This window comes from Lonchura striata, unplaced genomic scaffold (genome assembly GCF_046129695.1).
Source record: "Lonchura striata isolate bLonStr1 unplaced genomic scaffold, bLonStr1.mat Scaffold_229, whole genome shotgun sequence".
Lineage (NCBI taxonomy): Eukaryota > Metazoa > Chordata > Aves > Passeriformes > Estrildidae > Lonchura > Lonchura striata.
The window spans coordinates 5,068-76,488 of record NW_027461139.1 but is presented as its reverse complement, the minus strand read 5'-3'; the positions used below and the strand labels follow the sequence as shown (position 1 = coordinate 76,488).

At 51.3% G+C, this 71,421-nt stretch overlaps 3 long non-coding RNA genes across 7 annotated transcripts; all 3 read right to left on the bottom strand.

The window, feature by feature from the left end:
- Positions 1 to 34,159: 34,159 nt before the first annotated feature.
- On the bottom strand, positions 34,160 to 34,995 carry LOC110478286 (uncharacterized). Its single transcript, XR_002466732.2, has 2 exons — positions 34,777 to 34,995; positions 34,160 to 34,333 (listed from the first exon to the last, which is right to left on the bottom strand). It is a non-coding gene; the product is annotated as an uncharacterized LOC110478286 (long non-coding RNA).
- A 908-nt stretch (positions 34,996 to 35,903) lies between these two features.
- Positions 35,904 to 42,495, bottom strand: LOC110468808 (uncharacterized). Its single transcript, XR_013341970.1, has 4 exons — positions 41,909 to 42,495; positions 40,053 to 40,223; positions 36,895 to 37,197; positions 35,904 to 36,461 (listed from the first exon to the last, which is right to left on the bottom strand). It is a non-coding gene; the product is annotated as an uncharacterized LOC110468808 (long non-coding RNA).
- Positions 42,496 to 44,566: 2,071 nt separating this feature from the next.
- LOC144248657 (uncharacterized) lies at positions 44,567 to 49,408 on the bottom strand. 5 transcript variants are annotated; one of them, XR_013341968.1, is made up of 5 exons: positions 49,233 to 49,408; positions 49,031 to 49,084; positions 46,642 to 47,721; positions 45,380 to 45,682; positions 44,567 to 44,946 (listed from the first exon to the last, which is right to left on the bottom strand). It is a non-coding gene; the product is annotated as an uncharacterized LOC144248657 (long non-coding RNA). The 5 variants fall into 5 exon arrangements; XR_013341965.1 differs by having other exon boundaries at positions 49,255 to 49,408; XR_013341969.1 differs by lacking the exons at positions 49,031 to 49,084; positions 49,233 to 49,408 and adding an exon at positions 48,421 to 48,442.
- Positions 49,409 to 71,421: the final 22,013 nt, after the last annotated feature.

The window sequence follows — 71,421 nt, the reverse complement described above, 5'->3', positions numbered from 1 at the left end:
CTGCCCTGAGAGTCCCAAGGGAGCCCTACAAACTGACATCAGGAACCTGGACTGGTGAGTTTCCTTTTCAGGGAAAAGGGCGTGAATTAGAGCAAAGGTCCACCTGGCCTTGGGCAGGTGCCTGACTGCAACATATAAGAACATCAAAGATGTCTTCAAGACCCCATCTGCCCCCACCTCAAACTTGTACTGCACTGATAGTCCCAATGGAGCCATACAAACTGACATCATAAACCAGGACTGATGAGTTTTCTTTCCCAGGGAAAAGAGCAGGAGTATGTGCCCAGGGGCTCCTGGCCCTGAGCTGGCACCTGGCTTCAAAAAATCCAAACATCGAAGGATGTATGCCAGAACAAAGCTGTCCTCACCTCAAACTTGCACTGCCCTGACAGTCCCATGGGAGCACTACAAGCTGCCATCAGGAACCTGGACTGGTGCGTTTTCTTTCCCAGGGAAAAGAGCTGGAATTACAGCACTGGACCCCCTGGCATTGGGCAAGCGCCTGACTGCAACAAATACGAATATCGAAGGATATCACCCAGACAACATCTTCTCCAACCTCAAACTTCTACTGCCCTGACAGTCCCAAGGGAGCCCTGCAAACTGACATTAGGAACCTGGACTGGTGAGTTTTCTTTCCTAGGGAAAAGGGCCGGAGTATGTGCTCAGGGATTCCTGGGCATGAGCTGGCACAGGACTAGAAAAACTCCAATCATCGAAGGATGTATCCCAAACCAAAGTTCTCCCCACCTCAAACTTGCACTGCCCAGAGAGTCCCATAAGAGCACTACAAACTGACATCAAGAAACTGGACTGTGATATTTCTTTCCCAGGGTAAATGGCCAGAGTATGTGCACAGAGGTCCCTGCCCCTGAGCTGGCACCTGACTTCAAAAAATCCAAACATTGAAAGATGTATCCCTGACAAAAGCTGTCCCCACCTCAAACTTGCGCTGCCCTGACATTCCCAACGGAGCACTACAAACTGAAATCAAGAACCTGGACTGGTGTGTTTTCTTTCCCAGGGAAAAGCGCTGGAATTAGAGCACAGGACCCCCTGGCCCTGAGCTGGCGCCTGACTGCAACAAATACGAGCATTGAAGTATATCTGCCAGACATCATCTGCCCCAACCTCTAACTTGTGCTGCCCTGACAGTCCCAAGAGTGTCCTACAAACTGACATCAGGAACCTGGACTGCTGAGTTTTCTTTCCCAGGGAAAAGGGCCGGAGTATGTGCTCAGGGATCCCTGGGCCTCAGCCTGCACCTGACTTCAAACAATCAAAACATCAAAGGATGTATCCAAGGACAAAGCTGACCCCCCCTCAAACTTGCACTGCCCTGAGAGTCCCAATGGAGCCCAACAAATTGACATCAGGAATCTGGACTGCTGAGTTTTCTTTCCCAGGGAAAAGAGCTGGAATTAGCGCACAGGTTCCCCTGACCCCAGGTGGGCGACTGGCGGCAACAAATAGGAACATCGAAGAATATCTCCCAGACCGAAGCTGTCCTCACCGCAAACTTGTGCTGCCCTGACAGTGCCATGGGAGCACGACAAACTGGCATCAGGAATCTGGACTGGAGAGTTTTCTTTCCAGGGAAAAGGCTGGAAAATATGCCCAGGTGCCCCAGGCCCTGAGCTGGCAGCTCACTCCAGAAACTCCAAACATCAAAGGATGCATCCCAGAACAAAGCTGTCCCCGCCTCAAACTTGCGCTGCCCTGACAGTTCCAATGGTTCCCTAGAAACTGACATCAGGAACCTGGCCTGGTGAGTTTCCTTTTCAGGGAAAAAGGCTGGAATTAGAACAAAGGTCCCCCTGGCCTTGGGCAGGAGCCTGACTGCAACACATAAGAACATCAAAGGATATCTTCGAGACTTCATCTACCCCCACATCAAACTTGCGCTGCCCTGAGAGTCCCAAGGGAGCCCTACAAACTGACATCAGGAACCTGGACTGGTGAGTTTTCTTTCCAGGGAAAAGGCTGGGAAATGTGCCCAGGGGCCCCCGGCCCTGAGCTGGCGCCTCACTCCAAAAACTCCAAACATCGAAGGATGCATCCCAGAACAAAGCTGTCCCCGCCTCAAACTTGTGCTGCCAGTACAGTGCCAAGGGAGCCCTACAAACTGACATCAGGAACCTGGCCTGGTGAGTTTTCTTTCCAGGGAAAAGGCTGGGAAATGTGCCCAGGGGACCCCGGCCCTGGGTGGGCACCTGAATGCAAAAAATCAAAACATCGAAGGATGCATCCCAGAACAAAGCTGTCCCCACCTCAAACTTGTGCTGCCCTGAGAGTCCCAAGGGAGCCCTACAAACTGACATCAGGAACCTGGACTGGTGAGTTTCCTTTTCAGGGAAAAGGGCGTGAATTAGAGCAAAGGTCCACCTGGCCTTGGGCAGGCGCCTGACTGCAACATATAAGAACATCAAAGGATATCTTCAAGACTTCATCTGCCCCCACCTCAAACTTGCGCTGCCCTGAGAGTCCCAAGGGAGCCCTACAAACTGACATTAGGAACCTGGACTGGTGAGTTTTCTTTCCAGGGAAAAGGCTGGAAAATATTTCCAGGTGCCCCAGGCCCTGAGCTGGCGCCTCACTCCAAAAACTCCAAACATCGAAGGATGCATCCCAGAACAAAGCTGTCCCGGCCTCAAACTTGTGTTGCCCTGATAGACACAAGGAATCCCTACAAACTGACATCAGGAACCTGGACGGGTGAGCTTTCTTTCCCAGGGAAAAAGTCTGGAATTGGCGCACAGGTCCCCTGACCCCGGCTGGGCGCCTGACTGCAAAAATAAGAACATCAAAGGATATCTCCGAGACTTCATCTGCCCCCACCTCAAACTTGCGCTGTCCTGAGAGTCCCAAGGGAGCCCTACAAACTGACATCAGGAACCTGGACTGGTGAGTTTTCTTTCCAGGGAAAAGGCTGGGAAATATGCCCAGGGGCCCCTGGCCCTGAGCTGGCCCCTCACTCCAAAAACTCCAAACATCGAAGGATGCATCCCAGAACAAATCTGTCCCCGCCTCAAACTTGCCCTGCCCTGACAGTCCCAATGCTTCCCTAGAAACTGACATCAGGAACCTGGCCTGGTGAGTTTCCTTTTCAGGGAAAAAGGCTGGAATTAGAACAAAGGTCCCCCTGGCCTTGGGCAGGCACCTGACTGCATCACATAAGAACATCAAAGGATATCTCCGGGACTTCATCTGCCCCAACATGTAACTTGTGCTGCCCTGAGAGTGCCAAGGGAGCCCTACAAACTGACATCAGGAACCTGCACTGGTGAGCTTTCTTTCCCAGGGAAAAAGTCTGGAACTGGCGCACAGATCCCCTGACCACGGGTGGGCGCCTGACTGCAAAAATAAGAACATCAAAGGATATCTCCGAGACTTCATCTGCCCCCACCTCAAACCTGCACTGCCCTGAGAGTCCCAAGGGAGCCCTACAAACTGACATCAGGAACCTGGACTGGTGAGTTTCCTTTTCAGGGAAAAGGGCTGGAATTAGTGCAAAGGTCCACCTGGCCTTGGGCAGGCGCCTGACTGCAACTCACAAGAACATCAAATGATATCTCCGAGACTTTATCTGCCCCCACCTCAAATTTGCGCTGCCCTGAGAGTCCCAAGGGAGCCCTACAAACTGACATCAGGAACCTGGACTGGTGAGTTTTCTTTCCAGGGAAAAGGCTGGAAAATATGCCCAGGTGCCCCAGGCCCTGAGCTGGCACCTCACTCCAGAAACTCCAAACATCAAAGGATGCATCCCAGAACAAAGCTGTCCCCGCCTCAAACTTGCGCTGCCCTGACAGTTCCAATGGTTCCCTAGAAACTGACATCAGGAACCTGGCCTGGTGAGTTTCCTTTTCATAGAAAAAGGCTGGAATTAGAACAAAGGTCCCCCTGGCCTTGGGCAGGCGCCTGACTGCAACACATAAGAACATCAAAGGATATCTCCGAGACTTCATCTGCCCCCACCTCAAACTTGCGCTGCCCTGAGAGTCCCAAGGGAGCCCTACAAACTGACATCAGGAACCTGGACTGGTGAGTTTCCTTTTCAGGGAAAAGGGCGTGAATTAGAGCAAAGGTCCACCTGGCCTTGGGCAGGTGCCTGACTGCAACATATAAGAACATCAAAGATGTCTTCAAGACCCCATCTGCCCCCACCTCAAACTTGTACTGCACTGATAGTCCCAATGGAGCCATACAAACTGACATCATAAACCAGGACTGATGAGTTTTCTTTCCCAGGGAAAAGAGCAGGAGTATGTGCCCAGGGGCTCCTGGCCCTGAGCTGGCACCTGGCTTCAAAAAATCCAAACATCGAAGGATGTATGCCAGAACAAAGCTGTCCTCACCTCAAACTTGCACTGCCCTGACAGTCCCATGGGAGCACTACAAGCTGCCATCAGGAACCTGGACTGGTGCGTTTTCTTTCCCAGGGAAAAGAGCTGGAATTACAGCACTGGACCCCCTGGCATTGGGCAAGCGCCTGACTGCAACAAATACGAATATCGAAGGATATCACCCAGACAACATCTTCTCCAACCTCAAACTTCTACTGCCCTGACAGTCCCAAGGGAGCCCTGCAAACTGACATTAGGAACCTGGACTGGTGAGTTTTCTTTCCTAGGGAAAAGGGCCGGAGTATGTGCTCAGGGATTCCTGGGCATGAGCTGGCACAGGACTAGAAAAACTCCAATCATCGAAGGATGTATCCCAAACCAAAGTTCTCCCCACCTCAAACTTGCACTGCCCAGAGAGTCCCATAAGAGCACTACAAACTGACATCAAGAAACTGGACTGTGATATTTCTTTCCCAGGGTAAATGGCCAGAGTATGTGCACAGAGGTCCCTGCCCCTGAGCTGGCACCTGACTTCAAAAAATCCAAACATTGAAAGATGTATCCCTGACAAAAGCTGTCCCCACCTCAAACTTGCGCTGCCCTGACATTCCCAACGGAGCACTACAAACTGAAATCAAGAACCTGGACTGGTGTGTTTTCTTTCCCAGGGAAAAGCGCTGGAATTAGAGCACAGGACCCCCTGGCCCTGAGCTGGCGCCTGACTGCAACAAATACGAGCATTGAAGTATATCTGCCAGACATCATCTGCCCCAACCTCTAACTTGTGCTGCCCTGACAGTCCCAAGAGTGTCCTACAAACTGACATCAGGAACCTGGACTGCTGAGTTTTCTTTCCCAGGGAAAAGGGCCGGAGTATGTGCTCAGGGATCCCTGGGCCTCAGCCTGCACCTGACTTCAAACAATCAAAACATCAAAGGATGTATCCAAGGACAAAGCTGACCCCCCCTCAAACTTGCACTGCCCTGAGAGTCCCAATGGAGCCCAACAAATTGACATCAGGAATCTGGACTGCTGAGTTTTCTTTCCCAGGGAAAAGAGCTGGAATTAGCGCACAGGTTCCCCTGACCCCAGGTGGGCGACTGGCGGCAACAAATAGGAACATCGAAGAATATCTCCCAGACCGAAGCTGTCCTCACCGCAAACTTGTGCTGCCCTGACAGTGCCATGGGAGCACGACAAACTGGCATCAGGAACCTGGACTGGTGAGTTTTCTTTCCCAAGGAAAAGGCTGGAGAATATGCCCAGGGGCCTCCGGCCCTTAGCTGCCACGTGACTGCAAAAACTCCAAACATCGAAGGATGTATCCCAGACCGAAGCTGTCCCCACCTCAAACGTATCCTGCCCTGAGAGTCCCAAGGGAGCCCTACAAACTGACATCAACAAACTGGACTGGTGAGTTTTCTTTCCCAGGGAAAAGAGCTGGAATTTGCGCACAAGACCTTGTGGCCCTGGGCAGGCACTTCACTGCAACAAGTACGAACATCGAAGGATATCTCCCAGACCTCAGCTGCCACCACCTCAAACTTGTGCTGCCCTCACAGTCCCAAGGGAGTCCTACAAACTGACATCAGGAACCTGGACTGGTGAGTTTTCTTTCCTAGGGAAAAGAGCCAGAGTATGTGCCCAGGGGGTCCTGGCCCTGAGCTGGCGCCTGACTTCAAAACATCCAAACATCAAAGGATGCATCCCAGGACAAAGCTGTCCCCACCTCAAACGTGTCCTGCCCTGAGAGTCCCAAGGGAGCCCTAAAAACTGACATCAGGAACCTGGACTGGTGAGTTTTCTTTCCCCGGCAAAAAGGCTGGAATTAGCGCACAGGTCCCCCTGGCCCTGGGCGGGTGGCTGACTGCATGAAATAGGAACACTGAAGAATATCTCCCAGACCCCAGCTGCCACGACCTCAAATTTTGTGCTGCCCTGATAGTCCCAACGGAGCACTACAAACTGAAATCAAGAACCTGGACGGGTGTGTTTTCTTTCCCAGGGAAAAGCGCTGGAATTAGAGCACAGGACCCCCTGGCCCTGACCTGGCACCTGACTGCAACAAATACGAGCATTGAAGAATATCTGCCAGACATCATCTGCCCCAACCTTAAATTTTGTGCTGCCCTGACAGTCCCAAGGGTGTCCTACAAACTTACATCAGGAACCTGGACTGGTGAGTTTTCTTTCCCAAGGAAAAAGGCTGAAATTAGTGCACAGGACCCCCTGGGCCTTGGCGGGCAGCTGACTGCAACAAATACGAACATCGAAGGTTATCTACCTGACCCCAGCTGCCCCCACCTCAAACTTGTGCTGCCCTGATAGTCCCATAGGAGCCCTAAAAACTGACATCAGGAACCTGGACTGGTAAGTTTTCTTTCCTAGGGAAAAGGCTGGAGACTGTGCCTAGAGGGCCCTGGCCCTGAACTGGCCCCGGACTACAAAAACGGCAAACATCAAAGGATGTATGCCAGACTGAAGCTGTCCCCACCTCAAACTTGTGCTGCCCTGATAGTCCCAATGGAGCACTACAAACTGAAATCAAGAACCTGGACTGGTGTGTTTTCTTTCCCAGGGAAAAGCGCTGGAATTAGAGCACAGGACCCCCTGGCCCTGAGCTGGCACCTGACTGCAACAAATACGAACATAGAAGGATAACAGCCAGACATCATCTGCCCCAACCTTAAATTTTGTGCTGCCCTGACAGTCCCAAGGGAGCACTACAAACTGACATCAGGAACCTGGACTGGTGCGTTTTCTTTCCCAGGGAAAAGAGCTGGAATTAGAGCACAGGACCCCCTGGCCTTGGGCAGGCACCTGACTGCAACAAATACAAGCATTGAAGTATATCTGCCAGACCTCATCTGCCCCCACCTCAAACTTGTGCTGCCCTGACAGTCCCAAGGGAGCACTACAAACTGACATCAGGAACCTGGACTGGTAAGTTTTCTTTCCTCAGACAAAAAGGCTGGAATTAGAGCACAGGTCCCCCTGGCCCTGGGTGGGCAGCTGACTGCATCAAATACGAACACTGAAGAATATCTCCCAGACTGAAGCTGTCCCCACTTCAACCTTGTGCTGCCCTGACAGTGCCATGGGAGCACGATAAACTGGCATCAGGAACCTGGACTGGAGAGTTTTCTTTCCCAAGGAAAAGGCTGGAGAATATGCCCAGGGGCCCCTGGCACTGAGCTGCCACCTGACTGCAAAAACTCCAAACATCGAAGGACGTATCCCAGACCGAAGCTGTCCCCACCTCAAACGTGTCCTGCCCTGAGAGTCCCAAGGGAGCCCTAAAAACTGACATCAGGAACCTGGACTGGTGAGTTTTCTTTCCCCAGGAAAATGGCTGAAATTATCGCACAGGTCCTCCTGGCCCTGGGCGGGTGGATGACTGCATGAAATAGGAGCACTGAAGAATATCTCCCAGACCCCAGCTGCCACGACCTCAAACTTGTGCTGCCCTGATAGTCCCAACGGAGCACTACAAACTGAAATCAAGAACCTGGACTGGTGTGTTTTCTTTCCCAGGGAAAAGCGCTGGAATTAGAGCACAGGACCCCCTGGCCCTGAGCTGGCGCCTGACTGCAACAAATACGAATATCGAAGGATAACACTCAGACATCATCTGCCCCAACCTTAAATTTTGTGCTGCCCTGAGAGTCCCAAGGGTGTCCTACAAACTGACATCAGGAACCTGGACTGGTGCGTTTTCTTTCCCAGGGAAAAGAGCTGGAATTAGAGCACAGGACCCCCTGGCCTTGGGCAGGCACCTGACTGCAACAAATACAAGCATTGAAGTATATCTGCCAGACCTCATCTGCCCCCACCTCAAACTTGTGCTGCCCTGACAGTCCCAAGGGAGCACTACAAACTGACATCAGGAACCTGGACTGGTAAGTTTTCTTTCCTCAGACAAAAAGGCTGGAATTAGAGCACAGGTCCCCCTGGCCCTGGGTGGGGAGCTGACTGCATCAAATACGAACACTGAAGAATATCTCCCAGACTGAAGCTGTCCCCACTTCAAACTTGTGCTGCCCTGACAGTGCCATGGGAGCATGATAAACTGGCATCAGGAACCTGGACTGGAGAGTTTTCTTTCCCAAGGAAAAGGCTGGAGAATATGCCCAGGGTCCCCCGGCACTGAGCTGCCACCTGACTGCAAAAACTCCAAACATCGAAGGATGTATCCCAGACCGAAGCTGTCCCCACCTCAAACGTGTTCTGCCCTGAGAGTCCCAAGGGAGCCCTAAAAACTGACATCAGGAACCTGGACTGGTGAGTTTTCTTTCCCAGGGAAAAGAGCTGGAATTTGTGCACAAGACCCTGTGGCCCTGGGCAGGCACCTCACTGTAACATCGAAGGATATCTCAGAGACCTCAGCTGCCACCACCTCAAACTTGTCCTGCCCTGAGAGTCCCAAGGAAGCCCTACAAACTGACATCAGGAACCTGGACTGGTGAGTTTTCTTTCCCAGGGAAAAGAGCCAGAGTATGTGCCCAGGGGGTCCTGGCCCTGAGCTGCCGCCTGACTACAAAACATCCAAACATCAAAGGATGCATCCCAGGGCAAAGCTGTCCCCACCTCAAACGTGTCCTGCCCTGAGAGTCCCAATGGAGCCCAACAAACTGATATCAGGAAACTAGACTGGTGAGTTTTCTTTCCCAGGGAAAAGCGCTGGAATTAGAGCACAGGACCCCCTGGACCTGAGCTGGCACCTGACTGCAACAAATACGAACATAGAAGGATAACACCCAGACATCATCTGCCCCAAACTTAAATTTTGTGCTGCCCTGACAGTCCCAAGGGTGTCCTACAAACTGACATCAGGAACCTGGACTGGTGCGTTTTCTTTCCCAGGGAAAAGAGCTGGAATTAGAGCACAGGACCCCCTGGCCTTGGGCAGGCACCTGACTGCAACAAATACAAGCATTGAAGTATATCTGCCAGACCTCATCTGCCCCAACCTCAAACTTGTGCTGCCCTGACAGTCCCAAGGGAGCACTACAAACTGACATCAGGAACCTGGACTGGTAAGTTTTCTTTCCTCAGACAAAAAGGCTGGAATTAGAGCACAGGTCCCTCTGGCCCTGGGTGGGCAGCTGACTGCATCAAATACGAACACTGAAGAATATCTCCCAGACTGAAGCTGTCCCCACTTCAAACTTGTGCTGCCCTGACAGTGCCATGGGAGCACGATAAACTGGTATCAGGAACCTGGACTGGAGAGTTTTCTTTCCCAAGGAAAAGGCTGGAGAATATGCCCAGGGTCCCCCGGCACTGAGCTGCCACCTGACTGCAAAAACTCCAAACATCGAAGGATGTATCCCAGAGCGAAGCTGTCCCCCCCTCAAACGTGTCCTGCCCTGAGAGTCCCTACAAACTGACATCAGGAACCTGGACTGGTGAGTTTTCTTTCCCAGGGAAAATGGCTGAAATTATCGCAAAGGTCCTCCTGGCCCTGGGCGGGTGGATGACTGCATGAAATAGGAGCACTGAAGAATATCTCCCAGACCCCAGCTGCCACGACCTCAAACTTGTGCTGCCCTGATAGTCCCAACGGAGCACTACAAACTGAAATCAAGAACCTGGACTGGTGTGTTTTCTTTCCCAGGGAAAAGCGCTGGAATTAGAGCACAGGACCCCCTGGCCCTGAGCTGGCACCTGACTGCAACAAATACGAATATCGAAGGATAACACTCAGACATCATCTGCCCCAACCTTAAATTTTGTGCTGCCCTGAGAGTCCCAAGGGAGCCCTACAAACTGACATCAGGAACCTGGACTGGTGAGTTTTCTTTCCCAGGGAAAAGGGCCGGAGTATGTGCTCAGGGATCCCTGGGCCTCAGCTTGCACCTGACTTCAAACAATCAAAACATCAAAGGATGTATCCAAGGACAAAGCTGACCCCACCTAAAACTTGCACTGCCCTGAGAGTCCCAATGGAGCCCAACAAATTGACATCAGGAATCTGGACTGCTGAGTTTTCTTTCCCCGGCAAAAAGGCTGGAATAAGCACACAGGTCCCCCTGGCCCTGGGTGGGCAGCTGACTGCATCAAATACGAACAATGAAGAATATCTCCCAGACCGAAGCTGCCCCCACCTCAAACTTGTACTGCCCTGATAGTCCTAATGGAGCCCTACAAACTAACATCAGGAACCTGGACTGGTGAGTTTTCTTTCCCAGGGAAAAGGCTGGAATTAGTGCACAGGACCCCCAGGGCCTGGGCGGGCTGCTGACTGCAACAAATACGAACATCGAAGGTTATCTACCAGACCGAAGCTGTCTCCACCTCAAACTTGTGCTGCCCTGATAGTCCCATAGGAGCCCTACAAACTGAAATCAAGAACCTGGACTGGTGTGTTTTCTTTCCCACGGAAAAGCGCTGGAATTAGAGCACAGGACCCCCTGGCCCTGAGCTGGCGCCTGACTGCAACAAATACGAATATCGAAGGATAACACTCAGACATCATCTGCCCCAAACTTAAATTTTGTGCTGCCCTGACAGTCCCAAGGGTGTCCTACAAACTGATATCAGGAACCTGGACTGGTGAGTTTTCTTTCCCAGGGAAAAGGGCCGGAGTATGTGCTCAGGGATCCCTGGGCCTGAGCTTGCACCTGACTTCAAACAATCAAAACATCAAAGGATGTATCCAAGGACAAAGCTGACCCCCCTCAAACTTGCACTGCCCAGAGAGTCCCAATGAAGCCCAACAAATTGACATCAGGAATCTGGACTGCTGAGTTTTCTTTCCCAGGCAAAAAGGCTGGAATTAGCGCACAGGTCCCTCTGACCCCAGGTGGGCGGCTGACTGCAACAAATAGGAACATCGAAGAATATCTCCCAGACCGAAGCTGTCCCCACCTCAAACTTGTGCTGCCCTGACAGTGCCATGGGAGCACAACAAACTGGCATCAGGAACCTGGACTGGTGAGTTTTCTTTCCCAAGGAAAAGGCTGGAGAATATGCCCAGGGGCCCCCGGCCCTGAGCTGCCACCTGACTGCAAAAACTCCAAACATCGAAGGACGTATCCCAGACCGAAGCTGTCCCCACCTCAAACGTGTCCTGCCCTGAGAGTCCCAAGGGAGCCCTACAAACTGACATCAACAACCTGGACTGGTGAGTTTTCTTTCCCCAGGAAAAAGGCTGAAATTAGCGCACAGGTCCCCCTGGCCCTGGGCGGGTGGCTGACTGCTTGAAATAGGAACACTGAAGAATATCTCCCAGACCGAAGCTGTCCTCACCTCAAACTTGTGCTGCCCTGATAGTCCCAACGGAGCACTACAAACTGAAATCAAGAACCTGGACTGGTGTGTTTTCTTTCCCAGGGAAAAGCGCTGGAATTAGAGCACAGGACCCCCTGGCCTTGGGCAGCCACCTGACTGCAACAAATATGAATATCGAAGGATAACACCCAGACATCATCTGCCCAACCTTAAATTTTCTGCTGCCCTGAAAGTCCCAAGGGTGTCCTACAAACTGACATCAGGAACCTGGACTGGTGATTTTTCTTTCCCCGGCAAAAAGGCTGGAATAAGCACACAGGTCCCCCTGGCCCTGGGTGGGCACCTGACAGCATCAAATACGAACACTGAAGAATATCTCCCAGACCCCAGCTGCCCCCACCTCAAACTTGTACTGCCCTGATAGTCCTAATGGAGCCCTACAAACTGGCATCAGGAACCTGGACTGGTGAGTTTTCTTTCCCAAGGAAAAGGCTGGAGAATATGCCCAGGGGCCCCCGGCCCTGAGCTGCCACCTGACTGCAAAAACTCCAAACATCGAAGGACGTATCCCAGACCGAAGCTGTCCCCACCTCAAACATGTCCTGCACTGAGAGTCCCAAGGGAGCCCTACAAACTGACATCAACAACCTGGACTGGTGAGTTTTCTTTCCCCAGGAAAATGGCTGAAATTATCGCACAGGTCCCCCTGGCCCTGGGCGGGTGGCTGACTGCTTGAAATAGGAACACTGAAGAATATCTCCCAGACCGAAGCTGTCCTCACCTCAAACTTGTGCTGCCCTGATAGTCCCAACGGAGCACTACAAACTGAAATCAAGAACCTGGACTGGTGTGTTTTCTTTCCCAGGGAAAAGCGCTGGAATTAGAGCACAGGACCCCCTGGCCCTGAGCTGGCACCTGACTGCAACAAATACGAATATCGAAGGATAACACCCAGACATCATCTGCCCAACCTTAAATTTTCTGCTGCCCTGAAAGTCCCAAGGGTGTCCTACAAACTGACATCAGGAACCTGGACTGGTGATTTTTCTTTCCCCGGCAAAAAGGCTGGAATAAGCACACAGGTCCCTCTGGTCCTGGGTGGGCACCTGACAGCATCAAATACGAACACTGAAGAATATCTCCCAGACCCCAGCTGCGCCCACCTCAAACTTGTACTGCCCTGATAGTCCCAATGGAGCCCTACAAACTGACATCAGGAACCTGGACTGGTGAGTTTTCTTTCCCAGGGAAAAGGCTGGAGAATGTGCCCAGGGGCCCCTGGCCCTGAGCTGGCGCCGGACTACAAAAATGCCAAACATCAAAGGATGTCTGCCAGACCAAAGCTGTCTCCACCTCAAACTTGTGCTGCCCTGATTCTCCCAACAAAGCACTACAAACTGACATCAGGAACCTGGACTGGTGAGTTTTCTTTCCCCGGCAAAAAGGCTGGAATTAGCGCACAGGTCTCCCTGGCTCTGGGCGGGCAGCTGACTGCATCAAATACGAACACTGAAGAATATCTCCCAGACCCCAGCTGTCCTCACCTCAAACTTGTGCTGCCCTGAAAGTCCCAAGGGAGTCTTACAAACTGACATCAAGAACCTGGACTGGTGCGTTTTCTTTCCCAGGGAAAAGAGCTGGAATTAGAGCACAGGACTCCCTGGCCTTGGGCAGGCCCTTGACCTCAACAAATAAGAGCATTGAAGTATATCTGCCAGACCTCATCTGCCCCAACCTCAAACTTGTGCTGCCCTGACAGTCCCAAGGGTGTCCTACAAACTGACATCAGGAACCTGGACTGGTGAGTTTTCTTTCCCAAGGAAAAGGCTGGAGAATATGCCCAGGGGCCCCCGGCCCTGAGCTGCCACCTGACTGCAAAAACTCCAAACATCGAAGGACGTATCCCAGACCGAAGCTGTCCCCACCTCAAACATGTCCTGCACTGAGAGTCCCAAGGGAGCCCTACAAACTGACATCAACAACCTGGACTGGTGAGTTTTCTTTCCCCAGGAAAATGGCTGAAATTATCGCACAGGTCCCCCTGGCCCTGGGCGGGTGGCTGACTGCTTGAAATAGGAACACTGAAGAATATCTCCCAGACCGAAGCTGTCCTCACCTCAAACTTGTGCTGCCCTGATAGTCCCAACGGAGCACTACAAACTGAAATCAAGAACCTGGACTGGTGTGTTTTCTTTCCCAGGGAAAAGCGCTGGAATTAGAGCACAGGACCCCCTGGCCCTGAGCTGGCGCCTGACTGCAACAAATACGAATATCGAAGGATAACACCCAGACATCATCTGCCCAACCTTAAATTTTCTGCTGCCCTGAAAGTCCCAAGGGTGTCCTACAAACTGACATCAGGAACCTGGACTGGTGATTTTTCTTTCCCCGGCAAAAAGGCTGGAATAAGCACACAGGTCCCTCTGGTCCTGGGTGGGCACCTGACAGCATCAAATACGAACACTGAAGAATATCTCCCAGACCCCAGCTGCGCCCACCTCAAACTTGTACTGCCCTGATAGTCCCAATGGAGCCCTACAAACTGACATCAGGAACCTGGACTGGTGAGTTTTCTTTCCCAGGGAAAAGGCTGGAGAATGTGCCCAGGGGCCCCTGGCCCTGAGCTGGCACCGGACTACAAAAATGCCAAACATCAAAGGATGTCTGCCAGACCAAAGCTGTCTCCACCTCAAACTTGTGCTGCCCTGATTCTCCCAACAAAGCACTACAAACTGACATCAGGAACCTGGACTGGTGAGTTTTCTTTCCCCGGCAAAATGGCTGGAATTAGCGCACAGGTCTCCCTGGCTCTGGGCGGGCAGCTTACTGCATCAAATACGAACACTGAAGAATATCTCCCAGACCCCAGCTGTCCTCACCTCAAACTTGTGCTGCCCTGAAAGTCCCAATGGAGCCCTACAAACTGACATCAAGAACCTGGACTGGTGCGTTTTCTTTCCCAGGGAAAAGAGCTGGAATTAGAGCACAGGACTCCCTGGCCTTGGGCAGGCCCTTGACCTCAACAAATAAGAGCATTGAAGTATATCTGCCAGACATCATCTGCCCCAACCTCAAACTTGTGCTGCCCTGACAGTCCCAAGGGTGTCCTACAAACTGACATCAGGAACCTGGACTGGTGAGTTTTCTTTCCCAGGGAAAAGGGCCGGAGTATGTGCTCAGGGATCCCTGGGCCTCAGCTTGCACCTGACTTCAAACAATCAAAACATCAAAGGATGTATCCAAGGACAAAGCTGACCCCACCTCAAACTTGCACTGCCCTGAGAGTCCCAATGGAGCCCAACAAATTGACATCAGAAATCTGGACTGCTGAGTTTTCTTTCCCAGGCAAAAAGGCTGGAATTAGCGCACTGGTCCCCCTGACCCCAGGTGGGCGGCTGACTGCAACAAATAGGAACATCGAAGAATATCTCCCAGACCGAAGCTGTCCCCACCTCAAACTTGTGCTGCCCTGACAGTGCCATGGGAGCACGACAAACTGGCATCAGGAACCTGGACTGGTGATTTTTCTTTCCCAAGGAAAAGGCTGGAGAATATGCCCAGGGGCCTCCAGCCCTGAGCTGGCACCTGACTGCAAAAACACCCAAACATCGAAGGATGTATCCCAGACCGAAGCTGTCCCCACCTCAAACGTGTCCTGCCCTGAGAGTCCCAATGGAGCCCTACAAACTGACATCAACAACCTGGACTGGTGAGTTTTCTTTCCCAGGGAAAAGAGCTGGAATTTGCGCACAAGACCCTGTGGCCCTGGGCAGGCACCTCACTGCAACAAGTACGAACATCAAAGGATATCTCCCAGACCTCAGCTGCCACCACCTCAAACTTGTGCTGCCCTCACAGTCCCAATGGAGCCCTACAAACTGACATCAGGAACCTGGACTGGTGCGTTTTCTTTCCCAGGGAAAAGAGCTGGAATTAGAGCACAGGACCCCCTGGCCTTGGGCAGCCACCTGACTGCAACAAATACAAGCATTGAAGTATATCTGCCAGACCTCATCTGCCCCCACCTCAAACTTGTGCTGCCCTGACAGTCCCAAGGGAGCACTACAAACTGACATCAGGAACCTGGACTGGTAAATTTTCTTTCCTCACACAAAAAGGCTGGAATTAGTGCATAGGTCCCCCTGGCCCTGGGTGGGCAGCTGACTGCATCAAACACGAACACTGAAGAATATCTCCCAGACCGAAGCTGTCCCCACTTCAAACTTGTGCTGCCCTGACAGTGCCATGGGAGCACGATAAACTGGCATCAGGAACCTGGACTGGTGAGTTTTCTTTCCCAAGGAAAAGGCTGGAGAATATGCCCAGGGGCCCCCGGCCCTGAGCTGGCACCTGACTGCAAAAACTCCAAACATCGAAGGATGTATCCCAGACCGAAGCTGTCCCCACCTCAAACGTGTCCTGCCCTGAGAGTCCCAAGGGAGCCCTACAAACTGGCATCAACAACCTGGACTGGTGAGATTTCTTTCCCAGGGAAAAGAGCTGGAATTTGCGCACAAGACCCTGTGGCCCTGGGCAGGCACCTCACTGCAACAAGGACGAACATTGAAGGGTATCTCCCAGAACCCAGCTGCCACCACCTCAAACTTGTGCTGCCCTGACAGTCCCAAGGGAGTCCTACAACCTGACATCAGGAACCTGGAATGGTGAGTTTTCTTTCCCAGGGAAAAGAGCCAGAGTAAGTGCCCAGGGGGTCCTGGCCCTGAGCTAGCGCCTGACTTCAAAACATCCAAACATCAAAGGATGCATCCCAGGACAAAGCTGTCCCCACCTCAAACGTGTCCTGCCCTTAGAGTCCCAATGGAGCCCAACAAACTGACATCAGGAACCTGGACTGGTGAGTTTTCTTTCCCCGGCAAAAAGGCTGGAATTAGCGCACAGGTCCCCCTGGCCCTGGGTGGGCACCGGACTACATCAAATACAAACACTAAAGAATATCTCCCAGACACCAGCTGCCCCCACCTCAAACTTGTACTGCCCTGATAGTCCCAATGGAGCAGTACAAACTGACATCAGGAACCTGGACTGGTGAGTTTTCTTTCCCAGGGAAAAGGCTGGAGACTGTGCCCAGGGGCCCCTGGCCCTGAGGTGGCGCCGGACTACAAAAATGCCAAACATCAAAGGTTTATGCCAGACTGAAGCTGTCCCCAGCTCAAACTTGTGCTGCCCTGATACTCCCAAAAAAGCACTACAAGCTGACATCAACAACCTGGACTGGTGAGTTTTCTTTCCCAGGGAAAAGAGCTGGAATTAGAGCACAGGACGCCCTGGCCTTGGGCAGGTGCCTGACTGCAACAAATACGAGCATTGAAGGATATCTCCCAGACATCATCTGCCCCATCCTCTATCTTGTGCTTCCCTGACCGTCCCAAGGGAGCACTACAAACTGACATCAGGAACCTGGACTGGTGAGTTTTCTTTTTCCGGCAAAAAGGCTGGAATTAGCACATAGGTCCCCCTGGCCCTGGGCGGGTGGCTGACTGCATCAATTACGAACACTGAAGAATATCTCCCAGACCCCAGCTGCCCCCACCTCTAACTTGTGCTGTCCTAATAGTCCCAACGGAGCACTACAAACTGACATCAAGAACCTGGACTGGTGCATTTTCTTTCCCAGGGAAAAGAGCTGGAATTAGAGCACAAGACCCCCTGGCATTGGGCAGGCCATTGACTGCAACAAATACGAGCATTGAAGTATATCTGCCAGACATCATCTGCCCCCAGCTCAAACTAGTGCTGCCCTGACAGTCCCAAGGGAGTCTTAAAAACTGACATCAAGAACCTGGACTGGTGCGTTTTCTTTCCCCGGCAAAAAGGCTGGAATTAGTGCACAGGACCCCCTGGGCCTGGGCAGGCCCTTGACTGCAACAAATACGAACATTGAAGGTTATCTACCAGACCCCAGCTGCCGCCACCTCAAACTTGTGCTGCCCTGACAGTCCCATAGGAGCACTACAAACTGACATCAGGAACCTGGACTGGTGAGTTTTCTTTCCCCGGCCAAAAGGCTGGAATTAGCGCACAGGTCCTCCTGGCCCTGGGCGGGTGGCTGACTGCATGAAATAGGAACACTGAAGAATATCTCTCAGACCCCAGCTGCCACGACCTCAAACTTGTGCTGCCCTGATAGTCCCAACGGAGCACTACAAACTGACGTCAAGAACCTGGACTGGTGTGTTTTCTTTCCCAGGGAAAAGCGCTGGAATTAGAGCACAGGACCCCCTGGCCCTGAGCTGGCACCTGACTGCAACAAATACGAATATCGAAGGATAACACCCAGACATCATCTGCCCCAACCTTAAACTTTGTGCTGCCCTGAGAGTCCCAAGGGAGCCCTACAAACTGACATCAAGAACCTGGACTGGTGAGTTTTCTTTCCCAGGGAAAAGGGCCGGAGTATGTGCTCAGGGATCCCTGGGCCTCAGCTTGCACCTGACTTCAAACAATCAAAACATCAAAGGATGTATCCAAGGACAAAGCTGACCCCACCTCAAACTTGCACTGCCCTGAGAGTCCCAATGGAGCCCAACAAATTGACATCAGAAATCTGGACTGCTGAGTTTTCTTTCCCCGGCAAAAAGGCTGGAATTAGCGCACAGGTCCCCCTGACCCCAGGTGGGCGGCTGACTGCAACAAATAGGAACATCGAAGAATATCTCCCAGACCAAAGCTGTCCTCATCGCAAACTTGTGCTGCCCTGACAGTGCCATGGGAGCACGACAAACTGGCATCAGGAACCTGGACTGGTGAGTTTTCTTTCCCAAGGAAAAGGCTGGAGAATATGCCCAGGGGCCCCCGGCCCTGAGCTGCCACCTGACTGCAAAACCTCCAAACATTGAAGGTTGTATCCCAGACCGAAGCTGTCCCCACCTCAAACGTGTCCTGCCCTGAGAGTCCCAAGGGAGCCCTACAAACTGACATCAACAACCTGGACTGGTGAGTTTTCTTTCCCAGGGAAAAGACCTGGAATTTGCGCACAAGACCCTGTGGCCCTGGGCAGGCACCTCACTGCAACAAGGACGAACATTGAAGGGTATCTCCCAGAACCCAGCTGCCACCACCTCAAACTTGTGCTGCCCTGACAGTCCCAAGGGAGTCCTACAACCTGACATCAGGAACCTGGAATGGTGAGTTTTCTTTCCCAGGGAAAAGAGCCAGAGTAAGTGCCCAGGGGGTCCTGGCCCTGAGCTAGCGCCTGACTTCAAAACATCCAAACATCAAAGGATGCATCCCAGGACAAAGCTGTCCCCACCTCAAACGTGTCCTGCCCTTAGAGTCCCAATGGAGCCCAACAAACTGACATCAGGAACCTGGACTGGTGAGTTTTCTTTCCCCGGCAAAAAGGCTGGAATTAGCGCACAGGTCCCCCTGGCCCTGGGTGGGCACCGGACTACATCAAATACAAACACTAAAGAATATCTCCCAGACACCAGCTGCGCCCACCTCAAACTTGTACTGCCCTGATAGTCCCAATGGAGCAGTACAAACTGACATCAGGAACCTGGACTGGTGAGTTTTCTTTCCCAGGGAAAAGGCTGGAGACTGTGCCCAGGGGCCCCTGGCCCTGAGGTGGCGCCGGACTACAAAAATGCCAAACATCAAAGGTTTATGCCAGACTGAAGCTGTCCCCAGCTCAAACTTGTGCTGCCCTGATACTCCCAAAAAAGCACTACAAGCTGACATCAACAACCTGGACTGGTGAGTTTTCTTTCCCAGGGAATGAGCTGGAATTAGAGCACAGGACGCCCTGGCCTTGGGCAGGTGCCTGACTGCAACAAATACGAGCATTGAAGGATATCTCCCAGACATCATCTGCCCCATCCTCTATCTTGTGCTTCCCTGACCGTCCCAAGGGAGCACTACAAACTGACATCAGGAACCTGGACTGGTGAGTTTTCTTTTTCCGGCAAAAAGGCTGGAATTAGCACATAGGTCCCCCTGGCCCTGGGCGGGTGGCTGACTGCATCAATTACGAACACTGAAGAATATCTCCCAGACCCCAGCTGCCCCCACCTCTAACTTGTGCTGTCCTAATAGTCCCAACGGAGCACTACAAACTGACATCAAGAACCTGGACTGGTGCATTTTCTTTCCCAGGGAAAAGAGCTGGAATTAGAGCACAAGACCCCCTGGCATTGGGCAGGCCATTGACTGCAACAAATACGAGCATTGAAGTATATCTGCCAGACATCATCTGCCCCCAGCTCAAACTAGTGCTGCCCTGACAGTCCCAAGGGAGTCTTAAAAACTGACATCAAGAACCTGGACTGGTGCGTTTTCTTTCCCCGGCAAAAAGGCTGGAATTAGTGCACAGGACCCCCTGGGCCTGGGCAGGCCCCTGACTGCAACAAATACGAACATTGAAGGTTATCTACCAGACCCCAGCTGCCGCCACCTCAAACTTGTGCTGCCCTGACAGTCCCATAGGAGCACTACAAACTGACATCAGGAACCTGGACTGGTGAGTTTTCTTTCCCCGGCCAAAAGGCTGGAATTAGCGCACAGGTCCTCCTGGCCCTGGGCGGGTGGCTGACTGCATGAAATAGGAACACTGAAGAATATCTCCCAGCTGCCACGACCTCAAACTTGTGCTGCCCTGATAGTCCCAACGGAGCACTACAAACTGACGTCAAGAACCTGGACTGGTGTGTTTTCTTTCCCAGGGAAAAGCGCTGGAATTAGAGCACAGGACCCCCTGGCCCTGAGCTGGCGCCTGACTGCAACAAATACGAATATCGAAGGATAACACCCAGACATCATCTGCCCCAACCTTAAACTTTGTGCTGCCCTGAGAGTCCCAAGGGAGCCCTACAAACTGACATCAAGAACCTGGACTGGTGAGTTTTCTTTCCCAGGGAAAAGGGCCGGAGTATGTGCTCAGGGATCCCTGGGCCTCAGCTTGCACCTGACTTCAAACAATCAAAACATCAAAGGATGTATCCAAGGACAAAGCTGACCCCACCTCAAACTTGCACTGCCCTGAGAGTCCCAATGGAGCCCAACAAATTGACATCAGAAATCTGGACTGCTGAGTTTTCTTTCCCCGGCAAAAAGGCTGGAATTAGCGCACAGGTCCCCCTGACCCCAGGTGGGCGGCTGACTGCAACAAATAGGAACATCGAAGAATATCTCCCAGACCAAAGCTGTCCTCATCGCAAACTTGTGCTGCCCTGACAGTGCCATGGGAGCACGACAAACTGGCATCAGGAACCTGGACTGGTGAGTTTTCTTTCCCAAGGAAAAGGCGGGAGAATATGCCCAGGGGCCCCCGGCCCTGAGCTGCCACCTGACTGCAAAACCTCCAAACATTGAAGGTTGTATCCCAGACCGAAGCTGTCCCCACCTCAAACGTGTCCTGCCCTGAGAGTCCCAAGGGAGCCCTACAAACTGACATCAACAACCTGGACTGGTGAGTTTTCTTTCCCAGGGAAAAGACCTGGAATTTGCGCACAAGACCCTGTGGCCCTGGGCAGGCACCTCACTGCAACAAGGACGAACATTGAAGGGTATCTCCCAGACCCCAGCTGCCAGCACCTCAAACTTGTGCTGCCCTGACTGTCCCAAGGGAGTCCTACAAACTGACATCAGGAACTTGGACTGGTTAGTTTTCTTTCCCAGGGAAAAAGGCTGGAGAATGTGCCCAGGGGCCCCTGGCCCTGAACTGGCGCCGGACTACAAAAACGCCAAATATCAAAGGATGTATGCCAGACCAAACCTGTCTCCACCTCAAACTTGTGCTGCCCTGATAGTCCCAAGGGAGCACTACAGACTGACATCAACAACCTGGACTGGTCATCTTTCTTTCCCAGGGAAAAGAGACTGAATTAGAGCACAGGACCCCATGGCCTTGGGCAGGCGCCTGACTGCAACAAATAAGAACATCAAAGGATATCACCCAGATACCATCTGCCCCAACCTCTAACTTGTGCTGCCCTGACAGTCCCAAGGGAGAACTACAAGCTGACATCAGGAACCTGGACTGGTGTGTTTTCTTTCCCAGGTTAAAGAGCTGGACATTGCGCATAAGACCCTGTGGCCCTGGGCAGACACCTCAATACAACAAGTACGAATATCAAAGGATATCTCCCAGACCCCAGCTGCCACCACCTCAAACTTGTGCTGCCCTGACTGTCCCAAGGGAGTCCTACAAACTGACATCAGGAACCTGGACTGGTGAGTTTTCTTTCCCAGGGAAAAGGCTGGAGACTTTGCCCAGGGGTCCCTGGGCCTGAGCTTGCACCTGACTTCAAACAATCAAAACATCAAAGGATGTATCCAAGGTCAAAGCTGACCCCACCTCAAACTTGCACTGCCCTGAGAGTCCCAATGGAGCCCAACAAATTGACATCAGGAATCTGGACTGGTGAGTTTTCTTTCCCCGGCAAAAAGGCTGGAATTAGCGCACATGTCCCTCTGACCCCAGGTGGGCGGCTGACTGCAACGAATAGGAACATCGAAGAATATCTCCCAGACAGAAGCTGTCCCCACCTCAAACGTGTCCTGCCCTGAGAGTCCCAAGGGAGCCTACAAACTGACATCAACAACCTGGACTGGTGAGTTTTCTTTCCCAGGGAAAAGAGCTGGAATTTGCGCACAAGACCCTGTGGCCCTGGGCAGGCACCTCACTGCAACAAGTACAAACATCGAAGGATATCTCCCAGACCCCAGCTGCCACCAACTCAAACTTGTGCTGCCCTGACTGTCCCAAGGGAGTCCTACAAACTGACATCAGGAACTTGGACTGGTTAGTTTTCTTTCCCAGGGAAAAAGGCTGGAGAATGTGCCCAGGGGCCTCTGGCCCTGAGCTGGCGCCGGACTACAAAAACGCCAAATATCAAAGGATGTATGCCAGACCAAAGCTGTCTCCACTTCAAACTTGTACTGCCCTGATAGCCCCAACGGAGCACTACAAACTGACATCAGGAACCTGGACTGGTGAGTTTTCTTTCCTCAGGAAAAGAGCTGGAATTAGAGCACAGGACCCCTTGCCTTTGGGCAGGCGCCTGACTGCAACAAATAAGAACATCAAAGGATATCACCCAGACACCATCTGCCCCAACCTCAAACTTACGCTGCCCTGATAGTCCCAGGGGAGAACTACAAACTGATATCAGGAACCTGGACTGGTGAGTTTTCTTTCCCGGGGAAAAGAGGCAGAGTATGTGCCCAGGGGGTCCTGGCCCTGAGCTAGCACCTGACTTCAAAACATCCAAACATCAAAGGATGCATCCCAGGAGAAAGCTGTCCCCACCTCAAACTTGCAGTGCTCAGAGATTCCCAATGGAGCCCAACAAACTGACATCAGGAACCTGGACTGGTGAGTTTTCTTTCCCAGGGAAAAGGGCCAGAGTATGTGCTCAGGGATCCCTGGGCCTGAGCTTGCACCTGACTTCAAACAATCAAAACATCAAAGGATGTATCCAAGGACAAAGCTGACCCCACCTCTAACTTGCACTGCCCTGACAGTCCCAAGGGGGCCCTACAAACTGACATCAGGAACCTGGACTGGTGTCGTGGTTAGACACGGAAAGAGAATTTTTTCCGGAAAGAAGAGGTCAATTTAGATATTGACCAATTGAATGTAGACACGCCTCTGAGAACACAGAGGGGTTGAAAGCAGAATTCCCAGGGGAACTCACTCCTTGGTTCCAGTCAGCGTGCAGTGCAGACCTTCCCCCGCCCAGCAACGAGCTGGGTGGGGGAGGGGAAGCCCCCATGGCCTGAAAGGTAGGCCCCAAGGGTGGTGGAAGGACTGGAACCGGGCTGGCCCCTGCAGATGGAAGGGTGGAAGAAATCTGGGATGTCTCCATTCCCCCCCCCACCCCCAGAGGGAGAGAGAAAGCCGCGAGGAAGGAGGAGCGGGGGGAGCTGCAAGGCAAGGTGCCCAGTCACGTGGGAGTTGCTGGATGTCTGGGCATCGAGACATCCTGGGAGTTCGGACTTTTAACCCTTCCTTGAGAAATGAAAGCTTTGTGAATTTTCCTTTCCCCTCCTCGGTTTGAAAGAGAGGAAGAGGGACACCTTGGACCCTGGGATGTTGGAAGGAGGAATTCTGGATGGGAGGGGGACAAGGAGTGACTTTTGGCTGGACTTTTCCGTGTTAGCCACAACCTGAACCAATCTTCTCCTCTGAGAGAGACTGTGTTTTGGGAGGATGCCAGTGAGTCAAGAGACCTGCTTCAGCTGGGAAAAAGACAAAATTGGAGTGAACAGAGAAAAGGTTAGGGGGTTTGTGGTGGCGCCCCCTTGTCCTGGAAAGGAAAGAGAAGAGAAGAAGATCTCTGTTCTTGAGCCCTCGGCCCCAGGAGAAAATGGAGGGGGACTGTGGTCCCAAACAATGAAAAACTGAACTGTTGTTTTCTCCCCTCTTGGCAGGGCATCCTTGATAGGAAAAATCCTAAAGGCAGTCTGTCCATCCATGCATTTGGTGGTGAGAGCACTGTGCATGGAAAGGAGAAGGGTCACCATGGCAAACTTTTTCTCCGGGCGGTGCCATGTGTGACATGGAAACACAGGATGTGGAGCTGTGTTTCTTGGAGGGGGGGGTCTGTGGCACAGGAGAGACTCTGTTCCCTCGATGGACTGAGTATCAATTGCTTGGAGGGTGGAAACCTGATTGGGGTCCAGATTGTGTCTCACTGTGGTTTGTTGGAGTTGGGTGGTGGGGGGAGGAATGTTTTGCAAGGTTTTCATTTGATCTTTGTGTGGGTTTTTTTTCCCTTCTTTAGTTTTCTCTTTTCTTTAGTAGTAGTAGTTTAATAAAGTTTTTTTTTTTTTCTGTTCTTAAGCTTGGGCCTGCTTTGCTCTGTTCTAGATTCCACTTCACAGCATTCAAGGGAGGGATCACATTTTCATGGGGGCACTGGCATTGTGCCAGAATCAAATCATGACATTTGGTTCCCTGACCGGGAAAAGATAAGATAAGATCAGATAAGATAAGATAAGATGGTGATAAGGTGAATGCTGTGAAACGGGACCAGGAGGAATAAGAGCAAAGCATGTGTTGGGTTTTGAGATTAATTGGGGTGGAGATTTAGTGTAAGTTGCTGTTTTACGTAGAATGTGTTGAATGTAATTTTGATAATGTTTTTTTTTTTTGTAATCTGTGTTCTCAGAGACGAAGGGTGGAATGTCGTGGTTTGACACAGAAAGAGAATTTTTTCCGGAAAGAAGAGGTCAATTTAGATATTGACCAATTGAAAGTAGACACGCCTCTGAGAACACAGAGGGGTTGAAAGCAGAATTCCCAGGGGAACTCGCTCTCTTTGGTTCCGGTCAGCGTGCAGTGCAGACCTTCCCCCGCCCAGCAACGAGCTGGGTGGGGGAGGGGAAGCCCCCATGGCCTGAAAGGTAGGCCCCAAGGGTGGTGGAAGGACTGGAACCGGGCTGGCCCCTGCAGATGGAAGGGTGGAAGAAATCTGGGATGTCTCCATTCCCCCCCCCCCCCCCCCCCCAGAGTTCCTCTCCCAAGAGGGAGAGAGAAAGCCGCGAGGAAGGAGGAGCGGGGGGAGCTGCAAGGCAAGGTGCCCAGTCACGTGGGAGTTGCTGGATGTCTGGGCATCGAGACATCCTGGGAGTTCGGACTTTTAACCCTTCCTTGAGAAATGAAAGCTTTGTGAATTTTCCTTTCCCCTCCTCGGTTTGAAAGAGAGGAAGAGGGACACCTTGGACCCTGGGATGTTGGAAGGAGGAATTCTGGATGGGAGGGGGACAAGGAGTGACTTTTGGCTGGACTTTTCCGTGTTAGCCACAACCTGAACCAATCTTCTCCTCTGAGAGAGACTGTGTTTTGGGAGGATGCCAGTGAGTCAAGAGACCTGCTTCAGCTGGGAAAAAGACAAAATTGGAGTGAACAGAGAAAAGGTTAGGGGGTTTGTGGTGGCGCCCCCTTGTCCTGGAAAGGAAAGAGAAGAGAAGAAGATCTCTGTTCTTGAGCCCTCGGCCCCAGGAGAAAATGGAGGGGGACTGTGGTCCCAAACAATGAAAAACTGAACTGTTGTTTTCTCCCCTCTTGGCAGGGCATCCTTGATAGGAAAAATCCTAAAGGCAGTCTGTCCATCCATGCATTTGGTGGTGAGAGCACTGTGCATGGAAAGGAGAAGGGTCACCATGGCAAACTTTTTCTCCGGGCGGTGCCATGTGTGACATGGAAACACAGGATGTGGAGCTGTGTTTCTTGGAGGGGGGGGTCTGTGGCATAGGAGAGACTCTGTTCCCTCGATGGACTGAGTATCGATTGTTCGGAGGGCGGAAACCTGATTGGGGTCCAGATTGTGTCTCCCTGTGGTTTGTTGGAGTTGGGTGGTGGGAGGAAAGTTTTGCAAGGTTTTCATTTGATCTTTGTGTGGTTTTTTTTTCCCTTCTTTAGTTTTCTCTTTTCTTTAGTAGTAGTAGTTTCATAAAGTTTTTTTTTTTTTCTGTTCTTAAGCTTGGGCCTGCTTTGCTCTGTTCTAGATTCCACTTCACAGCATTCAGGGGAGGGATCACATTTTCATGGGGGCACTGGCATTGTGCCAGTGTCAAACCATGACAACTGGTGAGTTTTCTTTCCCAGGGAAAAAGGCTGGAATTTGCACACAGGTGCCCCTGGCCCTGGGTAGGCACCTGACTGCATCAAATACGAACACTGAAGAATATCTCCCAGACCCCAGCTGCCCCCACCTCTAACTTGTGCTGCCCTGATAGTCCCAATGGAGCCCTACAAACTGACATCAACAACCTGGACTGGTGAGTTTTCTTTCCCAGGGAAAAGAGCTGGAATTAGAGCACAGGACTCCCTGGCCTTGGGCAGGCCCCTGACTGCAACAAATACGAATATCGAAGGATATCACCCAGACACCATCTCCCCCAACTTCAAACTGCTGCTGCCCTGACAGTGCCAAGGGAGACCTACAAACTGACATGAGGAAGCTGGACTGGTGACTTTTCTTTCCCAGGCAAAAAGGCTGGATTTAGCGCACAGGACTCCCTGGGCCTGGGTGGGCAGCTGACTGCATCAAATACGAACACTGAAGAATATCTCCCAGACCCCAGCTGCCCCCACCTCAAACTTGTGCTGCCCTGATAGTCCCAATAGAGCCCTACAAACTGACATCAGGAACCTGAACTGGTGAGTTTTCTTTCCCAGGAAAAATGGCTGGAATTAGCGCACAAGACCCCCTGGCCCTCGGTGGGCAGCTGACTGCAACAAATACGAACACCGAAGGTTATCTACCAGACCCCAGCTGCCACGACCTCAAACTTGTGCTGCCCTGATAGTCCCATGGGAGTCCTACAAACTGACACCAGGAACCTCGACTGGTGAGATTTCTTTCCCAGGGTAAAGGCTGGAGAATATGCCCAGGGGCCCCTGGCCCTGAGCTGGTGCCTGACTACAAAAACTCCAATCATCAAAGGATGTATCCCAGACCGAAGCTGTCCCCACCTCAAACTTTTGCTGCCCTGATAGTCCCAGGGGAGTCCTACAAACTGACATCAGGAACCTGGACTGGTGAGTTTTCTTTCCCAGGGAAAAGGACTGCTGTTTGTGCTTATGGCCCTGTGGCCACCACTGGACCTCCTGAAATTCCAAATGGGATGCCAGATGCCTCCCACACCAAAGCTGCCCCCGGCTCATGGCCTGACTGCTCTTGCCATGGTCCTGGGTGGCCCCGGGGTCTCAGTCTGGAATATCCCGTGGCTCTGGGATGACTTTGGCTCCCTTTCTCTCCTTTTCCACGGCAGATCTCTCCCAGGTGCCCCTGAGTCCTCCCAGCTGCCCCAGTTCCCTCCCAGTGTGCCACCCAACATTCCCGCTTCCCTCTTGATTTCCCCAGTGTCCCTCCCAGTGCTCCCATAGCAAGTACAGGACGCAGTAGAAGCAGTTCTGTCACTGCTTGTAGCCCTTACTGCCACCACGGGAAGGCTCTGAGGGTTCTCGGGGATGGTGGGGAGGAATGCGGGGGTCCCAGGGGTGTCACTCTGGGGTCTGGAGGTCCCAGATGGATTCTGGGAGGGGGGCATGGAGTGTTCAAGGGGGTCTCTCAATGGTCACATGGGGGAGGGGTCCCAGGGGCATCCCAGGAGGTCCTGGGGACCACTGGGGGGTACCAGAGATCCCTTAGGATTCCTGGGGATCATTCAGCGAGTCCCAGATGGTTCAAGGTAGGTCCCTGGGGGATCTTTCTGGGGGGTCCCAGAGAGTTTTGAAGGGTCCCAGGGGTCAGGGGGATTTCCCGATTAAGATCTGGGGGGGAAGGGGGAGTCCCTCAGGGGCTGGTGGAGGGAGGACAACTTAGCATCACCAAACATGTTATGTCTATCTCCCCATACATTCTAGAGCCCAACTACAGCCTGCATTACAAATTTCAAGTCCCCAGGACTTGTGCTATTACAGGCTATGCAGCAGGGCAGAGCAGCTCTGGGACAAATATGTGCAGACACCCGTGACACAAGACAGGACCTGACAAACCAGGGGCCAGGACAGGGAGAGAGAGCTTTTGAGGAGAAGAAAGGACCAAGAGACCCAAAGAACACAGAGTGCACCAGAGACAAGTGACAGGACACACACCGGAACTGCTCTGCCCTGAGCACCTCAGCACTGAGATCAAAACAGACACTTTTCCTTTAGGTGGCCTAAGGGGACACTCCTTGGACATCCCCATCTCCAAAACTGACTCAAAAACACCCCCTGGGGAGTCCCAACCCAGCACCTCTCTTCCATTCCCTCTGTGCGTTGTAGCCCTCCACTTATCTTGCGCATATCTGGGGATGCAAATCCCCATCAGGTGCAGAACGAGGCCTCCTGCCTGTCTGGGAAGTTCCAGTTGTCACCACGCTGTTATCTCTTGCTCTGCCAAGAGAAAGAAAACCAAACATCAGTGCACTACCTTAACAGCACATGGGGCAGAACCTGACAATTCTGCTACTCGCCATCTCCCAAGAAGTCTCGGGCCACACACCTCAGGCGCGCTTGGATTCTGACACCGTCATCTCAAGGTACACCTAGGTTAAGGGCAGACAAGGTGACATGGCATTGCTCCAACTTGAGTGTACCCTCGATCCTCTTCCCTGCCTCACCACAACTCCTCGGCCATTCCTGTGGGTTACCAGGAGGGGACCTTGAAATGCAAAATTGGAAGGCTCTGTCACAGGGTCCTGTAATTCTTCCGGCAAGATCACACGTGCATGAAACCTGGTCCATCAGCCAGTTGGAGACAGAGGTATGAGTACTCCAAGGGGATTCCCTAAAGCACACAAACAACAATGGATGCTTAGAGTTCCACCAAAAACTAAAAGCTGAGCAAGAACAACTCCTTTGGTCCACTGCTCACCTGGCACACTTGGCCTTGACTGCTGCTATCTGCCTGGACCTCCTAAAAATAAAGGCAAAGAACACTGCTGTAACACGGTCACCATTTAGGCTGCCCCTGCAAATGCAAACAATGACTGACCTGCTCATGGGAAAACTCTCACCCAGGATTGGGGCCATCTGCCACAGATTTGAACTGTCAGCATCTGAAAGGAAGTTAGGACTGGTGTCAAACGGCTGCAGGAGAACCTAGCATCACCAAACATGTTATGTCTATCTCCCCATACAATCTAGAGCACAACTACACCCTGCATTACAAATTCCAAGTCCCCAGGACTTGTGCCTATTACAGGCTAAGCAGCAGGGCAGAGCAGCTGCAGGACAAATACCTGCAGCCACCCATGACACAGGACAGGGAGAGAAAGCTTTTGAGGAGAAGAAAGGACTGAGAGACCCAAAGAACACAGAGTGCACCAGAGACAAGTGACAGGACACACACCGGAACTGCTCTGCCCTGAGCACCTCAGCACTGTGATCAAAACAGACACTTTTCCTTTAGGTGGCCTAAGGAGACGCTTCTTGCACAGCCCCGCTCCCAAAGCTGATTCAAAAGGCCCTCCCAGCACCCCGCTTTCACCCCCTCTGTGGGTCTTAGCCCTCCACTTATCTCTCAGGCATCTGGGCATGAGAATCCACGTCGCGTGGCAATGGAGGCAGCCTCGCCTGTGGGGAATGTCCTATGGTCACCGGGCTGTGGTCCCATGCTCAGCTACAATCGAGAACACCAAACATCACTGCACGATCTCAACCGCACAGCAGCCACAACTCAGCAATTCTGCTGCTCACCATTATTCTCCTGAGAACGCCAGGCTCCTCAGGCCGCACGCTTCGCCCACGCCCTCCTGGCAGGGTCTGCCTGCCTGAAGAGCAGGCGAGGTGAGGTGGCGTTCCCAAAACTCGAGTGGACCCTGGTCCCCCTCACTAGTAGTTCCCCGACTTACAGCAACTCCTCGGCCGCTCCTGAGGCTCCCTGGTGCCACCTTCAAGTGACAAAGATCAAGGCTTCCTCTCAGAGCTGTGTGCCGCTCCCCGAATTCCCACGAGAGTGAAGGAGTGGCTCTGCGGCCGCTTGCAGGGGGGTCTCGCTGGTACACGAGTGGACTGCCTAACGCACACAAACATGAATGGATACTGAGAGTTGCAGCAGAGACACTACAGCTGCAGGCACACAAATTCATAAATAAACAAACTAACAAAATAAAAAAAATCTACCAAAATATTAATTTTGTTTACCCAATATCCAAATAGATTAACAGAGACACCCTGTCCTATCCCCTCAATAAGACCTCTTAATCTATGCCAAACAAATCCTTAAAACTAAGAAAACCCTGCTTGTATCGAAATAAAACCAAAATAAAAGTCTTGTAAACGTTATAAATTCATTAACCTAACACATCAGAACCATAAAAATATTAAACTTTTATGAACACCAGTACACACTACCCTCATTTCAATGTATAAAAGTAAAGCTATTCCTATTACTAACCTAACACAAATATCACAAAATATAGCAGTAAGAAAAGGAAAAAAAAATAAACCTCACTAAAAATAAAATATAAAATTTTTCTTTTAAGCCAAAAAAAAAAAATTCATACATTCTAAACAGGAACTTCCTCAAAATCAAGTATTTCAATAAACCCAAAAAACTCTAACATATTTCAAATAACTACTAAAAAGCCAAGAAACATAAAACAATTAAGCAACCCACCACAACTATCTAAAACTACCTACAATAAACCTTCTTTTAAAAAACCCAACAAATCCTCCTTACCACCTCAACAATACATCACCAGCAACACCAAACAACTCAAAATACCATAACTCCCATCCAAAAAATGCTCTATAAACTGAAACACTAAAACTCATCTAAAAAACCCACTCACCCTTCAACAACCTCCTCTAACCTACACACAAATCTAAAACCAATAAGAATTAACTATAAACTATCATACCTTAAATAACTCCACCATTAAACACTACTGTACTAGACTTATCAAAACTCCAATACAAACTAAAATCAAAAACCACAAAATAACACACCACTGTTAACATTACCAATATTTTTCTCCATTCCTCTAACAACTGAATACAAACCTCGATTTACCTTCATTTGAAAAACATACAGTACACCTACAACCAACTACTCCAAAAATAAAAACACAATCCTACCATCTAGCATAAATTCATCCAAATGAAACTTAAAAAAAATAAAACTCCAAAACAACTGTAATAATCCAACAACATTAGATGAAAAGTATAACAAAAATATTTTTTAAAATCATCCAAATTCTTCTAAAAGATTATTACACCACAAAAAATAAAAAAAGCAAAATCAAAAAGCCTACTGAAAAGCTTACTAAAAATAAAATAGCAAAAGAAACATCAAATTCCCACCAATCTCATCAAAAAAAGTCAGAATGGCTCCACGAGTTAACAAAAAAACCCCAACCTATAAGAAATTAACTGTTATCATACAGGGCATCCATATAAAAAATCTCAATCGTTCTAAAACCTTAAAAATAATTACAAATTAACCCCAAAATAAAAACTTTAATCTCTAACAAAAGAAACCCAAAAACAAACAACAGAAACTAAAAATACACCACCATAGAACCAACTACCAGCAAAAAAAACCCCACACTACACGCTTTTCTCTAACGGTTGTTAGTGAGGCACATCACAAAAATGAAACAAAAATAAAAAATAGCCTTATAGAACCCCACAAAACAAATCACAAAACCCACTAGAAAAAGAAGTCCAACCAACTTACTAAACTTCAAACCATACAACAGACCCTGAAAGCTGCTAAAAATGAAAACCATATCTCTACACTAACTCAAAGAGTAACCAGTACTCTGCTAAGTTAGCTTTAAAAACCAAAGTAATAAACGATATTAAAAAATCTAAACCACTAGACAATAAAAAGCACCCAAATAAAAAACTACCTAAAAAAATCCACCGTATAAATACACAAGTTCCTAAAAAAAACACTAATAAAAAGCAACCAACAACTACATCAAACTAAAGCAAAAACTCAAATAAATAAACTGAAATTAACAACAAAAAAAATTATTCCTAGCTCAATAAACCCATAATGCCTCAATCCACCAAAATACAAATACCACCTAGAAATAAACACGTCACCTAAACATAAATGTAACCATAAACGATATCTCCCAAATTACCGGTAACAATAAAACATCCACGACAATTAAACAAACCAAATGAATAAAACCTTGGTAAGAGAATTAACAAAAATGCAATTCTCAATATTAAAAAAAACTCACTAATTAACTACAGGACACTACCTCAAACCCACCAAAACTAACACTACATACTCGTGCTAAAAAAAGCCACCACAACCTAATTAAAAACCAACCCTGTACTTCATGCTACGACCCATAAAAACCATTGTAAGCCTTAAAAAAACATATCCTTTAAGAAGATAACAGCAATTATATTTTTATAATATAAAAGCAACCAAAAAAAAATCCAACATATCGCACAAAAAAAAAAAAATCCAACAACAAACTCAATCCAAAAAAACCCTTATCACAGCACCTGAACCAAGAACCGTAACAACCAACAAGTACACCGTGACCTTTCTCATACACCAAAGACAAACAAAAGAAAACGACCCAATAAACTCCTCAGGAGCGCCTCAAAACCAGCGCAGCGAGGGAGGCTGGAAGATGCGAAGCCGCGCTCCCGGCCCCAGGCGCAGCGCGGCTCCGGCAGGAAAGCGGCTCCTCCGGCAGGCAGAGGCGGCGCCATGCCGGGAGACCCCCGCCTGCTGCCCCCGGCCCGGCGGGGCCGCCACCGGGCCCGGGGGGCCCCGGTGGCGCCCGAGCCCCGCGCCCGAAGCGGACGGAGCGGCGGCACCGGCCGGCACCGGCGCCGCCTCCCCCGCCTGCCGGCCCGGCCAAAGCTCCGCTCGGCTCCGCACGGCTCGCACCGGCGCGGCTCCGGCGGGCCCGCGGCAGCCCAGCCGCGCCCAGCTCCCCTTCCGCCCCGGCCAGCCCCGGCACTGCCGGCAGGGCTCCGCGCCGGACCCTTCGCTGCCGGGCCGGGGGGTAGAAGAAGCGCCCCGAATGCAGAGGCACAGCCCAATCCCCGCCCTGCCAGCGCTGCCACGGCTGCAGCTCCCTTCCTCTGAAGCCCCGACACTGACGCCACGCTCCGGCGCTCACCTCACCCCAACAAGGGAAAAGAAATGTGGGATCCCCTTCAACTGCGTCCCCTAGAAGAGCAGGAAAGAAGCGGCTTGCCTCAAATGATGGCAAAAAGGGGCTTCTTACCTCAATCCAAACCCCTTAAAAGGCGGGACCACAGGACTGCCCCCTCCAATTCAACCTCAGGATGACGAAATTTCAAGGGAAAGGAGAAAAGTCCCGGCTAAAAAGGCGCACCGGCTCACCTGCTCGGCTGCTGCTTCTCGGCACAAAGGTTTGTCCCTCGGCTCCTCCTTTGAGCAATGCTCCACGTATCCAGGTGATCCCCCGGACCCTGTCCGAAGCGCTCACCGTCCTTCCAGGAGACAGCCCCGGGAACCCCCCATAAACTCCTCTTCTCCAGCAGCTTTGTGCAAAACCGATGGGAGGAAAACCCCCTAAATCAGCCGCCGGAGGAGCCGCCCCCTCCTCATCATCCTCACAGCTCACACCTGGGGCTGCTCTGAGCCCTCATCATCCTCACAGCTCACACCTGGGGCCTGCTCTGAGCCCTCATCATCCTAACAGCTCACACCTGCCGCTGTTTCCACTCTCCAACAGCGTCTCTCCGCCTCCAACACACAGCCCACTTCTCACAGATACAGATTCAACAGAAATCTGCTACGGCTGTCGGCTTTTCTTAATCCACCTGGTTAAACAATTAAAACACATACATGCACTGATGGTGATTGAAAGAAAGCTTTCCCCTGGAGAAAACAGTCCTTTTGCTGGCACACTTTGCTACACCTTCGGAAAAAGCAGAATCAGCACCAACTCCTAAGACCCCTGCCGAGGAACCCAGCCCTGCCTGGGACACCCAAAGCTGCAGACCTCGAAAAAGGAGGGGAAAAGTCAAGCTTGGAGTGGAAAAAGAGGACAGAAGTACAGCAGCCTTTAAAAATGCCTGCACGGAGCAATAGTGGGAACCAGACACATTTATTCTTTCCTTGCTTTCTGTGATGACATAAATAGGAAGTAAAAACACGTTAAACAAAAGGCAGAGCTAGGATTTTACAGGTCTTTATTTTGGCAGGCTGCATGACAAACGCCTCTTCCGGGACTGCGACACGTTTGGGGGAATGGCAGAGAACGGAGGCAAAAGGTGCCGGGAGCCCTTTCTGTTCCCTTCAGCCCCTGCAGCTGCTCCGCTGGTTTCAGGGCACTCGCTTGGTTCGTTCCTAGAGAAAAACGATAGGGCATGATTTTCAGAACTACTGCTCATCCCCAGTCGGAGTTTCCTACATTCCTGCATACAAATGAGTGGATCGAGAGAGGGCTTCTTTCCAAATGAGTTTAGCCATAGCTTCCTATTCTTTACCAATAGCTGTGAAAACGAAACACTTGCCAGGTTTTAGTATTCTACACACACCCCTCCCAGGGAATTTTGGGGCAGCTTTGGGTCCCTCTGCGGGACGGCACCCAGCGTGACCCGCCCCCCTCATTCGCCACCCACCCGCTCCTCCACCGCAGTGTGCGTCCCTCTCCTGGGGACCTTGGGGTGCCCCAAATGACATCAGAGCCCCGAGGCTTCAGCCCCTAACCCTGACCCCCGAAGAAGGCACAGGACGAGTCCAACTGCCCCGAACAGCAGCCCAGCACTCCCTTCCAGCCCTTCCCACACCTCCATCCCCCCAGAAAGGGACTCCGCCGCAACAAGGAAGGGGGGGCAGCCCCCAGAAGGCTCGAAGCTCCCGCCCCGCCTCGCTGTCGCGGGCCAGGGGCAGAAAGAGGGAGCGGCAGAGGCGGCGGGGACGCGGCACGGCCGGCACGGCACAGAGCGGGGGCCGCTCGCAGCGCGATGCCGGCGGAGCCGCAGGTCCGGCAGCGCCGGGGCGGGGTCCGAGCGGCGCGGGGGATCCGCCGAGAGCCCCGGCCCCGTGCGGGGACTCCCGCAAGGCCCGGGGGGCGCCGGGCTCCGGCCCTCGGGGCTTTATTCTCCGGCGCCCCGAGCCCCGCGGCTGCGGGGGAAAGAAGCGAAGGGGCGACGGGAAGAGAGGAGGGAGAGCGGGACATGCGAAAGGGCGGGGAGGGAGGTCGGGCTGCGGAGGAAAGCGGGCGGGGAAGGGAAAGGCCGGCAGATGAGGAAGAGGGAAGGGGCACAGAGGAGGGAGAGAGGGGGAATGGAACGGAGCAGCGGGGCAGGGACAGGACAGGAAGGATCCGGGTTTGGGGGGGACAAGGAAACGGGGGAAAGAGAGGTGACTGAGGGGAATACGGGCAGGAGCATGGAGCGGGAGAGAGAGGGACAGGAGGGGATCCTCCCAGCGCCCCGGCTCCGCCCCGGCGCCCCGCCCCGCCCCGCCCGGGCTGCTGCGCTCGGCAGAGCTCGGCTCCGTTCGGCTGGACTCGGCTCCTCGGCCAGCTTCGGCTACTTTCGGCCACGCTCGGCTATTATCAGCCGCATTCGCCTCCATTCGCCTCTTCGGCAAAGCTCGGCTCGCCTCGGCTGAACTCGGCAGAGCTCGGCTCCGCTCGCCTCCTCGGCCCCTTTCGGCCGCTTTCGCCCACGCTCGCCTAGTCCCGCCCGCGCCCGCCTCCATTCGCCCATTCCCACAGCTCGGCTCCCTCCGCCCGGCCCCGGCTCCCTCCGGCTCACACATTTCCTCAGGGCACCTCATTCCACGGCACACAAACTGCAGCCCCTAAAAGGCTTGCAGCTCTTTCAACACACACACTTGTAACTCAGCTCTCGGGACAGAGCTGATGGCCCCTTTAGGACAAGAATAGTTACATCTAAAAGCAATTCCCTCATTTTGCATCTCCTTTTAATTTAACCCCCCCCCCCAAAATCCCATCCATATCACAAGGAATGTGCAGTTCTGGTTCCCCCACCCTCAGTACCCTATTTGTACAAAGGACCTGGGTGCAGCACACACTCGGGATTCAACTGAATAAAGCCCAGCTTCAATAATCAGAACAACTGACATTTGTTTGCAAATTAGGTGCAGTTTTGTACGGTGCTGCGTACCCTCGGAGCCGAGTCGAGGAAAAAGAGCTACAGCACTGGAACCTAAGTTTTATTAGCCAAGTCATCTATAACTTGTGCCATAAAGTAAACCAAGGATAACTACAGTATTATCTGCTGAAGTTCTCCACTGTGGGTTTCGGGTACAGCAGCACGTGCTTTACTCCCAGCAAAAGCTGCTCAGGTTGGGGGAGCCAGGAAGCCAAGTCTCTCTACTTTGTCTGAACACCATCTTCCAGGAAGGTACTGCTTCCTCTCTCCCAGGCTCCTTTCAGCAAAGTGGCAAATACAGAATCCGGTGCCACAGGAGGCTCTTGGCTTACCTCCTTGTGGTTTTCAAACTGTTTAAAGCGAAACAAAAAGCATAAGAGAAAAACAGTGATAAGTATGAAACAAAAATCTCTTCAGCCACCTTTGTTTTGAGATGAGCTCTGAACTGAAGCTCTGGAAACACTGGCGTGCAGTCCTGCTAGAACAGAGCTGTCCAGCAGGTTCCCCAGGGGCATCAGGAGTGTTCACACTGCTGAGCTTAGAAAAACTCACCAAACCCAGCCCAGGGGCCTGTGATCCTTCACCCACCTGGGGGAACTCCAGGTGCTGTAAACAGAGGCCACAGCGCACACCAGGCTCTGCTGTGCCTGGTGAGGAGTCTCTGTATGAGCCCTGAGCCCTGGTATCGCCTCCCAAACACCACAGAGACCTCTTGTGCCATCAGAGAAAAGCCCTGGAGCAAACATGTGTCCCCAGCAGGATCAACAAGAGATGCAGAATTACCTCCTCAATAAAAATGCTGTTTCTGATGGAAATGTAACCTCTGTCGACTGCGAGGATTTTATAGGAATACTGGCTCAAGAATTCAGCGACTTCAGGGACTCCATACCACAGGTTCCTGGGACTGCTTGGGCATCCAGAGTCTATAGTATCGGTTAAACTGGTAGAGCTGAGGATACTTAGCAGCTTTCAGGGACTCGGGATCTTTGTCACAGAGCTGGAGCGTCAAGCAGGGAGCAAGGGGTTCTCTCGGAGAGTGCAGGAGGTCAGTGAAAACAGCACCAAGGTCCTCCACGACATCTGGTCCTAGAAAAGCCAAATAAATTAAACTATTGACATGAGCACGGACACTGGGACAACCTTCCTTACTTTGGGCCTTGCCAGCAGCCCACAGAGCCTCATGCAGAAAAGAACTGAACAAGATCAAAAAGTGTTCCTAGTGAACTATACACGTGCTCCTGGCCGCTGAGGTACCTGAAAAACCCTCCAGACATCATCAGCTCTTGCTGAAGCAAATAATCCACATTCGCTGTGTTGTGCCAAAAACACGCCCGGCCCTTAACAGGGAGAGACCCTGCCAGGCACCGCCTCAGAGAAGAACCAAGCTAACACCCAGCCAACATGTACAAATTAAGCAGAATTTTCTGTCAGAACTGGGACTTTCAGCACCCCCCAGGTGCTACTCGACTGCCACATACACACAGAGGGCTTTGTGAGGTGCTCTGGGGTTGGCCAATCCTGCTCCAAGCCCTGCTGATGCCCCTGTGATTTTAACGCTGTCCTCAAGGAGGTGGTAGAACCTCGCAATATTTGCCCTTGGAGCTTAATTTCTGAAGTTTTCCTTGGGAAACGCATCCACTTCCTACTTAACAATGCAGTCCTCTCTCCCTGCTCTCGGGAAGAGCTGCCCACAGGCACGAGAATCACCTTCCTCTCCTGATCGCCACGCTCTGCCCTTAAAACGCTGTGTTACTGAGGCCAACTACTTCCAGACCAAGACTGTCCATGCAGGGACAGTGCCCCTTTTCTTTAGAAGGTAACATGAGGGAAGGTAACAGGACCTCGCAGCCAGCAAGAGGATGGGAGAAGAAGCTGTGCTATCAGCAAGTACCAGTGCTCCAAATGCAGGGAGCGCCATGCAGCCCCGTCTCTGCCAGGAAAGGCTCATGGAGCAGAAGAATGAGCACACGGGCTGCCTCTCAATCTCCTGGCAGGAAGCTTCTCTACTCCCCTTGTGCCTGGACACAAAGCTTTGGGCAGTAAGAAGGGAGAGGCACGGTGGCACCCGTTCAGGGACGAGCCAAGCTACGGCACACCCTGCCCTGGTTCAGTGCTGGGAACTGACGGTGAGCTGGCTACAAAAACCACAGGAAAGATCATGTTTGACCCCATGCAGCTTTTCTCTTAGAAATCACTTTAGACACTCTTCTTGTGACTAGCGCTCAGTGAATCCTACCGGGACAGAATGGGATGTGCTGCAGCAGCAACCCTGACCATGGCGTGGCTGTCCCTGCTACCTGCACGGACACAGCTTGGCCACGGAGAGAAAATCTTTTGTGCCAGGAATATTTACCAGTGCCAGGTGCTGGTAAGCACTGCTCAGGGTGCTGCTGGCACCTGGGATGGCTCAAAGCTCCATGGTTTGTGGCAACAGCCAAAAAGCACATGCCACTTCCTGAGGACCTCCACCTGTAGTATCCTGGGCAATTCAAAACCCACTATTCCCTTGTGCCTTTGTCTACCTGGAGTCATTCAGGGAAATGAAAATACACTAACTGAATTAAGAAGAGAAAACTGTTAAGATACATTATTCTTAGGCCTCTGATGGAGAATTGAAGCACCATCAATTGCCTTCCTTCCTGCTCCTTTAATTTGCAGAATGAGTGTCCATACAGACTTCTAATGAGGTTTAATTCATCTTCCTTAAAGGTAGCTTAGTTTAACTTTCTTCTATTCCTCCTCTAGACAACTTATGAATTACACTATTAAAGCACCCTGACTCAAAGGATTCTTGCACTGTGGGAACACTTCCTGCTCAGAGTTTTTCAACAGTTAAAATCTCTGTGCTATCTTTTATGCCAGATTTAGTCAACTAGCCTAAATGGGTCCACAAAAGACATCTGTATGGATGAATGCAATTAGTTAAAATCTTCTCCTTCTCCTACTCAACAGAGTTATAGGGCCTGCAACAACATGCTAATTCAAGTTAAGAATGATTCTAGTGACTTCACTGTAGTTTGATAAGTATTAAGGATTTGCCTAGCAATGTGCTTGTACTGATTTTAATAAACTTTTTTCATCACTAGAGGCAAATTCCAGGAGACATTTATTTTAATTTAACTAACTCTACCTGAAGACATACCTTTGGTTAAGTAACCAGTATCCTTCACAGAACTGACTTACCTAAAGTGAGGTACTCTTAAATTGCTGTAATACCCAAAAGGAATCTACACACTGCAAAATGCCTTCAAGAATAATTGTGTTTAATTGGTATGGAGAAAGTTATGGTTGTGTTCTGAAAAACCATTCTTCTGCTAAAGATGAGGGACAAGATGCACATTTAAATTACTATGACACGGTGTGAATGAGACAGGGTCACATATATCAAAGGAAAACTACATCATTTTATGTTGCTTTCCTGTTTTTCCACTGCTTAGGTTTACAAAACTGGCAACACAATGTGTTGTCAAATATGTTGAGAGCTAGTTTTGGAGAGTACTCGATCTGAAAATAAATTCTCTTTTTAGGTGGCAATTGACTTCCACTGTCCTTAGTTACAAAGAGGGTCCACAGGAGTGTAGAACTTTTGAGGTCTGTGCTGCAGAAGCATGGGCTATGTTGCAGTTACTGCTGAACCACGCTCTGCCCTTAAAACGCTGTGTTACTGAAGCCAACTACTTCCAGGACCAAGACTATGCAGGGACAGTGTCCCTTCTCTTTAGGGTCAGGGAAAAAGGGCAGAAGCACCTACAGAGCTTCAATGCCCCTCTTGAGCACAAAGCACCGTGAATCTGCACCTCCTTCTGCTTGCAGGGAAGATAATAAAATGCCTCAAGGTAAAAAATGATAAATGGTAAAAAATTATTGCAAGAGGGCAGAAATGATGCCACTTTCACTCCACTGCTAGAAACGACACATAAAACATTAAAAAAACCCTGTACCTGTTCCATTTTCAGACTGAAACAACAGCATATTCCTGGCTTCTAATGCAGCAGGGACAACAGCACTGAAGGGAAATGTTTGGATAATCACATCTTCATTCAAAGAGAACCCAATTTCTTCATCTAAGCCATCACTGCCCTCCATCAGAACAGCCAGCACATCCACGACATCTAATAAGTGAAGGAAAAAATGTAAGCAGAGGATCCAGACTAACTGGGAAAACAACAGAGGTAAAATGCAACATTCCAGGAACACAAAGTATCTTTTTAGTTTCCCCCAAAAAAACCAAAACCAAACCAAACAAACAAAAAACCCCACCAAAATGGAAACATTTTATACGGCCCCCTTGAGGACTTTCTTGGGTTGTTACTGGTGTTTGGAGGGGTGTAAGGGCAGTTAACACTTGTGTTTGTGATGCTTTTGCTTGCTTTTGTAACTTTTCCTTTAGTATTTTAATAGTTTTAACTAAAAATGTTTGTGGCTTTGTTGGTATAGTATTTATCTGTTTTAGTGTATTTTTTATAGTTTAATTAGTTTTTAATGTATTTAGTATACTTCTTGTAGAAGTATTACAATTTTGTAAAGCATACTGCTTTAATAATTAATTAATAATTTAATGATTTACGTATAAACGTATAAATATATATTTAACGTATAAATATATAAATATATTATGTATAAACTTAGGCACTCTAGTTTTTTTTTACTGCTGTTGTTGCTTTATTAATAAATGCTTTAAAAGTTTTTTGGTTTTTTTTTTTGCTTAATTTTTATATATGCTGGTAAATTTCTTGGGTCTTTTACTTTATCTATAGCTTGTTGAGTTAGTTGCATTGCCTTTTGACATTTTTTAGGTTTTAGCATAGCTTGTGCCTTAGTGCGAAAACATGGTCTTAAGCTTATCAATTTATCTATAGTTACTTTGTGAAGAGGATCTTTAGGCTGCTTTTGCATAGCTACAGCTTTATTAACTTCTGCTTGCTAGTGTGCACTAAATAAAAGTTTCTGATGCGGTGAGAAAATAAGTTTAGCAAGACTTTTAGAATTTTTTGGTAACAATATATTAGTACTCTAAATATAATTTAGTATTTGCTGAGTTGGTTTATTAGTTACTCTAAATTGACTCACTGTAGCTTGCAACTGTGACAACAATTTTTTAATCTAACGGTGTAATTTGAGCTGGTAACCTTTTGCTCGCTTGCTGCTGAAAAATTATAGGATAAGCTAAGTCGGCTGCTAGTTCTAAAGTTTGCTTATTCTCTTTGTTTAGTTTTTCTTTTGTTAGAGTTGCCTAAACTTCTTTTTGCTCTCTGGCCAGAGCCTTTGTTAGGTCAGACTTTGCCTTAGGGGGTGATTTACTGACAGACAAACTCTGACAAACCGGTGATCTCTGTTTGGGGGGGCTGGAGGAGCCGTGGGCTCACAACGCGACTCTGTTTCCGTGTCCTCAGGCACGGGTCGCAATGGAGGTAACTCCACTGTAGACACAGCAGGTGGCATGGAAATACTAGGTAATTAATTTTCTCTGCTATAACTTTTATTCTTCTCTAGTGTGACGTTGCTTGTGCAGCAGCTTTTTTTTCTGCCTGATGTTGTAATAACTCATTGTGAACTACCTTTTACAACTTTTTTAGCTTTTTGGCTGCCTTATCATCATCTAAAATGTCTTCTTATAGTTTATCTTTAAACTTACGCCACTTAGACAACTTATGTACTGTATGAGGATTTATAAAGAACCCCTTAGCATACCTATATGTTAATAACCTTGGCAGATCTTTATGTAAATCAATGTTTTTAATCTGCCTTTTCTGCAAGAATGCAGTAAATAAATCATATGCTGCTTGCCTCTCCATACCTCTATTGTCAGCGCTGTTGCAGCCCTCCGAGGTCGTCGGCAGCACGTATCGGCCAGGCTTGCCTCTGCAGTCACCTGGGGCACGGTGCACTCTATTTCAATTCAGCACTTTTGCCGTCCTGGCTGCATCAGGACCTGAACTCTTTTTCATCACTCCACCGTGGCGCCTATCACGTCGAGGTCACCATTTTTGGGGAAAAATAACGGGAGAAAAGCCCATTCTATAATGCCAACAAGTTTCAGTTTATTCTAAGTACGCATGTACAGTTATACCCGTTATAATGAAGCTCATGCATATTGCAAAACTTAGGCTCCTCATTGGTGTCTCTAGAACAGGTCAAGCTCGCCTTTGGGGCTTTCTCTGCTTGCTTTGTTTTCCCTTACACTTATCTCTTTGCTGACCGTTCTGCTGCTGGGAACCAGCTCACCCAAGGACGTGTGATATTGTTGCTACATCCGCTATTGCTGCACTCTGCAATTTTCAGCTACCGCTTCACTAACTGCAAGTAGTCATGGCCTCTCTCCCGAAGCCACTCATCCACAAAACTCTCCACACATCGATCCGAATTTTTGGGCACTTTTCCCTTTTTTTTTTTTTTTTTTGCTTTTTCCCCATTTTTTGCCTTTCCCGCATTTTTGGGCTCCTAAACCGTTTCTTTGTGCGATTTTCCCACATTTTCTGATCTTTTTCCCACTTTTCGGCTCTTTCGCCGACTTTGGTCACTCCCCCCCAATTTCCGAGCTCCCCGATCCCATTTTCGCCCATTCTTCCCTAATTTTTGGGCTCTTTACCCATTTTTGGTCACTTCCCCCCCGTTTCCGCGTTCCCCCATCCCGATTCCGGGCTCCTTGTCCCGCTTTTTGGCTTTTTTTCCCGTTTTTTACCTTTTTTTCCCCTTTTTCTGGACTCTCTCATGTCATATTTCCCGCGTCCGGTCCCTCATGGCGGCCGCGCACGCGCAGGAGCGACCACAGGGACGGTCCATAGAGATGAATGGGAGGTCCTCCAGGAGCATAGAGACGAGCCGGAAGTTCCATGAAACCATAGAGATGAACAGGAAGTCCTCCAGAAACCATAGAGATGAGCCGGAAGTTCCAAGAAACGATAGAGACTAAGCGGAAGTTTTCCAGAAACCATGGAGATTAACCGGAAATTCCACAACACCATTGAGACGAACAAGAAGTCCTCAAAAACAATAGAGATGAACCGTTGTCGTACGGACGGCAGCCGGCGCGGGACAACAAGCCACAACGCGATTTCGTACGGACGGCGACCGGTGCGGGACAGAAATCCGCAACGCTTGGTGGCATGGACGGCGGCAGGCGCGGGACAGAAAGCTGCCCTCGCCGCTGCCATCCTTCTCCGGCGCCGCCGCGGAGCCGCCTTCAGCTCTCCCCTCACTCACAGACACCGCCCCGCTCGCCGCTCGCTGCCGCCCCTCGCCCTTCCCGCCCCGTCTCGGTGGTTTTGCCGGGCGCTGGCTGGGGGCCTGCAGTACCGCCCTGTGTCCACAAGGCGGCAGCACTGCCGCCCGCCACCGTCGGGGGCCGCCGCTCGCCTCAAGGCCGCGGGGCGGGGCCGGCGGCAAAAAAGAACGGGCGCCGTCCCCTGCGGAACGTCCTCGGTAGCAAATGCCCCGAAACATCCCGCGCGGAAAAGAACGCAAACAAAAAAAACCCTGCCTCTAACCCAACAAGAACCAAAAGAAAAAACCTTTTCTTTTAAACTGCATTTCAATGTATTTTGTTTTTATATTTTTAATATTTATATACACATTCATATTTATAATTCGGATTTAAAGGCTGACAGGGGAGGGAAGAGGGACCGTGGACAGAGGAGGGAGAGAGGAGAAAAGGAACGGAGCAGCGGGGCAGGGACAGGACAGGAAGGATCCGGGTTTGGGGGGGACAAGGAAACGGGGGAAAGAGAGATAACCGAGGGGAATACGGGCAGGAGCATGGAGAAGGAGGGAGAGGGACAGGAGTGGGATCCCTCCCAGCGCCCCGGCTCCGCCCCGGCGCCCCGCCCCGCCCGGGCTGCTGCGCTCGGCAGAGCTCGGCTCCGTTCGGCTGGACTCGGCTCCTCGGCCAGCTTCGGCTACTTTCGGCCACGCTCGGCTATTATCAGCCGCATTCGCCTCCATTCGCCTCTTCGGCAAAGCTCGGCTCGCCTCGGCTGAACTCGGCAGAGCTCGGCTCCGCTCGCCTCCTCGGCCCCTTTCGGCCGCTTTCGCCCACGCTCGCCTAGTCCCGCCCGCGCCCGCCTCCATTCGCCCATTCCCACAGCTCGGCTCCCTCCGCCCGGCCCCGGCTCCCTCCGGCTCACACATTTCCTCAGGGCACCTCATTCCACGGCACACAAACTGCAGCCCCTAAAAGGCTTGCGGCTCTTTCAACACACACACTCCTAACTCAGCTCTCGGGACAGAGCTGATGGCCCCTTTAGGACAAGAATAGTTACATCTAAAAGCAATTCCCTCATTTTGCATCTCCTTTTAATTTAACCCCCCCCCCGCCAAAATCCCATCCATATCACAAGGAATGTGCAGTTCTGGTTCCCCCACCCTCAGTACCCTATTTGTACAAAGGACCTGGGTGCAGCACACACTCCGGATTCAACTCAATAAAGCCCAGCTTCAATAATCAGAACAACTGACATTTGTTTACAAATTAGGTATAATTTTGTACGGTGCTGCGTACCCTCGGAGCCGAGTCGAGGAAAAAGAGCTACAGCACTGGAACCTAAGTTTTAGCAGCCAAGTCATCTATAACTTGTACCATAAAGTAAACCAAGGATAACTACATTATTATCTGCAGAAGTTCTCCACTGTGGGTTTCGGGTACAGCAGCACGTGCTTTACTCCCAGCAAAAGCTGCTCAGGTTGGGGGAGCCAGGAAGCCAAGTCTCTCCACTTTGTCTGAACACCATCTTCCAGGAAGGTACTGCTTCTTGTCTCCCAGGCTCCCTTCAACAAAGTGGCAAATACAGAATCCGGTGCCACAGGAGGCTCTTGGCTGACCTCCTTGTGGTTTTCAAACTGTTTAAAGCGAAACAAAAAGCATAAGAGAAAAACAGCGATGAGTATGAAACAAAAATCTCTTTAGCCACCTTTGTTTTGAGATGAGCCCTGAACTGAATCTCTGGAAACACTGGCATGCAGTCCTGCTAGAACAGAGCTGTCCAGCAGGTTCCCCAGGGGCATCAGGAGTGTTCACACTGCTGAGCTTAGAAAAACTCACCAAACCCAGCCCAGGGGCCTGTGATCCTCCACCCACCTGGGGGAACTCCAGGTGCTGTAAACAGAGGCCACAGCGCACACCAGGCTCTGCTGTGCCTGGTGAGGAGTCTCTGTATGAGCCCTGAGCCCTGGTATCGCCTCCCAAACACCACAGAGACCTCTTGTGCCATCAGAGAAAAGCCCTGGAGCAAACATGTGTCCCCAGCAGGATCAACAAGAGATGCAGAATTACCTCCTCAATAAAAACGCTGTTTCTGATGGAAATGTAACCTCTGTCGACTGCGAGGATTTTATAGGAATACTGGCTCAAGAATTCAGCGACTTCAGGGACTCCATACCACAGGTTCCTGGGACTGCTTGGGCATCCAGAGTCTATAGTATCGGTTAAACTGGTAGAGCTGAGGATACTTAGCAGCTTTCAGGGACTCGGGATCTTTGTCACAGAGCTGGAGCGTCAAGCAGGGAGCAAGGGGTTCTCTCGGAGAGTGCAGGAGGTCAGTGAAAACAGCACCAAGGTCCTCCACGACATCTGGTCCTAGAAAAGCCAAATAAATTAAACTATTAACATGAGCACGGACACTGGGACAACCTTCCTTACTTTGGGCCTTGCCAGCAGCCCACAGAGCCTCATGGAGAAAAGAACTGAACAAGATCAAAAAGTGTTCCTAGTGAACTATACACGTGCTCCTGGCTGCTGAGGTGCCTGAAAAACCCTCCAGACATCATCAGCTCTTGCTGAAGCAAATAATCCACCTTTGCTGTGTTGTGCCAAAAACACAGCCGTCTCTTAACAGGGACGGACCCTGCCAGGCACCGCCTCAGAGAAGAACCGAGCTGTACTGGGGGCACACACCCAGCCAACGTGTACAAGTTAAGCAGAATTTTCTGTCAGAACTGGGACTTTCAGCACCCCCCAGGTGCTACTCGACTGCCACATACACACAGAGGGCTTCGTGAGGCGCTCTGGGGTTGGCCAGTCCTGCTCCAAGCTCTGCTGATGCCCCTGTGGTTTTAACGCTGTCCTCAAGGAGGTGGTAGAACCTCGCAGTATTTGCCCTTGGAGCTTAATTTCTGAAGTTTCCCTTGGGAAATGCATCCACTTCCTACTTAACAATGCAGTCCCCTCTCCCTGATCTCGGGAAGAGCTGCCCACAGGCACGAGAATCACCTTCCTCTCCTGATCGCCACGCTCTGCCCTTAAAACGCTGTGTTACTGAGGCCAACTACTTCCAGACCAAGACTGTCCATGCAGGGACAGTGTCCCTTCTCTTTAGGGTCAGGGAAAAAGGGCAGACGCACCTACAGAGCTTCAATGCCCCTCTTGAGCACAAAACATTGTGAATCTGCACCTCCTTCTGCTTGCAGGGAAGATAATAAAATGCCTCAAGGTAAAAAATGATAAATGGTAAAAAATTATTGCAAGAGGGCAGAAATGATGCCACTTTCACTCCACTGCTGGAAATGACACATAAAACATTAAAAAAACCCCTGTACCTGTTCCATTTTCAGACTAAAGCAACAGTATATTCCTGGCTGCTAATGCAGCAGGGACAACAGCACTGAAGGGAAATGTTTGGATAATCACATCTTCATTCAAAGAGAACCCAATTTCTTCATCTAAGCCATCACTGCCCTCCATCAGAACAGCCAGCACATCCACGACATCTAATAAGTGAAGGAAAAAATGTAAGCAGAGGATCCAGACTTACTGGGAAAATAACAGACGTAGAATGCAACATTCCAGGAACACAAGGTATCTTTCTAGTTCTCAAAAAAAAAAAAACCAAACCAAAACCGAACAAAACAAACACAAAAAGCCCTCAAAAAAATAAATAAAACCAACAAAAAAAAACCAATCAAAAAACCCAAAGGCACATTTGTCAGGCAATACAATGTTAGGGGCAGCACAAAAATCACAGCTGTACTTCACTCTGGCTTTCAATGCTGCTTTCCAGCACAGGTTGCCCAGAGAAGCTGTGGCTGCCCCCGGATACCTAGAAGTGTCCAAGGCCAGGCTGGACAGGGCTTAGAGCATCCTGGGATGGTGGAAGGTGTCCCTGCCCATGGCAGGGGGTGGAACGGGACGAGCTTTAAAAAAAGGAGCCTTCCCATCCAAACCCTTCTGCGATTCCATGATTCTATGAGCAGCCCCAGGCAGAAGGACTAGATTTCCATTGTGGTTCGAAAATGCTGTTGCAAGAGCACGAAGAGAGATTTCAAATACCGTTAAAGTGGCACAACCACATCAAAAATTACGTTTGGGGGTAAAGTGGCAACTCTGCAATTCCAGCTTCTGATACCAAGGACACATGGAGGGCTGAATCCTGGAGGTCCTTACAGGACAGGATTTCTAGAGTTATCCATCCCCAGTTTGCTGCTTAGGGTTAGAAAACGTAGCCCCAAGTCTTGGAATTCTGTTCTTAGAGGGGTTACCACATACCATCAGCGTGAGAGACGGGGATGCTGATGTTTGATCCGAGTCCTGTAGCAACCTGGAGCACGCTGGCTTCCCGAACCAGGTCTGCTGCCTTGTCCGTGTAGGGGTAGGGCTTTGTCCTCAGCCTTCAGCAGGATCTGTCAGCAAAGGTGGAGAGAAAAGTAGAGTGCACCGGCTCCCAAGTGTGGGGGAACCATGTGCTGCTAAGGAAGACCACATGCTGAAAGTGGTTGGAAGCCGGGTAGGTTTTGGGAAGACAAATTCCATACTACTTCTGCAGGATTCTGTCTACAGTTCCTGCTCTACAAACCAAATACATGAAACGACAACAAACAAAAAAAACCCACATTAAATTATCAACAACAAAATAATTATTTCTACCTCAATAACCCCATAATGCCTCAAACCATTCCAAGGAGGGCAGCAGGAGGGGCGGGCAAAGCCAGGGCCCTGCCGGGCTCCCCTCGCTGCTGCCATCCTTCTCTGGTGCTGCCGCCGAGCCGCCTTCAGCCCAAAACCCACCCAAAAATACCCCAAAATCGTCCTAAAAATACCCACAAAAAACCCACCCAAAAATACCCAAACCCTCCTAAAAATACTCAAAAAACTCACCATAAAATGCCCCAAAACAGCCCAAAACCCTCCCAAGAATACCCCAAAAAATCCACCCAAAAATACCCTAAAACCCACCAAAAAATACCCCAAAGCCCTCTCAAGAATACCCGAAAACCCTGCCCAAAACCACCCTGAAACCCCAAATTAACCACTCTGAGCTCCCCATACCCCAAAATTTCCTCCCCAAACCCCAAAATTCCCCCCCAACCCCCAAAATTCACTTCTGGGTCTCGTCCTTGGTGTCTGGCGGCTGATGGGGCCCCCCCAGGCCCGAGGGCGGTGCCCCCAAACCCGGGGGGAGTTCGGGGTCCGAGTCGGGGTCGTCCTCATGAGCCACCAGCCTGGGGACCCAAAAACCGGGGGGAACCCCAAATCAGGGGGGGGACCCAAAATTGGGGGGGTTCCTGGGGGATTCTGGAAGGTTTTTAGGGCATCCCAGGAGGAATTTTGGGGTGTCAGGGGGTTTTTGGGGTCCCAGGAGGAATTTCAGGGATCCTAAAGGGAAATTTGGAGGTCCCAGGGGGTGTTTTGGGGCCCCAAAAGGAATTTTGGGCATCCCGGGGGGGGCTTTTGGAGTCCTGGGGAGAATTTTAGGGGTCTCAGGGGGTTTTTGGGAGAAACTTTGGGGGTTCTGAGTAGAATTTTGGGGGCCCCAGGAGTGGTTTTGGGGTTCCGAAGGGAATTTTGGGGGGTTCCAGGGGGATTTTTGGGGCTCCTGAAGGGAATTTTTGGGTTTCCGAGGCTGTTTTTGGGGGTCCCGGGGCTGTTTTTGGGGCATCCCGCTGGGGTTTTTTGGGGGTCCCGGGAGTGTTTTTGGGGTCCCCCCCTCACCAGTCCATGGCCGGTTCCACTCCCCGGTTCCCGGTCAGTGCCAGCGCCTGCACCCTGCGGGACCGGGGGGCTCCCGGTTATTTTTGGGGGGGTCCCGGGGGGTTTTTTGGGGGTCCCGGAGAAATTTTAGGGGGCCCGCGTCCCCTCCGGCTGCTCCCGCCCGCCCTCCCCCGCTGTCCCCGGCCCTCCCCCGATGTCCCACCGGTGCCGCCGCCCTCACGCACGCCAAGCCCCGAATCCCATCTCCAGCAGCGCCTCCAGAGCCCGCCCGGACCCAGTCCCGGTCCCACCGCCGGCCGCCATCACGGCGGCGCCGGGCTCGCGTCACGTGGGGGACGGCGGCCGGCGAGGATCAGAAAGCACAAACCATTCTGGTACGGACGGCGACCGATGAGGGACAAAAAGCCTCAAAGTGTTGCGGTATGGACGGCGGTCGGCGAGGGACAGAAAGCCCTCCCCTCACTCACAGACACCGCCCCGCTCGCCGCTCGCTCCCGCCCCTCGCCCTTCCCGCCCCGGCACCCAGCGGCGAAGGGCAGGGCGCGGGCTGGGGGGCTGCAGTACCGCCCTCTGTCCACAAGGCGGCAGCACTGCCACCCGCCACACCCGGGGGCCGCCGCTCTCCCGGAGGGGAGGCAGGCGGAAAAGAGCGGCGGCGATCGAGCCCCTTGGAAAAAAAATCCTTAGAAATAAATGGCCCAAAAAACCCCGCACAGAAATTAAAAGACCCTGCCTCGAACCAAATAACGCCCCCTCCGCCCCAAAAGCCCTTTCTTTTTAACCTATACATATTTCCACGTTGGTTTTGTTTATTTCTAGCTTTACGGCAGGGAGGCGGTGGGACAGCACGGGAGGGGACGGGACGGGCGCCCCGCGCGGCATGGCAGAGGCAGGGGCCGCGCCCAGGATGGCGGCCGCTGCAGGAGCCGGGCAGAGAGAGGCGAATCTGCCGATGCCGGTCGGCGCCTGCTCGAAATCCGACCGCCCGCGGAGCCACTGAGCCCACAGCCCGTGTGCACGGCAGTGGAACGGCCGCGGAAAATCCCGCCGGGCCACGCCGGCGTCAGGGTGGTGTTCAAGCAGAGCAGTCGACAGACACGGCTCCCGGATGTTCGCATCCTTTTCTTTGCGCCCTCTCGAGAAGGTCAAGCGAGCCCGCGCCAAGGCGTTCGCAAGAAGCCGGGCCGTGGGGACCTTGACGGAGAGAGGCGTTTTGCCGGTGCCTGTCGGCTCCCGCCAAAAACCCGCACGGTCGCGGTGCTGCTGACCCCACAGCCCATATGCACGGCATCGGAACCGCCGCGGAAAATCCCGTCGGGGGGCGCCGGCGGTGCGGGCAATTCAGGCAGTGTAGAAAACAGACACGGGTCCTCGAATTTCAATGTCCTCCTTTTCGCGCCCTCTCGAGAAGGTCAAGCGAGTCCGCGCCAAGCCACTCCCAAGATGGCGGCCGCGGGCGGCGGGCTGCAGTACCGCTCTCTGCCCACACGGCGGCAGCACTGCACCGTCCCCTCCGGAAAAGCCTCGGCAGCGAATGCCCCGAAACATCCCGCGTGGACAAGAACGCCAACAAAAAAAACCCTGCCTCTGACCCGATAGGAACCGAAAGAAAAAGCCTTTCCTCTTAAACTGCATTTCAATCGATTTTATTTTTATATTTTTCATATTTACATTCACATTCGGATTTGTAATGGATATTGATGGAAATTCTTTTTTATGATTTCTGACATTTATTCGTGTTCCATTTTGTTACATTTTATATTTTTATACATTGCTTACATATTTCTATAGTTAGATTTCTATATCTAAAAGGTTCATATTGCTTAAAATAAACCCCTGCCTCGATCCAAGTAAAAAACTTTTTTAAAAACCCTTTATTTAAGCTCCATTTAGATGTATCTCTATTTTTCTCATTTATATTCAAATTTATATTTTAAATGTAGATTGATGTATGGTGTTATTTATAGTCTATCTCTTCCTAATACTTATTTTTAATTCTATTTTATATTTTTATATACACACCAGTATACATTGATTATATATTTCCATATTTAGAATGATAACAAAATAAAATGCATATTAATATTTTTTCCATTAAAACCCTGCCTCTAAACAAATAAAAACAAAAAAGCCCTTTCTATAAAAGATGCTTGAATATTTATATTTTTTTTTCATCATTATAGTCACAGTTGAATTTTTACTTTATATTGATTTATAAATATATATCATATATATAATAAGGTAGCAAGATAGAATTTTAATAATAATTTATCTATTTCGTACATACCGCTAATACTTATATTTACTTACCTTTGAATTTTTATATAGATCTTAACGTATTTAGAATATATTTCTATACAAAGATTTCTAATTTCATTTTATTTCTATTCATAATTTTTATAATAAGATCCCTACCTACTACCAAATAGAAAAGAAAAATCCCCTTTATTTTAAGCTATATTTAAATATTTCTATATTTCTACTTTTGATTTTTACAAGTATTTATCTATTCTATCACAACATATTGAGGTACTATATTTCGATATATAATATTTATGACATGTAATGTGTTATAATAAGACACATACAGTAAAATGTGCATTATGTACTGTATTAATTCCTATTGTTTTATAATATTCATATATCCACATATATTAATTATACATTTCTATATGGATATTTATGTATATAATCGATATTTATATGTATATAAACATATAAAATACTCTACATCAAACAATATAATACCTAATAGTAATGGATAGCATTATTTATGTTACATGTTTAATTTGTTTTCCGTTTATATTTAAAATTGAAGTTTTATATTCCCATTTTCATATTTATGCATTTGTTTTGTTTCATTAGAGTTATAGTTAAAACACTGCAGTTATAATCTAATTCCTAAAAATAAAATGCCAAAACAAACAGCATCAAATTCCCACCAATACCGTCCAAAAAATTCAGAAAGGCTCCACCAGCCAACCAACTACCAGCAAAAATACCCGCACTACACTCCTTTCACTAGCAGCTCTTATCACGTCACAAAAACGAAACAACCGTTTTAAAAAAGACCGATAGAAACCCACACAGCAAATCACAAAAACCACTAAAAAGGAAAAAAAAAAAAAAAAAGCCAACTAACTTACCGTACTCCAACCCATACAAGAGACCCCCAACGTTTCTAAAAAAAATAATAACCAAAACTCTATCACTACACTAACTCATAAAGAGAACACAGTGCTCCATAAAATTAACTAAAAAGCCCCACCAAATAATTACAGCTATTAAAAAATCGGAACCACGAAGAAACAAAAAAATCACCACCCAAATAAAATAAATACCTAAAGAGATCCACCATGGAAATGCCCATGTTCCCAAAAATAAAACTAATAAAAAAACAACAACCAAATACATCAAGCTACAAAAAAAAAAAAAAAATTATATTAACAACAACAAAATAAGTATTCCTAACTCAAGAAACAAATATTGCCTAAAACCATCAAAACACAAATACCACCTAGAAAAAAACACGTCGCCAAAAGAGAAACGTAACCACAAACAATATCTCCCAAGTTCTCTGCAACAATGAAACATACACGGCAATCAAATAAGCCAAATGAATGAAACCCCTATAATATAATAAATAAGAATGCACTCATCAATATTAAAAAAAAAACTCACCGATTAACTCCAGGACACTCCCTCAAGCCCACCAAAACAAACACTATGCACTCGCGCTAATAAAAGCCTCCACAACCGAATTAAAAAACGACCCTCTACTTCATGCTACGACCCAGAAAAAACAGTGTAAACCTTTAGAAACACATCCTTTAAAAACATAAGAACCGATCAAAAAGAAATCCAACAACACTCAACCCAAAAAAAAACCTTGTCTCGAGCACCCGAAGCAAGAACCGTAACAACCAAGAAGCGCCCGGGGCCCTTCTCCTACAGCGACTCTGATCAAAAGCCACCGATCCCAGGAGCTCCTCAGGAGCGCCTCAAAAGCAGCGCAGCGAGGGAGGCTGGAAGATGCGGAGCCGCGCTCCCGGCCCCGGGCGCAGCGCGGCTCCGGCAGGAAAGCGGCTCCTCCGGCAGGCAGAGGCGGCGCCGCGCCGGCAGACCCCCGCCCGCTGCCCCCGGCCCGGCGGGGCCGGCACCGGGCCCGGGGGGCCCCGGCGGCGCCCGAGCCCCGCGCCCGGAGCGGACGGAGCGGCGGCACCGGCCGGCACCGGCCCCGCCCGCGCCGCCTCCCCCGCCCGCCGGCCCGGCCAAAGCTCCGCTCGGCTCCGCACGGCTCGCACCGGCGCGGCTCCGGCGGGCCCGCGGCAGCCCAGCCGCGCCCAGCTCCCCTTCCGCCCCGGCCAGCCCCGGCACTGCCGGCAGGGCTCTGCGCCGGACCCTTCGCTGCCGGGCCGGGGGCAGAAGAAGCGCCCCGAATGCAGCGGCACAGCCCGATCCCCGCCCTGCCAGCGCTGCCACGGCTGCAGCTCCCTTCCTCTGCAGCCCCGACTCTGACGCCACGCTCCGGCGCTCACCTCACCCCAACAAGGGAAAAGAAATGTAGGCTTCCCTTCAATCGCGTCCCCTAGAAGAGAAGAAAAGAAGCGGCTTGCCTCAAATGATGGCAAAAGGGGGCTTCTTACCTCAATCCAAACACCTTAAAAGGCGGGACCAGAGGACTGCCCCCTCCAATTCAACCTTAGGATGACAAAATCTCAAAGGGAAAGGGGAAAAGTCCCCGCTACAAAGGCGCACCGGCTCACCTCCTTGGCTGCTGCTTCTCGACACAAAGATTTGTCCCTCGGCCCCTCCTTTGAGCAATGCTCCACGTATCCAGGTGGGGATCCAGGTGATCCCCCGGACCCTGTCCGAAGCGCTCACCGTCCTTCCAGGAGACAGCCACGGGAACCCCCAAAAACTCCTCTCCTCCAGCAGCTCCGTGCAAAAGAGATGTGAGGAAAACCCCCTAAATCAGCCACCGAAGGAGCTGCCCCCTCCTCATCATCCTCACAGCTCACACCTGGGGCTGCTCAGAGCCCTCATCATCCTAACAGCTCACACCTGCCGCTGTTGCCACTCTCCAACAGCGTCTCTCCATCTCCAGCACGCATCCCAATTCTCACAGACACAGATCCAACAGAATTCTGCTACGGGTGTCTGCTTTTCTTAATCCATCTGATTACACAATTAAAAAACATATACACCAAACATCCTGATCCAGTTTCAGTAACAAGCCCAGCCCCAGCATCCATGTCAGAGGCATAAAAGGGATGTGGCAGCAAGAACCCCACAGTCCCTGTGCCAGCCCTTCGGATCCTATGGAGTGTGCAGCCCCCTTTCCCAGCCCTGCAGTGATTACAGCAGCCGCCCTACAAATCCCCTTTCCCAGCCCCAGTGATTTCAGCTCTTCACCCACAAGCTTTATTTAACTGCCAGCTCTCTTCTTTAGCTCCAGCTGTGCCTTTCTCCATCTTCAGCGTGCAGGATCTTGGCCTTGGCTGCAGCTCTGCAACACTTCAGCTCGTGCCCCAGGGTGTCTAAGCCCACCCCAGAATCAATATCCCAGTCCTGCAGTGATTTCAGCTCCTACCCAAAAATGCCCAGCCACTGTGCCTAGCCTGTATTATTTCAATTCAAAGTCCAGAACCCCGCTCTCAGCAATAGAGTTCTTTTACAATTTTCAGACACAATCCCAGCCCCACAGTCCATTTGCCAGCCCCTCAGGTGCCGTCGCAGACCGAGAACATATCACTGCATTGCCAGGATTTTCAGGCGCAATGTTAGAGCCCCCACGTGCGCACTACACATCCTGTTCTAGTTTCAGTCACAAGCCCAGCCCCAGCATCCATGTCAGAGGCATAAAAGGGATGTGGCAGCAAGAACCCCACAGTCCCTGTGCCAGCCCTTCGGATCCTATGGAGTGTGCAGCCCCCTTTCCCAGCCCTGCAGTGATTAGAGCACCCGCCCTACAAATCCCCTTTCCCAGCCCCAGTGATTTCAGCTCTTCACCCACAAGCTTTATTTAACTGCCAGCTATCTTCGTTAGCTCCAGCTGTGCCTTTCTCCATCTTCAGCGTGCAGGATCTTGGCCTTGGCTGCAGCTCTGCAACACTTCAGCTCGTGCCCCAGGGTGTCTAAGCCCACCCCAGAATCAATATCCCAGTTCTGAAGTGATTTCAGCTGCCACCCACCAATGCCCACCCACTGTGCCTACGCTGTATTATTTCAATTCAAAGCCCAGAACCCCGCTCTCAGCAATAGAGTTCTTTTTCCATTTTCAGACACAATCCCAGCCTCACAGTGACTTTGCCCCCAGCCCCACAGGTACCGTCGCAGACCGAGAACATATCACTGCATTGCCGGGATTTTCAGGCGCAATCTTAGAGCCCCCACGTGCGCACTACACATCCTGTTCTAGTTTCAGTCACAAGCCCAGCCCCGGCATCCATGTCAGAGGCATAAAAGGCATGTGGCAGCAAGAACCCCACAGTCCCTGTGCCAGCCCTTCGGATCCTATGGAGTGTGCAGCCCCCTTTCCCAGCCCTGCAGTGATTACAGCAGCCACCCTACAAATCCCCTTTCCCAGCCCCAGTGATTTCAGCTCTTCACCCACAAGCTTTATTTAACTGCCAGCTCTCTTTGCTAGCTCCAGCTGTGCCTTTCTCCATCTTCAGCGTGCAGGATCTTGGCCTTGGCTGCAGCTCTGCAACACTTCAGCTCGTGCCCCAGGGTGTCTAAGCCCACCCCAGAATCAATATCCCAGTCCTGCAGTGATTTCAGCTCCTACCCACCAATGCCCACCCACTGTGCCTACGCTGTATTATTTCAATTCAAAGCCCAGAACCTCGCTCTCAGCAATAGAATTCTTCTTCCATTTTCAGACACAATCCCAGCCCCACAGTGACTTTGCCCCCAGCCCCACAGGTGCCGTCGCAGACCGAGAACATATCACTGCATTGCCGGGATTTTCAGGCGCAATCTTAGAGCCCCCACGTGCGCACTACACATCCTGTTCTAGTTTCAGTCACAAGCCCAGCCCCAGCATCCATGTCAGAGGCATAAAGGGATGTGGCAGCAAGAACCCTACAGTCCCTGTGCCAGCCCTTTGGATCCTATGGAGTATGCAGCCCCCTTTCCCAGCCCTGCAGTGATTACAGCACCCACCCTACAAATCCCCTTTCCCAGCCCCAGTGATTTCAGCTCTTCACCCACAAGCTTTATTTAACTGCCAGCTCTCTTTGTTAGCTCCAGCTGTGCCTTTCTCCATCTTCAGCGTGCAGGATCTTGGCCTTGGCTCCAGCTCTGCAACACTTCAGCTCGTGCCCCAGGGTGTCTAAGCCCACCCCAGAATCAATATCCCAGTCCTGCAGTGATTTCAGCTCCTACCCAAAAATGCCCAGCCACTGTGCCTACCCTGTATTATTTCAATTCAAAGCCCAGAACCCCGCTCTCAGCAATAGAGTTCTTTTACAATTTTCAGACACAATCCCAGCCCCACAGTCCATTTGCCAGCCCCACAGTGACTTTGCCCCCAGCCCCACAGGTGCCGTCGCAGACCGAGAACATATCACTGCATTGCCGGGATTTTCAGGCGCAATGTTAGAGCCCCCACGTGCGCACTACACATCCTGTTCTAGTTTCAGTCACAAGCCCAGCCCCAGCATCCATGTCACAGGCATAAAGGGATGTGGCAGCAAGAACCCCACAGTCCCTGTGCCAGCCCTTCGGATCCTATGGAGTGTGCAGCCCCCTTTCCCAGCCCTGCAGTGATTACAGCAGCCGCCCTACAAATCCCCTTTCCCAGCCCCTGTGATTTCAGCTCTTCACCCACAAGCTTTATTTAACTGCCAGCTCTCTTTGTTAGCTCCAGCTGTGCCTTTCTCCATCTTCAGCGTGCAGGATCTTGGCCTTGGCTGCAGCTCTGCAACACTTCAGCTCGTGCCCCAGGGTGTCTAAGCCCACCCCAGAATCAATATCCCAGTCCTGCAGTGATTTCAGCTCCTACCCAAAAATGCCCAGACACTGTGCCTAGCCTGTATTATTTCAATTCAAAGCCCAGAACCCCGCTCTCAGCAATAGAGTTCTTTTACAATTTTCAGACACAATCCCAGCCCCACAGTCCATTTGCCAGCCCCTCAGGTGCCGTCGCAGACCGAGAACATATCACTGCATTGCCGGGATTTTCAGGCGCAATGTTAGAGCCCCCACGTGCGCACTACACATCCTGTTCTAGTTTCAGTCACAAGCCCAGCCCCAGCATCCATGTCACAGGCATAAAGGGATGTGGCAGCAAGAACCCCACAGTCCCTGTGCCAGCCCTTCGGATCCTATGGAGTGTGCAGCCCCCTCTCCCAGCCCTGCAGTGATTACAGCACCCACCCTACAAATCCCCTTTCCCAGCCCCAGTGATTTCAGCTCTTCACCCACAAGCTTTATTTAACTGCCAGCTCTCTTCGTTAGCTCCAGCTGTGCCTTTCTCCATCTTCAGCGTGCAGGATCTTGGCCTTGGCTGCAGCTCTGCAACACTTCAGCTCGTGCCCCAGGGTGTCTAAGCCCACCCCAGAATCAATATCCCAGTCCTGCAGTGATTTCAGCTCCTACCCAAAAATGCCCAGCCACTGTGCCTACGCTGTATTATTTCAATTCAAAGCCCAGAATCCCACTCTCAGCAATAGAATTCTTTTTCCATTTTCAGACACAATCCCAGCCCCACAGTGACTTTGCCCCCAGCCCCACAGGTGCCGTCGCAGACCGAGAACATATCACTGCATTGCTGGGATTTTCAGGCGCAATGTTAGAGCCCCCACGTGCGCACTACACATCCTGTTCTAGTTTCAGTCACAAGCCCAGCCCCAGCATCCATGTCACAGGCATAAAGGGATGTGGCAGCAAGAACCCCACAGTCCCTGTGCCAGCCCTTCGGATCCTATGGAGTGTGCAGCCCCCTTTCCCAGCCCTGCAGTGATTACAGCAGCCACCCTACAAATCCCCTTTCCCAGCCCCAGTGATTTCAGCTCTTCACCCACAAGCTTTATTTAACTGCCAGCTCTCTTCGTTAGCTCCAGCTGTGCCTTTCTCCATCTTCAGCGTGCAGGATCTTGGCCTTGGCTGCAGCTCTGCAACACTTCAGCTCGTGCCCCAGGGTGTCTAAGCCCACCCCAGAATCAATATCCCAGTCCTGCAGTGATTTCAGCTCCTACCCAAAAATGCCCAGCCACTGTGCCTAGCCTGTATTATTTCAATTCAAAGCCCAGAACCCCGCTCTCAGCAATAGAGTTCTTTTACAATTTTCAGACACAATCCCAGCCCCACAGTCCATTTGCCAGCCCCTCAGGTGCCGTCGCAGACCGAGAACATATCACTGCATTGCCGGGATTTTCAGGCGCAATCTTAGAGCCCCCACGTGCGCACTACACATCCTGTTCTAGTTTCAGTCACAAGCCCAGCCCCAGCATCCATGTCAGAGGCATAAAAGGGATGTGGCAGCAAGAACCCCACAGTCCCTGTGCCAGCCCTTCGGATCCTATGGAGTGTGCAGCCCCCTTTCCCAGCCCTGCAGTGATTACAGCAGCCACCCTACAAATCCCCTTTCCCAGCCCCAGTGATTTCAGCTCTTCACCCACAAGCTTTATTTAACTGCCAGCTCTCTTCGTTAGCTCCAGCTGTGCCTTTCTCCATCTTCAGCGTGCAGGAACTTGGCCTTGGCTCCAGCTCTGCAACACTTCAGCTCGTGCCCCAGGGTGTCTAAGCCCACCCCAGAATCAATATCCCAGTTCTGAAGTGATTTCAGCTGCCACCCACCAATGCCCACCCAGTGTGCCTACGCTGTATTATTTCAATTCAAAGCCCAGAACCCCGCTCTCAGCAATAGAATTCTTTTTCCATTTTCAGACACAATCCCAGCCCCACAGTGACTTTGCCCCCAGCCCCACAGGTGCCGTCGCAGACCGAGAACATATCACTGCATTGCCGGGATTTTCAGGCGCAATGTTAGAGCCCCCACGTGCGCACTACACATCCTGTTCTAGTTTCAGTCACAAGCCCAGCCCCAGCATCCATGTCACAGGCATAAAGGGATGTGGCAGCAAGAACCCCACAGTCCCTGTGCCAGCCCTTTGGATCCTATGGAGTATGCAGCCCCCTTTCGCAGCCCTGCAGTGATTACAGCAGCCACCCTACAAATCCCCTTTCCCAGCCCCAGTGATTTCAGCTCTTCACCCACAAGCTTTATTTAACTGCCAGCTCTCTTTGTTAGCTCCAGCTGTGCCTTTCTCCATCTTCAGCGTGCAGGATCTTGGCCTTGGCTGCAGCTCTGCAACACTTCAGCTCGTGCCCCAGGGTGTCTAAGCCCACCCCAGAATCAATATCCCAGTCCTGCAGTGATTTCAGCTCCTACCCAAAAATGCCCAGCCACTGTGCCTACCCTGTATTATTTCAATTCAAAGCCCAGAACCCCGCTCTCAGCAATAGAGTTCTTTTACAATTTTCAGACACAATCCCAGCCCCACAGTCCATTTGCCAGCCCCTCAGGTGCCGTCGCAGACCGAGAACATATCACTGCATTGCCAGGATTTTCAGGCGCAATGTTAGAGCCCCCACGTGCGCACTACACATCCTGTTCTAGTTTCAGTCACAAGCCCAGCCCCAGCATCCATGTCAGAGGCATAAAAGGGATGTGGCAGCAAGAACCCCACAGTCCCTGTGCCAGCTCTTCGGATCCTATGGAGTGTGCAGCCCCCTTTCCCAGCCCTGCAGTGATTAGAGCAGCCGCCCTACAAATCCCCTTTCCCAGCCCCAGTGATTTCAGCTCTTCACCCACAAGCTTTATTTAACTGCCAGCTCTCTTCGTTAGCTCCAGCTGTGCCTTTCTCCATCTTCAGCGTGCAGGATCTTGGCCTTGGCTCCAGCTCTGCAACACTTCAGCTCGAGCCCCAGAGTGTCTAAGCCCACCCCAGAATCAATATCCCAGTCCTGCAGTGATTTCAGCTCCTACCCAAAAATGCCCACCCACTGTGCCTACCCTGTATTATTTCAATTCAAACCCAGAATCCCGCTCTCAGCAATAGAATTCTTTTTCCATTTTCAGACACAATCCCAGCCTCACAGTGACTTTGCCCCCAGGCCCATAGGTGCCGTCGCAGACCGAGAACATATCACTGCATTGCCAGGATTTTCAGGCGCAATGTTAGAGCCCCCACGTGCGCACTACACATCCTGTTCTAGTTTCAGTCACAAGCCCAGCCCCAGCATCCATGTCAGAGGCATAAAAGGGATGTGGCAGCAAGAACCCCACAGTCCCTGTGCCAGCCCTTCGGATCCTATGGAGTGTGCAGCCCCCTTTCCCAGCCCTGCAGTGATTAGAGCACCCGCCCTACAAATCCCCTTTCCCAGCCCCAGTGATTTCAGCTCTTCACCCACAAGCTTTATTTAACTGCCAGCTATCTTCGTTAGCTCCAGCTGTGCCTTTCTCCATCTTCAGCGTGCAGGATCTTGGCCTTGGCTCCAGCTCTGCAACACTTCAGCTCGTGCCCCAGAGTGTCTAAGCCCACCCCAGAATCAATATCCCAGTTCTGAAGTGATTTCAGCTGCCACCCACCAATGCCCACCCACTGTGCCTACACTGTATTATTTCAATTCAAAGCCCAGAACCCCGCTCTCAGCAATAGAATTCTTTTTCCATTTTCAGACACAATCCCAGCCTCACAGTGACTTTGCCCCCAGGCCCATAGATGCCGTCACAGACCGAGAACATATCACTGCATTGCCAGGATTTTCAGGCGCAATCTTAGAGCCCCCACGTGCGCACTACACATCCTGTTCTAGTTTCAGTCACAAGCCCAGCCCCAGCATCCATGTCAGAGGCATAAAAGGGATGTGGCAGCAAGAACCCCACAGTCCCTGTGCCAGCCCTTCGGATCCTATGGAGTGTGCAGCCCCCTTTCCCAGCCCTGCAGTGATTAGAGCACCCGCCCTACAAATCCCCTTTCCCAGCCCCAGTGATTTCAGCTCTTCACCCACAAGCTTTATTTAACTGCCAGCTCTCTTTGTTAGCTCCAGCTGTGCCTTTCTCCATCTTCAGCGTGCAGGATCTTGGCCTTGGCTGCAGCTCTGCAACACTTCAGCTCGTGCCCCAGGGTGTCTAAGCTCACCCCAGAATCAATATCCCAGTCCTGCAGTGATTTCAGCTCCTACCCAAAAATGCCCAGCCACTGTGCCTACCCTGTATTATTTCAATTCAAAGCCCAGAATCCCGCTCTCAGCAATAGAATTCTTTTTCCATTTTCAGACACAATCCCAGGCTCACAGTGACTTTGCCCCCAGCCCCACAGGTGCCGTCGCAGACCGAGAACATATCACTGCATTGCCGGGATTTTCAGGCGCAATGTTAGAGCCCCCACGTGCGCACTACACATCCTGTTCTAGTTTTAGTCACAAGCCCAGCCCCAGCATCCATGTCACAGGCATAAAGGGATGTGGCAGCAAGAACCCCACAGTCCCTGTGCCAGCCCTTTGGATCCTATGGAGTATGCAGCCCCCTTTCCCAGCCCTGCAGTGATTACAGCAGCCACCCTACAAATCCCCTTTCCCAGCCCCAGTGATTTCAGCTCTTCACCCACAAGCTTTATTTAACTGCCAGCTCTCTTCGTTAGCTCCAGCTGTGCCTTTCTCCATCTTCAGCGTGCAGGATCTTGGCCTTGGCTCCAGCTCTGCAACACTTCAGCTCGTGCCCCAGGGTGTCTAAGCCCACCCCAGAATCAATATCCCAGTCCTGCAGTGATTTCAGCTCCTACCCAAAAATGCCCAGCCACTGTGCCTAGCCTGTATTATTTCAATTCAAAGCCCAGAACCCCGCTCTCAGCAATAGAGTTCTTTTACAATTTTCAGACACAATCCCAGCCCCACAGTCCATTTGCCAGCCCCTCAGGTGCCGTCGCAGACCGAGAACATATCACTGCATTGCCAGGATTTTCAGGCGCAATCTTAGAGCCCCCACGTGCGCACTACACATCCTGTTCTAGTTTCAGTCACAAGCCCAGCCCCAGCATCCATGTCAGAGGCATAAAAGAGATGTGGCAGCAAGAACCCCACAGTCCCTGTGCCAGCCCTTCGGATCCTATGGAGTGTGCAGCCCCCTTTCCCAGCCCTGCAGTGATTACAGCAGCCACCCTACAAATCCCCTTTCCCAGCCCCAGTGATTTCAGCTCTTCACCCACAAGCTTTATTTAACTGCCAGCTCTCTTCGTTAGCTCCAGCTGTGCCTTTCTCCATCTTCAGCGTGCAGGATCTTGGCCTTGGCTGCAGCTCTGCAACACTTCAGCTCGTGCCCCAGGGTGTCTAAGCCCACCCCAGAATCAATATCCCAGTTCTGAAGTGATTTCAGCTCCTACCCAAAAATGCCCAGCCACTGTGCCTAGCCTGTATTATTTCAATTCAAAGCCCAGAACCCCGCTCTCAGCAATAGAGTTCTTTTACAATTTTCAGACACAATCCCAGCCCCACAGTCCATTTGCCAGCCCCACAGTGACTTTGCCCCCAGCCCCACAGGTGCCGTCGCAGACCGAGAACATATCACTGCATTGCCGGGATTTTCAGGCGCAATCTTAGAGCCCCCACGTGCGCACTACACATCCTGTTCTAGTTTCAGTCACAAGCCCAGCCCCAGCATCCATGTCAGAGGCATAAAAGGGATGTGGCAGCAAGAACCCCACAGTCCCTGTGCCAGCCCTTCGGATCCTATGGAGTGTGCAGCCCCCTTTCGCAGCCCTGCAGTGATTATAGCAGCCGCCCTACAAATCCCCTTTCCCAGCCCCAGTGATTTCAGCTCTTCACCCACAAGCTTTATTTAACTGCCAGCTCTCTTCGTTAGCTCCAGCTGTGCCTTTCTCCATCTTCAGCGTGCAGGATCTTGGCCTTGGCTGCAGCTCTGCAACACTTCAGCTCGTGCCCCAGGGTGTCTAAGCCCACCCCAGAATCAATATCCCAGTTCTGAAGTGATTTCAGCTGCCACCCAAAAATGCCCACCCACTGTGCCTACGCTGTATTATTTCAATTCAAAGCCCAGAACCCCGCTCTCAGCAATAGAATTCTTTTTCCATTTTCAGACACAATCCCAGCCCCACAGTGACTTTGCCCCCAGCCCCACAGGTGCCGTCGCAGACCGAGAACATATCACTGCATTGCCGGGATTTTCAGGCGCAATCTTAGAGCCCCCACGTGCGCACTACACATCCTGTTCTAGTTTCAGTCACAAGCCCAGCCCCAGCATCCATGTCACAGGCATAAAGGGATGTGGCAGCAAGAACCCCACAGTCCCTGTGCCAGCCCTTTGGATCCTATGGAGTGTGCAGCCCCCTTTCCCAGCCCTGCAGTGATTAGAGCAGCCACCCTACAAATCCCCTTTCCCAGCCCCAGTGATTTCAGCTCTTCACCCACAAGCTTTATTTAACTGCCAGCTCTCTTCGTTAGCTCCAGCTGTGCCTTTCTCCATCTTCAGCGTGCAGGATCTTGGTCTTGGCTGCAGCTCTGCAACACTTCAGCTCGTGCCCCAGGGTGTCTAAGCCCACCCCAGAATCAATATCCCAGTCCTGCAGTGATTTCAGCTCCTACCCAAAAATGCCCAGCCACTGTGCCTAGCCTGTATTATTTCAATTCAAAGCCCAGAACCCTGCTCTCAGCAATAGAGTTCTTTTACAATTTTCAGACACAATCCCAGCCCCACAGTCCATTTGCCAGCCCCACAGTGACTTTGCCCCCAGCCCCACAGGTGCCGTCGCAGACCGAGAACATATCACTGCATTGCTGGGATTTTCAGGGTCAATGTTAGAGCCCCCACGTGCGCACTACACATCCTGTTCTAGTTTCAGTCACAAGCCCAGCCCCAGCATCCATGTCACAGGCATAAAGGGATGTGGCAGCAAGAACCCCACAGTCCCTGTGCCAGCCCTTCGGATCCTATGGAGTGTGCAGCCCCCTTTCCCAGCCCTGCAGTGATTACAGCAGCCACCCTACAAATCCCCTTTCCCAGCCCCAGTGATTTCAGCTCTTCACCCACAAGCTTTATTTAACTGCCAGCTCTCTTCGTTAGCTCCAGCTGTGCCTTTCTCCATCTTCAGCGTGCAGGATCTTGGCCTTGGCTCCAGCTCTGCAACACTTCAGCTCGTGCCCCAGGGTGTCTAAGCCCACCCCACCATCAATATCCCAGTCCTGCAGTGATTTCAGCTCCTACCCAAAAATGCCCAGCCACTGTGCCTAGCCTGTATTATTTCAATTCAAAGCCCAGAACCCCGCTCTCAGCAATAGAGTTCTTTTACAATTTTCAGACACAATCCCAGCCCCACAGTCCATTTGCCAGCCCCTCAGGTGCCGTCACAGACCGAGAACATATCACTGCATTGCCAGGATTTTCAGGCGCAATCTTAGAGCCCCCACGTGCGCACTACACATCCTGTTCTAGTTTCAGTCACAAGCCCAGCCCCAGCATCCATGTCAGAGGCATAAAAGGGATGTGGCAGCAAGAACCCCACAGTCCCTGTGCCAGCCCTTCGGATCCTATGGAGTGTGCAGCCCCCTTTCCCAGCCCTGCAATGATTAGAGCAGCCGCCCTACAAATCCCCTTTCCCAGCCCCAGTGATTTCAGCTCTTCACCCACAAGCTTTATTTAACTGCCAGCTCTCTTCGTTAGCTCCAGCTGTGCCTTTCTCCATCTTCAGCGTGCAGGATCTTGGCCTTGGCTGCAGCTCTGCAACACTTCAGCTCGTGCCCCAGGGTGTCTAAGCCCACCCCACCATCAATATCCCAGTCCTGCAGTGATTTCAGCTCCTACCCAAAAATGCCCAGCCACTGTGCCTACCCTGTATTATTTCAATTCAAAGCCCAGAACCCCGCTCTCAGCAATAGAGTTCTTTTACAATTTTCAGACACAATCCCAGCCCCACAGTCCATTTGCCAGCCCCACAGTGACTTTGCCCCCAGCCCCACAGGTGCCGTCGCAGACCGAGAACATATCACTGCATTGCCGGGATTTTCAGGCGCAATGTTAGAGCCCCCACGTGCGCACTACACATCCTGTTCTAGTTTCAGTCACAAGCCCAGCCCCAGCATCCATGTCACAGGCATAAAAGGATGTGGCAGCAAGAACCCCACAGTCCCTGTGCCAGCCCTTCGGATCCTATGGAGTGTGCAGCCCCCTTTCCCAGCCCTGCAGTGATTACAGCAGCCGCCCTACAAATCCCCTTTCCCAGCCCCAGTGATTTCAGCTCTTCACCCACAAGCTTTATTTAACTGCCAGCTCTCTTTGTTAGCTCCAGCTGTGCCTTTCTCCATCTTCAGCGTGCAGGATCTTGGCCTTGGCTGCAGCTCTGCAACACTTCAGCTCGTGCCCCAGGGTGTCTAAGCCCACCCCAGAATCAATATCCCAGTTCTGAAGTGATTTCAGCTGCCACCCACCAATGCCCACCCACTGTGCCTACGCTGTATTATTTCAATTCAAAGCCCAGAACCCCGCTCTCAGCAATAGAATTCTTTTTCCATTTTCAGACACAATCCCAGCCCCACAGTGACTTTGCCCCCAGCCCCACAGGTGCCGTCGCAGACCGAGAACATATCACTGCATTGCTGGGATTTTCAGGCACAATGTTAGAGCCCCCACGTGCGCACTACACATCCTGTTCTAGTTTCAGTCACAAGCCCAGCCCCAGCATCCATGTCAGAGGCATAAAAGGGATGTGGCAGCAAGAACCCCACAGTCCCTGTGCCAGCCCTTCGGATCCTATGGAGTGTGCAGCCCCCTTTCCCAGCCCTGCAGTGATTACAGCAGCCGCCCTACAAATCCCCTTTCCCAGCCCCAGTGATTTCAGCTCTTCACCCACAAGCTTTATTTAACTGCCAGCTCTCTTCGTTAGCTCCAGCTGTGCCTTTCTCCATCTTCAGCGTGCAGGATCTTGGCCTTGGCTCCAGCTCTGCAACACTTCAGCTCGTGCCCCAGGGTGTCTAAGCCCACCCCAGAATCAATATCCTAGTTCTGAAGTGATTTCAGCTGCCACCCACCAATGCCCACCCACTGTGCCTACGCTGTATTATTTCAATTCAAAGCCCAGAACCTCGCTCTCAGCAATAGAATTCTTTTTCCATTTTCAGACACAATCCCAGCCCCACAGTGACTTTGCCCCCAGCCCCACAGGTGCCGTCGCAGACCGAGAACATATCACTGCATTGCCGGGATTTTCAGGCGCAATGTTAGAGCCCCCACGTGCGCACTACACATCCTGTTCTAGTTTCAGTCACAAGCCCAGCCCCAGCATCCATGTCAGAGGCATAAAAGGGATGTGGCAGCAAGAACCCCACAGTCCCTGTGCCAGCCCTTTGGATCCTATGGAGTGTGCAGCCCGCTTTCCCAGCCCTGCAGTGATTACAGCAGCCACCCTACAAATCCCCTTTCCCAGCCCCAGTGATTTCAGCTCTTCACCCACAAGCTTTATTTAACTGCCAGCTCTCTTTGTTAGCTCCAGCTGTGCCTTTCTCCATCTTCAGTGTGCAGGATCTTGGCCTTGGCTGCAGCTCTGCAACACTTCAGCTCGTGCCCCAGAGTGTCTAAGCCCACCCCAGAATCAATATCCCAGTTCTGAAGTGATTTCAGCTGCCACCCACCAATGCCCACCCACTGTGCCTACCCTGTATTATTTCAATTCAAAGCCCAGAACCCCGCTCTCAGCAATAGAGTTCTTTTACAATTTTCAGACACAATCCCAGCCCCACAGTGACTTTGCCCCCAGCCCCACAGGTGCCGTCGCAGACCGAGAACATATCACTGCATTGCCGGGATTTTCAGGCGCAATGTTAGAGCCCCCACGTGCGCACTACACATCCTGTTCTAGTTTCAGTCACAAGCCCAGCCCCAGCATCCATGTCACAGGCATAAAGGGATGTGGCAGCAAGAACCCCACAGTCCCTGTGCCAGCCCTTCGGATCCTATGGAGTGTGCAGCCCCCTTTCCCAGCCCTGCAGTGATTAGAGCACCCGCCCTACAAATCCCCTTTCCCAGCCCCAGTGATTTCAGCTCTTCACCCACAAGCTTTATTTAACTGCCAGCTCTCTTCGTTAGCTCCAGCTGTGCCTTTCTCCATCTTCAGCGTGCAGGATCTTGGCCTTGGCTGCAGCTCTGCAACACTTCAGCTCGTGCCCCAGGGTGTCTAAGCCCACCCCAGAATCAATATCCCAGTCCTGCAGTGATTTCAGCTCCTACCCAAAAATGCCCAGCCACTGTGCCTACGCTGTATTATTTCAATTCAAAGCCCAGAATCCCGCTCTCAGCAATAGAATTCTTTTTCCATTTTCAGACACAATCCCAGCCCCACAGTGACTTTGCCCCCAGCCCCACAGGTGCCGTCGCAGACCGAGAACATATCACTGCATTGCCGGGATTTTCAGGCGCAATGTTAGAGCCCCCACGTGCGCACTACACATCCTGTTCTAGTTTCAGTCACAAGCCCAGCCCCAGCATCCATGTCAGAGGCATAAAGGGATGTGGCAGCAAGAACCCCACAGTCCCTGTGCCAGCCCTTCGGATCCTATGGAGTGTGCAGCCCCCTTTCCCAGCCCTGCAGTGATTAGAGCACCCGCCCTACAAATCCCCTTTCCCAGCCCCAGTGATTTCAGCTCTTCACCCACAAGCTTTATTTAACTGCCAGCTCTCTTCGTTAGCTCCAGCTGTGCCTTTCTCCATCTTCAGCGTGCAGGATCTTGGCCTTGGATCCAGCTCTGCAACACTTCAGCTCGTGCCCCAGGGTGTCTAAGCCCACCCCAGAATCAATATCCCAGTCCTGCAGTGATTTCAGCTCCTACCCAAAAATGCCCAGCCACTGTGCCTACCCTGTATTATTTCAATTCAAAGCCCAGAACCCCGCTCTCAGCAATAGAATTCTTTTTCCATTTTCAGACACAATCCCAGCCCCACAGTGACTTTGCCCCCAGCCCCACAGGTGCCGTCGCAGACCGAGAACATATCACTGCATTGCCGGGATTTTCAGGCGCAATGTTAGAGCCCCCACATGCGCACTACACATCCTGTTCTAGTTTCAGTCACAAGCCCAGCCCCAGCATCCATGTCACAGGCATAAAGGGATGTGGCAGCAAGAACCCCACAGTCCCTGTGCCAGCCCTTCGGATCCTATGGAGTGTGCAGCCCCCTTTCCCAGCCCTGCAGTGATTACAGCAGCCACCCTACAAATCCCCTTTCCCAGCCCCAGTGATTTCAGCTCTTCACCCACAAGCTTTATTTAACTGCCAGCTCTCTTCGTTAGCTGCAGCTGTGCCTTTCTCCATCTTCAGCGTGCAGGATCTTGGCCTTGGCTGCAGCTCTACAACACTTCAGCTCGTGCCCCAGGGTGTCTAAGCCCACCCCAGAATCAATATCCCAGTCCTGCAGTGATTTCAGCTCCTACCCAAAAATGCCCAGCCACTGTGCCTACGCTGTATTATTTCAATTCAAAGCCCAGAACCCTGCTCTCAGCAATAGAGTTCTTTTACAATTTTCAGACACAATCCCAGCCCCACAGTCCATTTGCCAGCCCCTCAGGTGCCGTCGCAGACCGAGAACATATCACTGCATTGCCAGGATTTTCAGGCGCAATGTTAGAGCCCCCACGTGCGCACTACACATCCTGTTCTAGTTTCAGTCACAAGCCCAGCCCCAGCATCCATGTCAGAGGCATAAAAGGGATGTGGCAGCAAGAACCCCACAGTCCCTGTGCCAGCCCTTCGGATCCTATGGAGTGTGCAGCCCCCTTTCCCAGCCCTGCAGTGATTACAGCAGCCACCCTACAAATCCCCTTTCCCAGCCCCAGTGATTTCAGCTCTTCACCCACAAGCTTTATTTAACTGCCAGCTCTCTTCGTTAGCTCCAGCTGTGCCTTTCTCCATCTTCAGCGTGCAGGATCTTGGCCTTGGCTGCAGCTCTGCAACACTTCAGCTCGTGCCCCAGAGTGTCTAAGCCCACCCCAGAATCAATATCCCAGTTCTGAAGTGATTTCAGCTGCCACCCACCAATGCCCACCCACTGTGCCTACCCTGTATTATTTCAATTCAAAGCCCAGAACCCCGCTCTCAGCAATAGAGTTCTTTTACAATTTTCAGACACAATCCCAGCCCCACAGTGACTTTGCCCCCAGCCCCACAGGTGCCGTCGCAGACCGAGAACATATCACTGCATTGCCGGGATTTTCAGGCGCAATCTTAGAGCCCCCACGTGCGCACTACACATCCTGTTCTAGTTTCAGTCACAAGCCCAGCCCCAGCATCCATGTCAGAGGCATAAAAGGGATGTGGCAGCAAGAACCCCACAGTCCCTGTGCCAGCCCTTCGGATCCTATGGAGTATGCAGCCCCCTTTCCCAGCCCTGCAGTGATTACAGCAGCCACCCTACAAATCCCCTTTCCCAGCCCCAGTGATTTCAGCTCTTCACCCACAAGCTTTATTTAACTGCCAGCTCTCTTCGTTAGCTCCAGCTGTGCCTTTCTCCATCTTCAGCGTGCAGGATCTTGGCCTTGGCTGCAGCTCTGCAACACTTCAGCTCGTGCCCCAGGGTGTCTAAGCCCACCCCAGAAGCAATATCCCAGTCCTGCAGTGATTTCAGCTCCTACCCAAAAATGCCCAGCCACTGTGCCTACGCTGTATTATTCCAATTCAAAGCCCAGAACCCCGCTCTCAGCAATAGAATTCTTTTTCCATTTTCAGACACAATCCCAGCCCCACAGTGACTTTGCCCCCAGCCCCACAGGTGCCGTCGCAGACCGAGAACATATCACTGCATTGCTGGGATTTTCAGGCGCAATGTTAGAGCCCCCACGTGCGCACTACACATCCTGTTCTAGTTTCAGTCACAAGCCCAGCCCCAGCATCCATGTCACAGGCATAAAAGGGATGTGGCAGCAAGAACCCCACAGTCCCTGTGCCAGCCCTTCGGATCCTATGGAGTGTGCAGCCCCCTTTCCCAGCCCTGCAGTGATTACAGCAGCCGCCCTACAAATCCCCTTTCCCAGCCCCAGTGATTTCAGCTCTTCACCCACAAGCTTTATTTAACTGCCAGCTCTCTTTGTTAGCTCCAGCTGTGCCTTTCTCCATCTTCAGCGTGCAGGATCTTGGCCTTGGCTCCAGCTCTGCAACACTTCAGCTCGTGCCCCAGGGTGTCTAAGCCCACCCCAGAATCAATATCCCAGTTCTGAAGTGATTTCAGCTGCCACCCACCAATGCCCACCCACTGTGCCTACGCTGTATTATTTCAATTCAAAGCCCAGAACCTCGCTCTCAGCAATAGAATTCTTTTTCCATTTTCAGACACAATCCCAGCCCCACAGTGACTTTGCCCCCAGCCCCACAGGTGCCGTCGCAGACTGAGAACATATCACTGCATTGCCGGGATTTTCAGGCGCAATGTTAGAGCCCCCACGTGCGCACTACACATCCTGTTCTAGTTTCAGTCACAAGCCCAGCCCCAGCATCCATGTCAGAGGCATAAAAGGGATGTGGCAGCAAGAACCCCACAGTCCCTGTGCCAGCCCTTCGGATCCTATGGAGTGTGCAGCCCCCTTTCCCAGCCCTGCAGTGATTAGAGCACCCGCCCTACAAATCCCCTTTCCCAGCCCCAGTGATTTCAGCTCTTCACCCACAAGCTTTATTTAACTGCCAGCTCTCTTCGTTAGCTCCAGCTGTGCCTTTCTCCATCTTCAGCGTGCAGGATCTTGGCCTTGGCTCCAGCTCTGCAACACTTCAGCTCGTGCCCCAGGGTGTCTAAGCCCACCCCAGAATCAATATCCCAGTCCTGCAGTGATTTCAGCTCCTACCCAAAAATGCCCAGCCACTGTGCCTACCCTGTATTATTTCAATTCAAAGCCCAGAACCCCGCTCTCAGCAATAGAATTCTTTTTCCATTTTCAGACACAATCCCAGCCCCACAGTGACTTTGCCCCCAGCCCCACAGGTGCCGTCGCAGACCGAGAACATATCACTGCATTGCCGGGATTTTCAGGCGCAATGTTAGAGCCCCCACGTGCGCACTACACATCCTGTTCTAGTTTCAGTCACAAGCCCAGCCCCAGCATCCATGTCACAGGCATAAAGGGATGTGGCAGCAAGAACCCCACAGTCCCTGTGCCAGCCCTTCGGATCCTATGGAGTGTGCAGCCCCCTTTCCCAGCCCTGCAGTGATTACAGCAGCCGCCCTACAAATCCCCTTTCCCAGCCCCAGTGATTTCAGCTCTTCACCCACAAGCTTTATTTAACTGCCAGCTCTCTTCGTTAGCTCCAGCTGTGCCTTTCTCCATCTTCAGCGTGCAGGATCTTGGCCTTGGCTGCAGCTCTGCAACACTTCAGCTCGTGCCCCAGGGTGTCTAAGC